Source organism: Ziziphus jujuba, chromosome 3 (assembly GCF_031755915.1).
Source record: "Ziziphus jujuba cultivar Dongzao chromosome 3, ASM3175591v1".
Taxonomy (NCBI): Eukaryota; Viridiplantae; Streptophyta; class Magnoliopsida; order Rosales; family Rhamnaceae; genus Ziziphus; species Ziziphus jujuba.
Genome location: NC_083381.1, coordinates 18,653,737 through 18,714,684, shown reverse-complemented (window position 1 = coordinate 18,714,684; position 60,948 = coordinate 18,653,737). Strand labels below are relative to the sequence as shown.

General features: G+C 34.5%; 8 protein-coding genes and 1 long non-coding RNA gene across 10 annotated transcripts; 1 reads left to right on the top strand and 8 right to left on the bottom strand.

The window, feature by feature from the left end:
* Nucleotides 1–1,302: 1,302 nt before the first annotated feature.
* On the bottom strand, nucleotides 1,303–4,970 carry LOC132803345 (probable glutathione S-transferase). 2 transcript variants are annotated; one of them, XM_060816060.1, is made up of 5 exons: nucleotides 4,584–4,965; nucleotides 3,766–3,870; nucleotides 3,552–3,608; nucleotides 1,787–2,080; nucleotides 1,303–1,699 (listed from the first exon to the last, which is right to left on the bottom strand). In XM_060816060.1, exons 1-5 carry the CDS (start codon nucleotides 4,848–4,850, stop codon nucleotides 1,334–1,336), a joined length of 1,089 nt encoding a protein of 362 aa, XP_060672043.1. In that variant the 5' UTR covers nucleotides 4,851–4,965; the 3' UTR covers nucleotides 1,303–1,333. The 2 variants fall into 2 exon arrangements, with proteins under 2 accessions (XP_060672043.1, XP_060672044.1); XM_060816061.1 differs by lacking the exon at nucleotides 3,766–3,870 and having other exon boundaries at nucleotides 4,584–4,970.
* Nucleotides 4,971–6,374: 1,404 nt separating this feature from the next.
* On the bottom strand, nucleotides 6,375–7,824 carry LOC107405983 (probable glutathione S-transferase). Its single transcript, XM_060816062.1, has 2 exons — nucleotides 7,449–7,824; nucleotides 6,375–6,960 (listed from the first exon to the last, which is right to left on the bottom strand). Exons 1-2 carry the CDS (start codon nucleotides 7,812–7,814, stop codon nucleotides 6,601–6,603), a joined length of 726 nt encoding a protein of 241 aa, XP_060672045.1. The 5' UTR covers nucleotides 7,815–7,824; the 3' UTR covers nucleotides 6,375–6,600.
* Nucleotides 7,825–10,235: 2,411 nt separating this feature from the next.
* LOC132799202 (probable glutathione S-transferase) lies at nucleotides 10,236–11,235 on the bottom strand. Its single transcript, XM_016013066.4, has 2 exons — nucleotides 10,882–11,235; nucleotides 10,236–10,764 (listed from the first exon to the last, which is right to left on the bottom strand). Exons 1-2 carry the CDS (start codon nucleotides 11,191–11,193, stop codon nucleotides 10,402–10,404), a joined length of 675 nt encoding a protein of 224 aa, XP_015868552.3. The 5' UTR covers nucleotides 11,194–11,235; the 3' UTR covers nucleotides 10,236–10,401.
* A 2,309-nt stretch (nucleotides 11,236–13,544) lies between these two features.
* Nucleotides 13,545–15,776, top strand: LOC132803071 (uncharacterized). The gene is made up of 2 exons (XR_009638205.1): nucleotides 13,545–14,758; nucleotides 15,241–15,776. It is a non-coding gene; the product is annotated as an uncharacterized LOC132803071 (long non-coding RNA).
* Nucleotides 15,777–15,794: 18 nt separating this feature from the next.
* LOC132799179 (probable glutathione S-transferase) lies at nucleotides 15,795–16,653 on the bottom strand. Its single transcript, XM_048476671.2, has 2 exons — nucleotides 16,270–16,653; nucleotides 15,795–16,182 (listed from the first exon to the last, which is right to left on the bottom strand). Exons 1-2 carry the CDS (start codon nucleotides 16,579–16,581, stop codon nucleotides 15,820–15,822), a joined length of 675 nt encoding a protein of 224 aa, XP_048332628.2. The 5' UTR covers nucleotides 16,582–16,653; the 3' UTR covers nucleotides 15,795–15,819.
* Nucleotides 16,654–25,816: 9,163 nt separating this feature from the next.
* On the bottom strand, nucleotides 25,817–26,664 carry LOC107405981 (probable glutathione S-transferase). Its single transcript, XM_060815981.1, has 2 exons — nucleotides 26,355–26,664; nucleotides 25,817–26,285 (listed from the first exon to the last, which is right to left on the bottom strand). Exons 1-2 carry the CDS (start codon nucleotides 26,661–26,663, stop codon nucleotides 25,917–25,919), a joined length of 678 nt encoding a protein of 225 aa, XP_060671964.1. The 5' UTR covers nucleotide 26,664; the 3' UTR covers nucleotides 25,817–25,916.
* A 4,171-nt stretch (nucleotides 26,665–30,835) lies between these two features.
* LOC125423139 (probable glutathione S-transferase) lies at nucleotides 30,836–32,177 on the bottom strand. Its single transcript, XM_060815943.1, has 2 exons — nucleotides 31,583–32,177; nucleotides 30,836–31,495 (listed from the first exon to the last, which is right to left on the bottom strand). Exons 1-2 carry the CDS (start codon nucleotides 31,892–31,894, stop codon nucleotides 31,112–31,114), a joined length of 696 nt encoding a protein of 231 aa, XP_060671926.1. The 5' UTR covers nucleotides 31,895–32,177; the 3' UTR covers nucleotides 30,836–31,111.
* Nucleotides 32,178–48,974: 16,797 nt separating this feature from the next.
* On the bottom strand, nucleotides 48,975–49,722 carry LOC132803120 (probable glutathione S-transferase). The gene is made up of 2 exons (XM_060815375.1): nucleotides 49,410–49,722; nucleotides 48,975–49,322 (listed from the first exon to the last, which is right to left on the bottom strand). The coding sequence occupies exons 1-2, from the start codon at nucleotides 49,719–49,721 to the stop codon at nucleotides 48,975–48,977; spliced, it is 660 nt and encodes a 219-aa protein (XP_060671358.1). The 5' UTR covers nucleotide 49,722.
* Nucleotides 49,723–50,433: 711 nt separating this feature from the next.
* Nucleotides 50,434–51,606, bottom strand: LOC132803119 (uncharacterized). The gene has a single exon (XM_060815374.1). It carries the CDS (start codon nucleotides 51,604–51,606, stop codon nucleotides 50,434–50,436), a length of 1,173 nt encoding a protein of 390 aa, XP_060671357.1.
* Between the last annotated feature and the right edge of the window lie 9,342 nt (nucleotides 51,607–60,948).

The window sequence follows — 60,948 nt, the reverse complement described above, 5'->3', positions numbered from 1 at the left end:
CTGCTGCGAGTTGGAGGAAACTGACCTTAGATCTAAGTTCAGGGGGTCGGAATCAGTGGAAGAGGATTGGCGGTGTGACTGGAAACTTGCTAGAATCAAGTTTTTTGATGAGCCGCCTGGGTCATTGGAAACCATCACCGCCGGCGGCGTGTCCGATGGCCATTGGCCGTGAATTTTGGAGGACAGGTAGATCGAAGAACGGGTGAATAGATGGGACTGGTGGTGAGCTAAATGGAGATCGGAATGGAGAGAAATCTGGGTTTGAAGCAATCGGCACCGTTGCAGGAAAAACCTCAAATGCGAGAGCGTCGATGGTCGGTTGACCGTGATTTTTGGCTGGTCCGTCGGTTTTCAGGTGGGCGTCAAGGTGGGGTGGCATGTGTAGGCGGGAACTGACCAGATGGCGGTCAACGGTGGTGGCCGATGGTGGTGGTCTCTTCTTTCTCTCTCCTCCCCTCTTTCTTCCCCCCCGAGGCCCACATGTGTTTTGGCCAAAATAAAAGCCACCCGTGGGTGACACTGTTCACTCACGAGATTGGCTGAAAATACGACACTTGGCACACACTGTTCACTTAAGTCAAAATATATTAAAATATTATGGTATTTAGAAAACTTTGCATGCCCATAACTTTCAAACCATATGTCCAAATCGGACGTGTCGTTAGTCTATGAACTCGTATCGACGAGTACTTCACAACCATGCATGAATCAAAGCTCAACTTTACATGAACAAAAAGTCAACTTCGGCAGCTCTTGGACAGTTTGGACCTCAATTTGTCTTCCTCGTAACTTTCAAACGGTAGCTTCGATTTTTGATGTGCTACTAGTCTAAGAACTCGGATTGATGTGTACTCCGCAATGGTGCTTCGGCCAATGCGAAATTCTATCCGAAACCAAAAATCAAAATTTTAACCCATTCGATCAACGGTCAACCTCGATCAATGTGCAAAAATTCCGATGTACTTTGGGATGGGGTGTTACATGATTACATCGCAAAGGCAAATGGCTAACTGTGAAAAATTAGGGAGCAAAATTTGTGTTATTTTCTCTGCTACTCTGTAAATAATCTATAGTAGTTTTAGCCACTATGTATTGTTGTTGATGCTTTTAAGCAGGGTAATAGGATTAATTTTGAAATGCCAGATTCAAATTTTCACTAAATCACTTTTTTAAACGTTTATAATATTTTTATTCGATATGATATGTGATAGAATATTTCATGGCATGATAATCCAATTAGAAATAATATATTAAAACATAGAAAACCCATCACTTAAAAAAAAAAAAAGAAAAAAAAAAAGGAAAACACAAAATTAACCAGCTATTAATCCATTTATGAAGAAGAAGAAGAAGATCCTAATGCCTGTTCCCTCACACCCTTGAAAAGCAACAACAATTCATGGCAATCAGGAAGGTTCTGTTTGATCACATGGACTTCTTTGAAGTTTTTGGTCCATGCATATAAACGAGGAAATAGATGAGCTTCAAGCAATTTCACACCTACTATTTCTTCAATGATTCCAAGCCACAGAGACATCCAACCAAAAGCAATATCCACTATTCCAATTTCTTCTCCTCCAAAAAACTTTTTGTTTCCAAGTCCATGCTCTTCTATAGTTCTCAGAGATTCCAAACTCTCGTTCTTCGCCTTTTCTTGTTCTTCTCCTGAACTTCTGAATAATGTCCAAACTGCAAAACCCTACACCAGAATAATTGATCAGGGTACAGTACATTAAGACATAATCGAAAACATTGAAGTTATTTTCCTTATGATTTTCAGACATACCTTATCTTCGGCGAATTTAACCCAAAACCGAGTAAGGGCTCTCTGGTAGGGATCAGAAGGAAGCAAGGGATTTTGAGGCCATGTTTCATCGATGTATTCAATGATGATCATGGACTCACAAATGGGTTTTCTGCCATGAACGAGAACTCGGATCTTCTTATGAACTGGATTGTATTGTAATATCAACTTGCTTTTGTTGGGAAGGTCTTCTTCTATGTTTTCATATGGTATGCCTTTTAGTTTTAGAGCCCAAACCACTCTGCAACTAAAAGGACTAGCCCAAGCTCCATGTAACTTTACATCTGCCATTTTTGAGAGAAAAGGTGTGATAAGAAAATGGTGCAAAACTAAGTCTTTTTGTAGTGACGAATTTGAACATTTTGCTTGGAAAGCAAGCTTTGGTACTATTTGAATTAATTAAACAAATATATAAGGGTTAGAAAAGTCAACAATTATTAGTTTTGTTTCGACTCACAAAACCATTTTATAAAGATGGATTATGTATAACATTTTACTTTCGTACTACATCCATGAATTAATTAATGAATCAAACAATGAAGGATTTAATTCTCCATTATTTTGTTTGAATTACAAAAACATTTCTATAATGAAAAATTCGACATATCATTAAAAAAAAAAGAAAAAAAAAAGAAAAGGGTGGATATAGATCTAAAGTCAAGATGAATAAGATTTCGTTTGAGCTTTGAAAAGGTCATGCTCGAAAAGTCAAATATATGAATTGGACGGTCAGATAAGCCCACACCACAGGTAAAAACTATGATATCCTTCAGAGAAAAAGTAAACCTTTATACTTTCCTATGACATAAAATTTTAAATTTGGTCTTTACTTTCTCTTTTCTGAAACAATATGATTTCTTATATGCTTCCCCAATTCTCTCTCTCTCTCTCTCTCTCTCTCTCTCTCTCTCTCTCTCTCTCTCTCTATGTATATATATGTAATTATGTCGTTGATCCATTGAAAATGAGATGCAACAATGACCATGTATGTTTTCAAAAAATGCAAAAGAAAGTCAAAGAATTAATGAATTTTCGTTTGGCCTTTCTGAGGGTATATGTTATCAAAATTCAATATTGTATATATGTTAAAGTCTTCGCTGCAGACGTACCACATATATACTATGCCACAATATAAACAAGTTACACTATCTTTCACAGAAAGCAATCCAGGCTGTTGTCTCCTCTTATTTTTTGGGTTAATTATAAAATTCTACAAAATTTCAATTTGATCCTTGAATAAGCCTACGTTTGATCCGTCAATTTATATATATACATAAAAAACAATTCTATCACCTAGGACATCCTGATAGAATTATCATCCAAATTCAAGTGTATCCTTTCAAAAATACTTAGTTATTTGGAATGCATGCATATCGTTGAAAAAATATGCTTGAATCCGCATGATAAGTCCTTTAGAATATTCTATAGAATGAAAATTACAAATTACGTTAATTCACCAAAATATTTTCAAGTCTTTTTAAGTAAATCTATCAACTTCTAGAATTTACATAGGTGTCCCATTAAATTTCCTTTTTCTGGCGCTATCCTCCATTTCTATAGCCAATTACAATCCAAAAATTACAAATCTACAGTTTTTGTCACAGAAATGAATCCAATGGAAGTCTATAATTTTTTGACAATAAAGATCTACGTCTGAAAATTTTAAAACAAGGAAGTAGATAACTTAAATTTTCCCTAGACATATGATGGGTAGTAGGTACTTCAACAAGTTCAGACAGTAAAATACCTCGTTGAAATGAAACTCCCAAACATGGTCACATAAGTCATCCTTCATAATCCGCGTCTGAAAACAAAGACAAGGCAAATCAGCCAATGTTCCCCAATACCACAGATGTATTTAGGCACGAAAGTATCTGCTCTGTATGTGTGTGTGTAGAGAGGAAAAAAGAGAGAGATGCAGAGAGACAAACACAGAGGCAGAGAGGCTTCTAGTTACTCACTCGCTTGCCATCCATGACAGATAATGAATAGGCAGCCAACTTCGATAATCCCCTGATTTGTGACAAGCGAGGTATGTGTGCTTTTCCAAGCCACAATTCCTCACACTAAGAATGAACAACATTTTTGTAGTTTAGTCTTTCTTACAACCAATTCGGATTTATACTGGAACAAATTTAGCATTGCATGCAGACACTATTTATAAATCTAAATATTGATGGCATCAAATTCCCAGTAAAAATAAACAGCATCAACCATGAAGAAAAAAGATGTAAAACATTCAGGAGCTATCAAAAAGTAACATATCACGGTACGAATTAGGAGAATACAAGTCAGAAATGAAAATACTAACTGGATTTAAACCAATAAGATAGAAATGCACACAAAAATGAACATCAGTATGAATTAAGTCGTAAAAAATACAGCAGCTCAACTCATTATAACCCAATTCATACCAAGAAAGAAACCCAATTCTTCAAATTCTCAACAAGTAAACCCAACAAGAACCAGAACAATGAATTGAGGCTGTTAATCACAAGTGGAAGCTAAATAAACAAAATTCAAGTGGAAATTATAGTACCAATTCCCAAAATCAGCAATGAGACAGAGTAACAAAAGCAATAACAAATACGCTGCTAAGTGTGAGCTGAAATTCTCGCAAACCCCATAATTAATCAAATTTCCAAAAGGAACCCAGTTCCCAGATTTCCAAACCCAGTACAGAAAAACCAAAATCCGAAGCAAAATCGCATCAAGTTCATGCATTGGGATACAAATTACAGGAAAACAGAAAAAAAATAAATAAAAAAAGAGTGAAAACCTTGGAGCTCCAAAGGCGATCACTGGAAGCAACGCTGTGCCAACCACGTGAAACAAGGAGAGAGAGTGCCACGCTGCGTGCGTCGAGGTTGCGCAGTATCTTCAACATTATATCTCGACCGAAAACCTCAAATGGGTCCCTCCTGAGAACCTCATCTTCACCACCATTTCCATCTTTTTCTTCTTCTTGTTGGTTTTGGTCTTCCTTCTCTCGCTTCCTCTTCTTCCGCCTGTCCCTCTGCTTTTTCTGCGACTCGCTCTGCGCCATCGAAATCGGAAACAGAGAGAGAAAGAAGACAGAGAAAGAGAGGGGTTTTGCAGGGTTTTGAGAGAGAGAGGAGAGTGAGGGAATTGTGGTTCTAGTCTTCTAGAGGTACATGAATCTGGTTCTTGGTCTTTGAGAGTGTATTCAGATTCGGTGTACCGACATAGCAGGTGATCTTTCGCGACGTGGCACTTGACCGCTCAATTTTTGGTGTATCTTTGTAAAAACCAATAGAAATTTGCCACGTTCATCATGTCTTCCACGTGGCAAATAAGTTACTACTTCTTTTCTACATTCAGCCCGCATTTCAATCGAGGTAATTTTCGTTTTCTTGGACATTAAGGAAGAAAAAAGAGGTAAATTTGATCTACATTTTCAACCTTGACGAATTTTTTTATTATTTTTAGGTCTTTTGTCTGGATAATTGCCTGTTTGACTAATTTAGGGGGATATATTGGATTTCTATATTTTAAGAAAATTATACATGATTAAATGACCAGATAAAATTTTCTTATGATTCAATCATTGATTTTTTTTTAAAAAAAATTAATTAATCATTGTTAAATATTCATATGAAATTAGATGAAACATTTTAATAAAAATTGTTAGAATGATAGAATTAAAAAATTTTATATTTACCAATGAAAACTACTCTATTAAAAAGGAAGATTGAAAAAATGATTTTTTTTATTTTTATATAAATATGAAATTGTATTAAGGAGTGTAATTTGTGTATATGAGGAATATCAATATTGGAAAGAATTTTTGAAATATATATATATATATATATGATATAATAAATTGTATTTCAACCTTAATGCTGATAGGTCAAGGCAACCAAAAACAATTGTGACATATAATATTTTGGATAGAAAATGACCCTAAGGGGTATCTAATTAAAAATGTACGTGGCCTAACCCCTCCCTATCAACTTTCATGTCTCATGTGTAACGCTAGTCAAAAGTCAAAAAGGCATGTATATAAAAAAAAAAAAAAAGTGGAAAAGTACATATATTTATAATTTACAAACCAATCGTTAACTTCCTAACCATATTTAATAAATTTTATATAGATAATGCCATTTAAAGTTAACAGGCTAATTAATTAATAAAGGAATGACCTCAATTAGTTTATGTTTAATATTTGGATAAGTATATCCTATAGCCGACCAAGCTTAAACTAATAAGTAATCAGTATAATTTGTTGACTTTAGACAAGTTCCCACATATTGATACTTTGAGTTATATTGTATTTTATATATAGTTGATAAAAAAAATTAATTTTGAAAAGGACAATTGATCAAAATTTTTAATGTCGTCTAGATATGGCTTTTAGCACTAGATTACTCCGTAGGGACATTTAGCAATGGCTAGCACAACGAATTAAAACACTCAACATAGTGAACAACATTTGATCCTCAACTTTCTCAATTGTAATTTTATTTTCTTCTTCTTCAGCTTCTTCCAATCTTATCTTTTCTTTTTTTTTTTTTTTTTTTTTCTTTTTTTTTTTCTCTTAAATAAATATATATATTTCTTATATATATGGAATAGGATTTGAACTTCATCACCATCATGAACATAAACTAAACGAGATATTAATTTAAAATAGCACAAAATCAAACTTTTTTTTTTTCCAATATGATTTTATTTTAACGATATGGAATGAGATTTGATTTTAGAATCACCAAATCATAAACATAAGCTAAATGAGAAAAAGCACACACAGAAAACTGCTTACATATTCCTCTAATTCATGAAGAAGATTGTCCTAGCAACATTTCCCTCAAAACCTTAAGCTGGGCCACCAAATCATGATGATCAGGCAGATTTTCTTTGATAACATGGACTTCCTTGAAGTTATTAATCCAAGCATGCAATCGAGGAAATTCATCGCTTTCAAGCAGCTTGACACCGCCTACCTCTTCGATAGCTCCGAGCCACTGAACCATCCAACCAAATGCTATATCCACTATTCCAATTTTTTCTCCTCCAAAAAACTTTTTGTCTCCAAGACCATGTTTCTCTACGGTCCTCAGCATCTCCAAGCTCTCCTGCTTAGCCTTCTCTAGTTCTTCACCTCTACTTTTATACACTTTAAAAACTGCAGGACCCTATATATTATACACACGAGAGTATGACTAAAAAACGTTAGTTTTAGTTTTAGTTCTTAGCCCAAAAAAAAAAAACAAAAAAAAAAGACGTTAGTTTTAGTTGGTGCCTTTTGTGGTGCGAAAAAAAAGAAAAAATCCTTTCTTTTTCATTTTTTTTTTAAGAAAATATGATATTAGCTACAATATTTTTTTTTTTGGGCTAAACATGTATATTTTGTAGTTTAAAATTTTTAACCACAGCAAAATATAGTGCTGTAGCCAATAATCCCGTAGCTAAAGGTCTTATATCGATCACAGTAATATATGTGTTTGTCTTAGTTAAAAGTATTTATAGCTACGATAGTTGTTTGTGGCTAAAGCATTAATTGCTGTGGTCAAAAGTGGTTTTAGCTACAACAATTCATCATACTAAAAAATTTATGGCTGTGAGTTTTTTTTTTTTTTAGTGATTAATGATAAGTTAAAAGATGTTTAGCTCAATTACTTACCTTATCATCTGCGAATTTCACCCAAAACCGAGCCAGAGCTTTCTCATAAGGATCGTTTGGAAGCAAGGGGTTTTGTGGCCATGTCTCTTCAATGTATTCAATGATGAGCATGGATTCACAGATGGGTTTTCCACCATGAACAAGAACCGGGACTTTCTTGTGAATTGGGTTGTAGTGCAAAAGCATCTTGCTCTTGTTATAGAGGTCTTCTTCTATGTATTCAAATGGTATGCCTTTTAGTTTCAGAGCCCATTTCACCCTGAAAGCAAAAGGACTAGCCCATGCTCCATGTAGCTTCAACCCTGACATTTCAGATAGAAGAATTTGTGAAATATGGTTCAACTTGTGAAAATGTTTTATAATCATTGATGGCGTAAGATTTTTTCTTGGATAGCAAGTTTTACTGCTTCAATAATTTGTTTAATAAATAAATGAAGGGTTTGAATTCGCTATCAATCAGTAGGTTTCAATGAACCAATTAAAGTAGGTATTTGAATTAAAAAGGGTTGGCTTCCTAATTGACCATTTCTTTTAATTTCTTTAACGTTTTATGTTTAATTGTTGATTTTGTGCCCATATATATTGCAAAAGAAGTCAAATTAATAATTAATAGATTTTCGTTTGAGCTTTTTGAGTGGGAGGGTATGATTTAGATATACAATATTATTACATACGACGAAGTCTTCACTGCAGCTGTACCGCATATATATAATTTTTGGTTGATACACACACATGTATATATATAGATATATATATATATATAGATTTATTACAACGCATTCCAGTCCTGCATCATAAAATGCGTGCCATTAGTTTTTTGTTGACAACAGATAAAATATTATAGTCTCTGGTCCACAAAAGACCTTATGGTGCGGGAATGGTGCATTTTTTAACAAAAATAATATATATATATATATATATCCAGTCCGTCTATACTGCAGCGGTTCTCATGCGGATCACAGTATTGGTGATGGTTTTTCATAATAATGGTGACGATTCTAAGAAACTGTCGTTAATACTATGAAAAACCGTCACTAATACTGCGGTTCTCATATGAACCGTCCTCACCATAGAATTTCCATATATATATATATATATATATCTATAATATGCCACAATATAAATAAGCTAACACTTATATTTTTCACACAAGGCAATCTCACTTCTCTTATTTTTTTTTTTTGGGTTAATTAGTTATAAAATTCTATAAATTTCTATTTGATCCTTAAATAAACCAAGTTTGATTCTTCAAGCCTTATATATAAATATGATCAAATTCAAACTATGGAATGAAACACCATATACTTAATGCCATCTAGACTGTCACTAAAAAAAAATAATATTGCCAAAGAATTAGAAAAAAGTACTCTATATATATAATTAAGTCGTTAGTCATATTGTTCTAATTCAAAGTTTGAAAAAAAATGTCGACTATTTGTTGTATCATGCATATATTATTTAGACAAAACATTTATTAATAGTTAAAAAAGTACTATATATATATAATTAAGTCGTTAGTCATATTGTTCTATTCAAAGTTTGAAAAAAATTGTCGACTATTTGTTGTATCAAGCATATATCATTTAGACAAAACATTTATTAATAATAATATCTAGTTTGTTGTTGGCCCATTGAGAATGAGACACAACAATAACCATATATGTTTTCATTTTAACGTTGCGGGTCTTGGACGTTGTTAGAGAGATACGCAGAAGTTATTACCATTTCTACCTAAATTTCTGCACTGTTTTTTGGTTTGATTAAATTCATCAGTGTCTCTCTGCTTATCTCTCTCTTTGAATATCAGAGCTTCCTCTGTAACCGAGATGGATATTGGAATCAGAAGGGAATGACTTTAATTCCATACATTTGTTGACTTAATTTTTGGTTTTTCTTGGGCCATCAAAGACATTTTCATGTAAAAGAGATTGTTTTCTAATTTGCAAAGACTAAAATGATTAAGAACGTGGAAATCGAGAAGAGACTTTAGATTGTGGTCTTACAAACCAGCTGAAAAATATTAGGTTGCATAAACATGGACAAAAAGAACAGCAAACTTGTTGGTTGATGATAAAAAGGATGAACAGAAAGGTTTATCGAGGAAATGACATTCGTGTTGAAGAGATCAATGAATTTTCTCGAATTGTAAAGTATTCGGTGTGACATTATATGTTGTGGTATAAGGTGTGACATTATTAGGTGTTAGCCACTTCTTTTCTCTTGGTTTATTTCCTTGATTTTGACAGTTGACTTCAGAGGTAGAATTTCAGATTCTCTTTTACAACTATGAAGAATGCTTAAAGCAACTCAGAGAATACATGAAGTCGAAGAAGGCGAAGAGATCAAATATTAGGTTGAGCTGATCTCAGGACAATGAATCTTGTTACCAATGGTCACATTAAACCATAGTATGATTTATTCCTCTGTTTTATTTTATTTGCTGACTTTTATGATGGTTCAACGATATGTATTGTTCTGTTTTTTCCCTTTTATGTGTTGGCTCTAATTTTTGTTCTGTTTTTCCATTTATATTTTTAATATTAAAAGTATAAGAATATAATGTATGCAATAATTAAGACATGTCTTGGTTTTAGAGGGAAACTGATCTTCCTCAGAGCTGGATTCAAATGCTGAATTATGAAGTACCAGTTAGTCAACTGTTAGACTAGCTCTTAAATACATCTTTAATTTTTTTTTTTCAATTCTTTTGGTATTATTTGGAGATGATTACATCGCAAAGGCAAATGGCCAACTGTGAAAGATTAGGGAGCAAATGCTCGATTCAAATTTTCACTAAATCACTTTTTTAAACGTTTATAATTTTTTTTATTACATATGATGTGTGATAGAAAATTTCATGGCATGATAATCCAATTAGAAATAATATATTAAAACATAGACAACCCATCACTAAAAAAAAGGAACACAGAAAATTAACCAGCTATTAATCTATTCACGATGAAGAAGAAGATCCTAATGACTTTTCCCTCACACCCTTGAAAAGCAACAACAATTCATGGCGATCAGGAAGGTTCTGTTTGATCACAGGGACTTCTTTGAAGTTTTTGGTCCATGCATATAAACGAGGAAATATATGAGCTTCAAGCAATTTCACACCTACTATTTCTTCAAAAACTCCAAGCCACAGAGACATCCAACCAAAAGCAATATCCACTATTCCAATTTCTTCTCCTCCAAAAAACTTTTTGTTTCCAAGACCATGCTCTTCTATAGTTCTCAGAAATTCCAAGCTCTCGTTTTTTGCCTTTTCTTGTTCTTCTCCTGAACTTATGAGTAATGTCCGAACTACAAAACTCTATACCAGAATATTTGATCAGGGTACAGTATTATAAGACATAATCGAAAACAAGTAAATTATTTTCCTGATGATTTTCAGGCATAAAATTATTTTCCTGATTATTTTCAGACATACCTTATCGTCTGCAAATTTAACCCAAAACCGAGCACGGGCTCTCTGATAGGGATCAGAAGGAAGAAAGGGTTTTTGAGGCCATGTTTCATCGATGTATTCAATGATGATCATGGACTCACAAACGGGTTTTCCACCATGAACGAGAACTGGGATCTTCTTATGAACTGGATTGTATTGTAATAGCAACTTGCTCTTGTTATTGGGAATGTCTTCTTCTATGTTTTCATATGGTATGCCTTTTAGTTTCAGAGCCCAAACCACTCTACAACTAAAAGGACTAGCCCAAGCTCCATGTAATTTTACATTTGCCATTTTTTGAGAGAAAAAGTGTGATAAGAGAATGGTGCAAAACTTAGTCCTTTTGTAGTGACGGATACGGACATTTTGCTTGCAAAGCAAGCTTTGGTACTATTTGAATTAATTAAACAAATATTAAAGGGTTTGAAAATTCAACAATTATTGGTTTTTGTTTTGACTCACAAAACCATTTTATAATGATTGATTATGTATAACATTTTACTTTCGTACTACTTCAATGAATTAATTAATGAATCAAACACTTGAAGGATTTAATTCTCCATTAATTTGTTCGAATTACAAAAACATTTCTATAATGAAGAATTCGACATATCATTAAAAAAAGAAGAAAAAAAAAAAAGAAGAAAAGTGCATATAGATTTAAAGTCAAGATAAATAGGATTTTGTTTGAGCTTTGACAAGGTCATGCTTGAAACCAAATATATGAATGCGACTGTCAGATAAGCCCACACCACATGTAAACATTATGATATCCTTCAAAGAAAATGTAAACCTTTATACTTTCCTGTGATGTAAAATTTTAAATTTGGTCTTTACTTTCTTTTTTCCAAAACAATATGATTTCTTATATACTTCCCCGCCTCTCTCTCTATCTCTCTCTGTATATATATATATATATATATGTAATTATGTCGTTGATCCATTGAAAATGAGATGCAACAATGACCATGTATGTTTTTAAAAGAATGCAAAGGAAAGTCAAAGAATTAATGGATTTTCGTTTGGCCTTTCTTAGGGTATACGTTATCAAAATTCAATATTATATATATGTTAAAGTCTTCGCTGCAGACGTACCACATATATACTATGCCACAATATAAACAAGTTACACTATCTTTCACAAAAAGCAATCCAGGCTATTGTCTCTTCTCTTATTTTTTGGGTTAATTATAAAATTCTATAAAATTTCAGTTTGATCCTTGAATAAGCCTAAGTTTGATCCTTCAATTTATATATATACATAAATAACAATTCTATGACGTAGGACATCCTTATAGAATTATCATCCGGATTCAAGTGTATCCTTTCAAAAATACTTATTTATTTGGAATGCATGCATATCCTTGAAAAAATATGCTTGAATCCGCATGATAACTCCATCAGAACATTCTATAGAATGACTATATATAATCTGATTAAATTCAAACACTGTAATGCTATATAGACTGTTATTGATTCAAATATTATTGCCAATGTATTGGAAACAGGTACTATATATAATTAAGTCGTTATTCATACTGTTCTAACTTCAAAGTTTGAGAATAATTGTTGACTATTTGTTGTCGCACTAGCGTACATATATTTTTCAGCTAGAACATTTATTAATACTAACATCTAGTCTGTTGCTCCATACATTGAAAATGAGACTCAACAACGACCATTTATGTTTTTATTTTTAACGTTGTAGGTTTCAGACGTTGTTAGAGAGACATGTGCTATAAGTTATGACCAATTATCCCTATATTTCTGCACCTTTTTTTTGGTTTTTTGTGAATAAATTTCTCCCTTTGATCATCAGAACTTCCTCTGGCAGAGAGATAGATATTGGAATTTGGAACCAGAAGGGACTGACTTTAATTAATTCCACACATTTGTTGACTCAATTCAATTTGTTTTCTTGGGCCATCAAAAACATTTTTATGGAGGAAAGAGAGTTTTCTAATCTGCAAGACAAAATGCTTGAGAATTTGGAGATCAGAAAGCAGAATAAGGTAGATTAGACTTACAAGTCTGCAAAGAAGAAAACAGAGTTAATAGATGAGTAAAATTATGATATTTTACTCTGTTTCTGCTCTGTCATTGTCTAATAAATATGCTAAATTTGAGCAGGCTATTGCATGTTTTGGTCTACTATTATTATAATTTTTTTCAGGGTGGGGAGAATTTGAATTTAGGATTATTGCCTGGGAAAACAGTGTTTCGAGTGTTTTGTCTCTCCCTAGTAACTTAAAAATCTATAATTAACTTACAATTACATTATTGTCTTTTAGGTTTAATGATAAACTTAATTCAGAAAAGACAATACTTCCACAATATGATGATCCAGCAACAAATAAGGTTAGTGTTTTGAGCCTCCCATCCACCCTTTTTTCATTATTATTATTATTTATCTAAAGAAATTTTTGCCTTATTATTTCATTATTTTATATTTAGTTTTTCCCTTGTTTGTATCAATGTGACAAATGTTGAACATGCTATTGATTGTTAAATGTTATAAATTATAATTGACTTTTCTATTGATTGTTAAATTTTATAAATTATAATTGACTTTTCTATCAATAAAATATCTTGTAATAAAATTGATATGCTTGACTTCAGGGGGTACTTCTACATGAAAGAGGAAGCTTTACTAGTAAAGCAGAGAAGAAACTTAGAAAGGTACTACCGGTTTCGCTATGAGAGAGGAAAATTAGTGTTTAAGGCTTTCTTATTATCTAATTTCAATGCTTGGAAAGAAAGGAAAATTATTTTTCTCATGAATTCCTTTTTTTCAATTGAATGTTTTCTTTCATACCCTATTTGCTAGCTCCTTGAAAGAATACAGGGTGTTCCTACAAATAATCACTATTATCCCCCTGAAGAAATGCTTCAATTTAGAAAATTCAAGGAAAAAAAACATCTTTGAGGAAGAAGGACAAGCCAGACATAGATGCCATTGAAGCTGAAGCAATTTTGCATGGTTGTATATCGAGGATCTTGGTTCTCAAAATGATTTGAAAATCAGAAAGGCTATTCTAGGGGGAAACAAACTCTGATCTTCACGGATGAAGATGATAAGGTCCTCTACAAATCTCTAGAAAGAGCAAGAAAATTGATTCTTAAAAAGAAGGAGGAAGCAGCAACAGGTTCCGAGTCTGTTGCGCTACTTGCTGCTGGCAAGGTGAGCAATCAGAATCAAGATGATGGAGCAGAGTCCCAAGAAAACAGACTTGTAATTTCAGAGATTGAACAGTTTGTTTGGGGTATCCAGCTTGAGGAAGTTATGTTTATTTATTGTATTTTATTTTTTCATTTCTCAGTTGTAAAAGTTGATCTTCCTTGGGGTTTGTGGGCTTTAATTCGCTGCTGTTTTATGATATTATTATGGAAGTTTAGATTGTTGTCTTATAAACCAGCTGGTAAATATTAGGTTTTCAGAAACATGGACAAAGAGGTGAGTAAATTTGTTGGCATTGTAGATGATGATAAAAAGGATGAACAGAAAGATGCTAGCCCACCTAAGGTTTATCAAGGAAATGACGTTTGCGTTGAAAGGATCCATGAATTTTCTCAAATTATAAGTATATAGTTCTATGTTCTGTTAAAGTTCTGGTATTAGGTGTGACATTGTTAGGTGTTAGCAATTTATTTTCTCTTGATTTTAACAGTTGACTTCAGAGAGCAGAATTTGAGATATCTTGTACAAGTATGAAGAATGCTTAAATCAACTCTGAGAACACATGAAGTCTAAGAAGACGAAGAGATGAAACATTCTGTCAGTGTCTAAGGAGATGAGAAGGAAAAATCAAGCTGATCTCAAGACAATGAATCTTGTTACCTATGGTCATGTTAAACCAGAGTATGATTTATTTCTCTGTTCTATTTTAGCTGTCGACTTTTTGTGATGGTTCAAGGATTTGTATTGTTCTGTTTTCCCCTTTAATGTGTTGGCTTCAAATTTTGGAAATTCTTGTGGAGTTGAATGAGGATGGTTTTAAACTTTTTTCCCCATTTTTTTTTAAATATAAAAGTACATCAATATAATGTTTGCAAAATAATTAAGATCTTGTGGTTGGTTTTACAGGGAAACTGATCTACCTCAGAACTGGATTCTAATGCTTAATTATGAATTACCATTAGTCAACTGTTAAATTTACTATTAAATACTCCTGTTATTTTTTTATATGGACTATTGCTAGAGAGAGTAATAGCTTTGCCACTGGGCTGTCTTAATAAGGACGTTAAATATATATGTTAAGATGAATCTGAACAAAATAGATATCCTTTATCCCTCTAATGATATGATAATAACTAGGATACAACTTCCACACCATTTTTCAGGTTCGAGAATTCATGTGACAGGCATGCAGTTTTTGATTTCAATATATGAATGCGCAAAATTGGTAAGGAACTAGCAAATTTTAAAATTGGAATATCAAATTTCAGGGATACCAAGGAAGCCTAAATCTATCTATATATATATATATATATATTTTTTTTTTTTTTCAATTCTTTTGGTATTATTTCAGAGCTGATTACATTGCAAAGGCATATGGCAATCTGTGAAAAATTAGGAAGCAAATTTTGTGTCATTCTCTCAGCCACTAGTTTTAGCCACTAATTGCTGCTGTTGCTGATGCTCGGAGCAGGGTGATGGGATTGATTTCGAAATGTTTAGAATGTTTGGATACAAATTTAGACACTAAACCACTTGTTTAAATGTTTAAGGATTTTTTTTCTTATTCGTTATATTTTATTCCACGTGATATGAGATAGAAAATTTCATGACATAATAATCCAAATACGAATAATATATTAAACATAGACAATCCATCAAAAAAAAAAAAAAAGAAAAAAGAAAAAAAAAAGAAGAAAAACCTCAGGAAAACCACACAGAAAATTAAAAAGCTATTAATCTATTCATGATGAAGAAGAAGATCCTAATGACTTTTCCCTCACACCCTTGCAATGCAACAACAATTCATGGCGATCAGGAAGGTTCTGTTTGATCACAGGGACTTCTTTGAAGTTTTTGGTCCATGCATATAAACGAGGAAATAAATGAGCTTCAAGCAATTTCACACCTACTATTTCTTCAATAACGCCAAGCCACAGAGACATCCAACCAAAAGCGATATCCACTATTCCAATTTCTTCTCCTCCAAAAAACTTTTTGTCTCCAAGACCATGTTCTTCTATTGTTTTCAGAACTTCCAAGCTCTCATTCTTTGCTTTTTCTCGTTCTTCTCCTGAACTTCTCAACAAGGTCCAAACTACGGAACTCTACATACCAGAATATTTGATCAAGAGTTCGGTTACAAGACATCATAAAAAACATGCTAATTACTTGATGATGATTTTAATACATACCTTATCTTCGGCGAATTTAACCCAAAACCGAGCAAGGGCTCTCTGGTAGGGATCAGAAGGAAGCAAAGGGTTTTGAAGCCATGTTTCATCGATGTATTCAATGATGATCATGGACTCACAAATGGGTTTGCCGCCATGAACGAGAACTGGGATCTTCTTATGAACTGGATTGTATTGTAATAGCAACTTGCTCTTGTTATTGGGAAGGTCTTCTTCTATGTTTTCATATGGTACGCCTTTTAGTTTCAGAGCCCAAACCACTCTGCAACTAAAAGGACTTGCCCAAGCTCCATGTAACTTTACATCTGCCATTTTTGAGAGAAAAGGTATGATAATAAAATGGTGCAAAACTTAGTCTTTTTGTAGTGAAGGGTAAGAAATGGTAACAAAATGTTTTATAATCATTGATGGCGTAAGATTTTTTCTTGGATAGCAAGTTTTACTGCTTCAATAATTTGTTTAATAAATAAATGAAGGGGTTGAATTCGCTATCAATCAGTAGGTTTCAATGAACCAATTAAAGTAGGTATTTGAATTAAAAAGGGTTGGCTTCCTAATTGACCATTTCTTTTAATTTCTTTAACGTTTTATGTTTAATTGTTGATTTTGTGCCCATATATATTGCAAAAGAAGTCAAATTAATAATTAATAGATTTTCGTTTGAACTTTTTGAGTGGGAGGGTATGATTTAGATATACAATATTATTACATACGACGAAGTCTTCACTGCAGCTGTACCGCATATATATAATTTTTGGTTGATACACACACACGTATATATATAGATATATATATAGATTTATTACAACGCATTCCAGTCCTGCATCATAAAATGCGTGCCATTAGTTTTTTGTTGACAACAGATAAAATATTCTAGTCTGTGGTCCACAAGAGACCTTATGGTCCGGGAATGGTGCATTTTTTAACAAAAATAATATATATATATATATATATATCTACAATATGCCACAATATAAATAAGCTAACACTTATATTTTTCACACAAGGCAATCTCACTTCTCTTATTTTTTTTTTTTTGGGTTAATTAGGTATAAAATTCTATAAATTTCTATTTGATCCTTAAATAAACCAAGTTTGATTCTTCAAGACTTATATATAAATATGATCAAATTCAAACTATGGAATGAAACACCATATACTTAATGCCATCTAGACTGTCACTAAAAAAAAATAATATTGCCAAAGAATTAGAAAAAAGTACTCTATATATATAATTAAGTCGTTAGTCATATTGTTCTAATTCAAAGTTTGAAAAAAAATGTCGACTATTTGTTGTATCATGCATATATTATTTAGACAAAACATTTATTAATAGTAAAAAAAGTACTATATATATATATATATAATTAAGTCGTTAGTCATATTGTTCTATTCAAAGTTTGAAAAAAATTGTCGACTATTTGTTGTATCAAGCATATATCATTTAGACAAAACATTTATTAATAATAATATCTAGTTTGTTGTTGGCCCATTGAGAATGAGACACAACAATAACCATATATGTTTTCATTTTAACGTTGCGGGTCTTGGACGTTGTTAGAGAGATACGCAGAAGTCATTACCATTTCTACCTAAATTTCTGCGCTGTTTTTTGGTTTGATTAAATTCATCAGTGTCTCTCTGCTTATCTCTCTCTTTGAATATCAGAGCTTCCTCTGTAACCGAGATGGATATTGGAATCAGAGGGGAATGACTTTAATTCCATACATTTGTTGACTTAATTTTTGGTTTTTCTTGGGCCATCAAAGACATTTTCATGTAAAAGAGATTGTTTTCTAATTTGCAAAGACTAAAATGATTAAGAACGTGGAAATCGAGAAGAGACTTTAGATTGTGGTCTTACAAACCAGCTGAAAAATATTAGGTTGCATAAACATGGACAAAAAGAACAGCAAACTTGTTGGTTGATGATAAAAAGGATGAACAGAAAGGTTTATCGAGGAAATGACATTCGTGTTGAAGAGATCAATGAATTTTCTCGAATTGTAAAGTATTCGGTGTGACATTATATGTTGTGGTATTAGGTGTGACATTATTAGGTGTTAGCCATTTCTTTTCTCTTGATTTATTTCCTTGATTTTGACAGTTGACTTCAGAGGTAGAGTTTCAGATTCTCTTTTACAACTTTGAAGAATGCTTAAAGCAACTCAGAGAATACATGAAGTCGAAGAAGGCGAAGAGATCAAATATTAGGTTGAGCTGATCTCAGGACAATGAATCTTGTTACCAATGGTCACATTAAACCATAGTATGATTTATTCCTCTGTTTTATTTTATTTGCTGACTTTTATGATGGTTCAAGGATATGTATTGTTCTGTTTTTTTCCCTTTTATGTGTTGGCTCTAATTTTTGTTCTGTTTTTCCATTTATATTTTTAATATTAAAAGTATAAGAATATAATGTATGCAATAATTAAGACCATGTCTTGGTTTTAGAGGGAAACTGATCTTCCTAGATCTGGATTCAAATGCTCAATTATGAAGTACCAGTTAGTCAACTGTTAGACTAGCTCTTAAATACATCTTTAATTTTTTTTTTTTCAATTCTTTTGGTATTAGTTGGAGCTGATTTGTCAAGATCCGTCTAAGATCCCTCATTGGAATCCTAGACAAGCCATGATCCCAGGAAAACTCTACCAAACCCTCTAATGGAAAATCTAACAGGACCTCCCTTAAGGGTTGGACTTACCATAAATTCCCTGCACTGAAAGCACACTTCTATATACACCACCTTATTCCTACCACCTTACTACAATTTAATTCCACAAATTTGCAGCACTTCAAATGAACAACAGGGAATCAATGCATAATTAAATATAAATGTCCAAAACGGTATACAGAGCTTTATCAATACAATTGAATATGAAATTTAATACAATAAAAGATAAAAAAAAATAATACAGGATAGAAAGGAAAGGAAGGAAAAGCGTCTTGGACTTTCGGCGACGAACTAAGACATCAAACTCGCCTCCGGACGATCAACGTCTACTAACCTAGGTCTAGGGGAACGAAATTAAAAAACATGAGATGCTACTCATCTCAGTGAGTGACCCTATCTATTACACAATTATAATAGTAATAATAATCATAATACACTTGATTAATTAAGGATAAATAAATAAATAAATAATAATTAATTGGAAATAATATTTTCCCTCAAAACCCTCACCATTCACTCCATTGGAAAGGTTCCCCTTTTAAAACATTTTCACAAACTCCAATAATTGTATACCCCAAAAATCGAGAAATAATCAATTGAATAAATTGATAATAAAATACTCTAAACTAAAGATCCAAATTTATAATGAGAAACAAAAATAATTTTTAATAACAATTATTAAATTGTAACACTTTGTCATAAACAGAATAAAACAAATCACAACGAGATTCACATAAGAAATAAGCAAAGGAACATTAAATAAATAAAATGCAATAATTAAAATGCGCATAAAATACAAATGATAATGTTGACTTAAAGTTTACAGTGGATACACAAAAATAAAACATTTTAAATCATTAAATCAATTTAAATGGTAAAATCATAGTGAAATGCATTTTTAAAAATATCATTTAAATACTTGTTGAAATACATCATTAAATACATTTTAAAAACGATTTTAAAATATTTTGTTTGAAAATCATATCGAGAATATCCCAACGCACCATGCTATATACCAGTGATGCCCTACGATACCCAGGGTTCCGAGTACCGTCCAGTGGGAGGTTAAAGAGAGAAACTTGCATACGGTCACTTTGGCGTCCCCACAGCGCGCTGCTTAAACCGTCACCCCGGCCATGGAGGGGGGCGGCTTATGGCCAATATCAAACTTGCCTGCTCTTGGTCCGATGGCAACTCACGGGAGACATTACAACTTGTGCGCTGATCATATCCACATATACAGTACAGAATACCAGTACTGTATGAGTGTGTCTAAAATCAATTGCTAAATTTATTAAAATACCAAGTTTTTCCAAAATTCACCGTGAGAATTATACTATTTTTCAATTTCACAATCCCGCATTTTTCTTTAATCCTCATCATAAATCCATCACTTTAAAATCCATCTGTCAGGAGCCATCCAAAATTCCTCACCGGAACCTTAGACAAGCCCTGATCCCAGGGAAACCCTACTGGACCTTCCAATGGAAAATTCGGCAGAACCTCCCCTAAAGGTTGGACTTACCAAAATTTTTCCTGCACCGAAAACACACTTCTATATACACCACCTTATTCCTCCCACATTACTACAATTTAATTCCACAATTTGCAGCATTTCAAATTAATAATAGGAAATCAGTGCGTAATTAATAAATAAATATCCAAGACTGTATACAGAGCTTCATAAAGTACCATTAAGTATGGAAGTTATACAACAAGCATGAAAGAAAAATTACAATAGAAATAAATGAAAATAAAGGGAACTCCTCGCAGCACGAAAACAATGAAGATTAAACTTGCTCCGGACGAACGTCTACCAATCCTTGTACCTAGGGGAACGGAATTTAAAAATATGAGATGCTAATCATCTCAGTGAGTGATCCTATCTACTGTACAATTATAAAGCAACAATAATTATAGTACATTTGGTTAATTAAGAATAAATAAGTAAATAAATAATAATTAATTGAAAATAATATTTCTCTCAAAACCCTCACCATTCACTCCGTTGGAAAGGTTCCCCTTTTAAAACATTTTCACAAAACCCAATCTTTTATGCCCAAAAAATAAAGGAATAATTAATTTAATAAAAATTTAAATAATCCAAATACGAATAAAATAAATTTAGAATACTTGCATTAAAGGAATATAACATAAAAGAAAAATTCAATATATAATTCATAAAATTTAATTTAATAAACTGAAATAAACAATGTCAAAAAATATAATTTAAATAATTATAAATAGATGATAAAACAAATTGAATACATTTAATTTAAATACGATTTTAAAACATTTAGGATTTGAAATTTATATCTGGAAAATAATATTTGACGCACCATACTATATACCAGTGATGCCCTACGATACCCAGCGTCCCGAGCACCGTCTGGCGGGAGGTTAAAGAGAGAAACTTGCATACGATCGCTTCGGCGTCCCGACAGCGCCGCTGCTTAAACCGTCATCCCGGCCATGGAGGGGGACGACTTATGTGCACTATATAAAACTTGCCTGCCCTCGGCCGATGGCAATTCACGGGAGACATTATAATTTGCACGCTCATCCAAGGGCATAATTATATAATTTCAAATCCACCAACTTAAACCAATATTTTTCTTGAAATATTTAAAATCAAATCGTGCCAAAAAATAATATTAAAATCCAAATACAATTAATTAAATGAAACACCTTGCTCATGTGTAATAATTACAATTAAATCACAATAATAATAATCAAGAATTCCTTAATAAACCAAATTTTCATTTAGCATCAATAAGCATATATATATATGTAAAATAAAATTTTTACCAGGATTATATTTAAATTCCACCACATGAGCATATTTCTAAATATTAAATTAACACAAAATAAATATAATTGGTCACCCCAAAATAGTTTTAAAGGTGGGTCACTCACCTCAAGCACGTGTATAAATCAAGATCCTCTGCAGGATCAACTCCATTACCCACACGTGCACTTAAAATATCCACAATACACAAAACTAATTATTTTAATATTTTAATCGGGTAACTCCCAAATGGGTACCCAGGGAACAAACACAAACGACAACCAAAATTTACGAGTAATATACCAAATCGAAGCTTGAGTGATGAGGATTACGAATATGGCCTTGCTTCCCGGAGATCGGACCCGAAGTGGCCGGAATCTTGCCGGAAAGCTCACGAATTTTAGACCCTTGATTCTCACAATCCGTTAAGAATTGAGGAAAATGGACACCGGATTTGGGTTCAAAGGGTCGAAATTAGTGGGAAAGGAGGGTCGGTGCAGTTGGAAACTAGCCAGAAATTCGATTTCCCGGTGAGTCGCCATGGTCCGGGAACCCCTCACCGCCGGCGGCGCGTCCGGTGGCCACTGGCCGTGATTTTTGGTGGGAAGGTAGATCGTGGAATGGGTGACTCAACGGGACCAGCGGTGAGGCAAACGGAGGCCAGAGTAGGGAGAAATCTGGGTTTGAAGGAATCGACGCTGCCGCTGGAAAAAGTCTCGATTTGAGCGCGTCGGCGGTCGGTTGGCCGTGATTTTTGGCTGGCCGGCCGGTTTTCAGGTAGGCTTCAAGGTGGGGTGGCGCATGTATGGAAAGGGTGGCCGGAAAATGGCTAAGCGGCTGTGGTCGGTTGGTTTCTCTCTCTAGCTCTCTCTTTCTCTCTCTTCTCCCCTCTTTCTCTCTCCTTCCCCCGCTCACGCGTTTTAGCCGGAATAAAAGCCACCCATAGGTGACACTGTTCACTCATGGGATTGGTTGCGACACGTGGCACACACTGTTCACTCAAGTCAAAATATATTAAAATATTACGGTATTCGGAAAACTTCGCATGTCCATAACTTTTTAACCAGATGTCCAATTTAAGCGTGCCGCTAGTTTATGAAATCGTATCAACGAGTACTTTACAACCATAAAAAAGTCAAAAACAAAATTCTACAACCATAAAAAGTCAACTCGGGCACCTTTGGACAGTTTGGATCTCAACTTATTTTACTCATAACTTTCAAACCGTAGCTCCGTTTTTGACGTGCTACTAGTCTACGAACTCAGGGCATCATGTACTTCGCTACGGTACCACGGTCAACTAGAAATTTCACCCAGAACAAAAAGTCAACTTTTTGACCCACTCGGTCAACGGTCAACCTCGGTCAACGTGCAAGAATTCCGATGTAGTTTGGGATGGGGTTTTACACACCAATTTCAAATCCATCCATTTAATTATAACAATTTTCAACACCATGAAAACCTGATCCATAAGTAATCAAACGTATAAATACGGATTTTGAACTTAATACTTTAATACAAATTTTTTTCTCAAAATCTTAAAATCAATTTATATCAAAATCACATAAATTTCATATTTGCTTAAATCCACATAAGTACATTTATTATATGCAATAAATTCCATAATATAAATTTAACAATAATCAATCATAATTTAAATCCATAACTTCTTTAAAACCAAATATATGATTTCCATGCAATATATGCTTAAATCAATAAACTTTTGGCATCATAAATTTAAAAATAAATTTAATAACAATTTAAAACATAATTTATTTAAAAACCCAAAATATAATTTTTGATGCAATACATGCACTCAGTCAACATAAATCATCATCATAAGCTCAAATAACAATTTCTTAAATATTAAACATATATAGCACATTTTTCATAAATTCAATTAGCACCATATATATATATATATATATATATATATATATTTTCACAATCCCAAAATATAGTTCGGTGACATTACATATATTAATTAATCATAATTTGACATTATAAATTTTAAATATCAATTCCTCTCAATATCAAACACATTTATTTTTCATAATTTCAAATAACACAAAATATATTTTTAATAGTCCCCAAAATAGTTTTGAAGGTGGGTCACTCATCTCAAGCACGCAATTCAACCTAGATCCTCCATAGGATCGATCCTACAATTCACATGTGCTCCTAAAATATCAACATTACACAAGATCAAATATATTAATATTTTATTCGGATAAACAACACATGGTATCCGGGGGAGCTAACACAAACGGTAACTAAAATTCACAAATAATATACCGAAACGAAGCTTACAACATAAGGATTAAGGATTGACCCTTACTTTCAGGAGATCGGACCTGAGGTGGCCGGAATCTCGCTGGGAAGGTTTTGGGTTTTGGATCCTCGGATCTCACAAACTGCTGCGAGTTGGAGGAAACCGACCTTAGATCTGGGTTCAGGGGGTCGGAATCAGTGGAAGAGGATGGGCGGTGTGACTGGAAACTTGCCAGAATCAAGTTTTTTGACGAGCCGCCATGGTCATTGGAAACCATCACCGCCGGCGGCGTGTTCGGTGGCCATTGGCCGTGAATTTTGGAGGACAGGTTAGGGATGGCAATTTGCCCTGCACAGCCCGATACCGACGGTGCACAGCCCCTAACGGGGCGGTTTTTCCCCGAAAATTCGGGGATGCCGGGCGGCCTCGGGGCAAACGCCTAAAAACCGAGTCGGGGACGGGCCAGGGAAGGGGAATAATAACCCCGCCCCGAACCCGCCCCGATATATATATATATATTTATTTATTATTTTTTTTTATAAAATTTCATTTATGTAAAATTATTTTTTTCTTTTCTTTTCATTTATTTTTTTAAATATGTATTTTATTATAATTGTAAATTTGTTCCTTGATGTATTTTATTATATTTTTATTGCATTGTAGTCATTTTCTTTATATTTTAATCATAAAATAATTTTTTTATATAAATTTCTAAAAAAAATATCAATTAGAAAACAAAATGGGGTAAACCGTCCCGTCCCGTCCCCGTCCCGCAAAATCCCCGATCCCGCCCCGCACCTAAAGAAACAGGGAAAATCGCGGGGATGGGATGTAAAATTCCTCGTGGGGACGGGGACATGATTTTAAAAACCGGTCCGGCCCCGCCCGTTGACATCCCTAGGACAGGTAGATCGAAGAATGGGTGAACAGATGGGACTGGTGGTGAGGCAAATGGAGATCGGAATGGAGAGAAATCTGGGTTTGAAGCAATCGGCACCGCTACCGGAAAAATCTCAAATCCGAGAGCGTCGATGGTCGGTTGATCGTGATTTTTGGCTGGTCCGCCGGTTTTCAGGTGGGCGTCAAGGTGGGGTGGCACGTGTAGGCAGGAACTGACCAGACGGCGGTCAACGGTGGTGGCCGATGGTGGTGGTCTCTTCTTTCTCTCTCCTCCCCTCTTTCTCCCCCCCCCGAGGCCCACATGTGTTTTGGCCAAAATAAAAGCCACCCGTGGGTGACACTGTTCACTCACGGGATTGGCTGAAAATATGACACGTGGCACACACTGTTCACTTAAGTTAAAATATATTAAAATATTATGGTATTTGGAAAACTTTGTATGTCTATAACTTTCAAACAATAGTCCAAATCGGGCGTGTCGTTAGTCTATGAACTCGTATCGACGAGTACTTCACAACCATGCATGAATCAAAGCTCAACTTTACATGAACAAAAAGTCAAGTTCGGCACCTCTTGGATAGTTTGGACCTCAACTTGTCTTCCTCGTAACTTTCAAATGTAGCTTCGTTTTTGATGTGCTACTAGTCTATGAACTCGGATTGATGTGTACTCCGCAATGGTGCTTCGGCCAATGCAAAATTCTATTTGAAACCAAAAGTCAAAATTTTAACCCATTCGGTCAACGGTCAACCTTGATCAATATGCAAAAATTCCTATGTACTTCGGGACGGGGTGTTACATGATTACATTTTGAAATGCTGGATTCAAATTTTCACTAAATCACTTTTTTAAACGTTTATAATTTTTTTATTCCATATGATATGTGATAGAAAATTTCATGGCATGATAATCCAATTAGAAATAATATATTAAAACATAGAAAACCCATCACTAAAAAAAAAAAAAAAAAAAAAGGAAAACAGAAAATTAACCAGCTATTAATCCATTTATGAAGAAGAAGAAGAAGAAGATCCTAATGCCTGTTCCCTCACACCCTTGAAAAGCAACAACAATTCATGGCAATCAGGAAGGTTCTGTTTGATCACAGGGACTTCTTTGAAGTTTTTGGTCCATGCATATAAACGAGGAAATAGATGAGCTTCAAGCAATTTCACACCTACTATTTCTTCAATGATTCCAAGCCATAGAGACATCCAACCAAAAGCAATATCCACTATTCCAATTTCTTCTCCTCCAAAAAACTTTTTGTTTCCAAGTCCATGCTCTTCTATAGTTCTCAGAGATTCCAAGCTCTCGTTCTTCGCCTTTTCTTGTTCTTCTCCTGAACTTCTGAATAATGTCCAAACTGCAAAACCCTATACCAGAATAATTGATCAGGGTACAGTACATTAAGAAGTTATTTTCCTTATGATTTTCAGACATACCTTATCTTCGGCGAATTTAACCCAAAACCGAGCAAGGGCTCTCTGGTAGGGATCAGAGGGAAGCAAGGGATTTTGAGGCCATGTTTCATCGATGTATTCAATGATGATCGTGGACTCACAAATGGGTTTTCTGCCATGAACGAGAACTGGGATCTTCTTATGAATTGGATTGTATTGTAATATCAACTTGCTTTTGTTGGGAAGGTCTTCTTCTATGTTTTCATATGGTATGCCTTTTAGTTTTAGAGCCCAAACCACTCTGCAACTAAAAGGACTAGCCCAAGCTCCATGTAACTTTACATCTACCATTTTTGAGAGAAAAGGTGTGATAAGAAAATGGTGCAAAACTTAGTCTTTTTGTAGTGACGAATTCGAACATTTTGCTTGGAAAGCAAGCTTTGGTACTATTTGAATTAATTGAACAAATACATAAGGGTTAGAAAAGTCAACAATTATTACTTTTTGTTTCGACTCACAAAACCATTTTATAAAGATGGATTATGTATAACATTTTACTTTCGTACTACATCAATGAATTAATTAATGAATCAAACAATGAAGTATTTAATTCTCCATTATTTTGTTTGAATTACAAAAACATTTCTATGATGAAGAATTCGATATATCATTAAAAAAAAATAAAAAAAAAAGAAAAGAGTGAATATAGATCTAAAGTCAAGATGAATCAGATTTCGTTTCAGCTTTGAAAAGGTCATGCTTGAAAAGTCAAATATATGAATTCGACGGTCAGATAAGCCCACACCACAGGTAAAAACTATGATATCCTTCAGAGAAAAAGTAAACCTTTATACTTTCCTATGACATAAAATTTTAAATTTGGTCTTTACTTTCTCTTTTCTGAAACAATATGATTTCTTATATGCTTCCCCAATTCTCTCTCTCTCTCTCTCTCTCTCTCTCTCTCTCTCTCTCTCTCTCTCTATGTATATATATGTAATTATGTCGTTGATCCATTGAAAATGAGATGCAACAATGACCATGTATGTTTTTAAAAAATGCAAAAGAAAGTCAAAGAATTATTGAATTTTCGTTTGGCCTTTCTGAGGGTATATGTTATCAAAATTCAATATTGTATATATGTTAAAGTCTTCGCTGCAGACGTACCACATATATACTATGCCACAATATAAACAAGTTACACTATCTTTCACAGAAAGCAATCCAGGTTGTTGTCTCTTCTCTTAATTTTTGGGTTAATTATAAAATTCTACAAAATTTCAATTTGATCCTTGAATAAGCCTACGTTTGATCCGTCAATTTATATATATACATAAAAAACAATTCTATCACCTAGGACATCCTGATAGAATTATCATCCAGATTCAAGTGTATCCTTTCAAAAATACTTAGTTATTTGGAATGCATGCATATCCTCGAAAAAATATGCTTGAATCCGCATGATAAGTCCTTTAGAATATTCTATAGTATGACTATATATATATATATATATATTTAAATCTGCTCAAATTCAAACACAGTAATGCCATATAGACTGTATTGATTCAAATATTATTGCCAATGTATTGGAAATAATATTTATAACTTCAAAGTTTGAGAATAATTAAGTCGTTATTCATATTGTTCTAACTTCAAAGTTTGAGAATAATTGTTTACTATTTGTTGTAGCACTGGCTTGCATATATTATTCAGCTAGAACATTTATTAATAATAATATATGGTTTGTTGCTCCATCCATTGAAAATGAGACTCAACAATGACCATGTATGTTTTTATTTTTAACGTTGTAGGTTTCAGACGTTGTTAGAGAGACACGTGCTATAAGTTATGACCAATTATACCTAAATTTCAGCACTGTTTTTTTTTTTTTTGGTGAATAAATTTATCACCGTCTCTGCTTATCTCTCCCTTTGATCATCAGAACTTCCTCTGGCACAAAGATAGATATTGGAATTTGGAACCAGAAGGGACTGACTTTAATTAATTCCACACATTTGTTGACTCAATTCAATTTGTTTTCTTGGGCCATCAAAAACATTTTTATGGAGGAAAGAGAGTTTTCTAATATGCAAAAGACTAAAAATGCTTGAGAATTTGGAGATCAGAAAACAGAATAAGGTAGATTAGACTTACAAGTCTGCAAAGAAGAAGACAGAGTTAATATATGAGTAAAATTATGATATTATCATAATTACTCTGTTTTTACTCTGTCATTATCTAATAAATATGCTAAATTTGAGTAAGCTATTGCATGTTTGGTCTGCTATTATTATAATTTTTATCAAGATGGGGAGAATTTGAATTCAGGATTATTGCCGGAGGAAACAGTGTTTCGAGTGTTTTGTATCTTCCTAGTCACTTAAAAATCTGTAATTAACTTACAATTACATTATTGTCTTTTAGGTTTAATGATAAACTTAATTCTAAAAGACAAAGCTTCCACAATATGATGATCCAACAACAAATAAGGTTAGTGTTTTGAGCCCCCTCTCCACCCTTTTTTCTTTTTTATTATTATTATTTATCCAAAGAAGTTTTTGCCTTATTCTTTCATTATTGTACATTTAGTTTTTTCCTTGCTTGTATCAATGTTACAAATGTTGAACATGCTATTGCTTGTTAAATGTTATAAATTGTAATTGACTTTTCTATCAATAAAATATGTTGTAATAAAATTGATGTGCTTGACTTCAGGGGGTACTTCTACATGAAAAAGGAAGCTTTACTGAAGCTTTACTAGTAAAGCAGAGGAGAAACTTAGAAAGGTACTACTGGTTTCCCTATTTAATAAGGAAAGAGAGGAAAATTAGTGTTTAAGGCTTTCTTATTATCTAATTTCAATGCTTGGAAAGAAAGGAAAATTATTTTTCTCATGAATTCCTTTTTTTCAATTGAATGTTTTCTTTCATACCCTATTTGCTAGTTCCTTTAAAGAATACAGGGTGTTCCTACAAATAATCACTATTATCCCCCTGAAGAAATGCTTTAATTTAGAAAATTCAAGGAAAAAAACATCTTTGAGGAAGAAGGACAAGCGAGACATAGATGCCATTGAAGCTGAAGCAATTTTGCATGGTTGTATATCGAGGATCTTGGTTCTCAAAATGATTTGAAAATCAGAGAGGCTATTCTAGAGGGAAACAAACTCTGATCTTTACGGATGAAGATGATAAGGTCCTCTACAAATCTCTAGAAAGATCAAGAAAATTGATTCTTAAAAAGAAGGAGGAAGCAGCAACAGGTTACGAGGCTGTTGCGCTACTTGCTGCTGGCAAGGTGAACGATCAGAATCAAGATGATGGAGCAGAGTCCCAAGAAAACAGACTTGTAATTTCAGAGATTGAACAGTTTGTTTGGGGTATCCAGCTTGAGGATGTTATGTTTATTTATTGTATTTTTATTTTTTCATTTCTCAGTTGTAAAAGTTGATCTGCATTGGGGTTTGTGGGCTTTAATTCACTGCTGTTTTATGATATTATTATGGAAGTTTAGATTGTTGTCTTATAAACCAGCTGGTAAACATTAGGTTTTCAGAAACATGGACAAAGAGGTGAGTAAATTTGTTAGCATTGTAGATGATGATAAAAAGGATGAACAGAAAGATGCTAGCCCACCTAAGGTTTATCAAGCAAATGACGTTTGCGTTGAAAGGATCGATGAATTTTCTCAAATTATAAACATATAGTTCTATATTTTGTTAATGTTCTGGTATTAGGTGTGACATTGTTGGGTGTTAGCAGTTGAGCATGATTTATTTCTCTGTTCTATTTTAGCTGTTGACTTTTGTGATGGTTCAAGGATTTGTATTGTTCTGTTTTCCCCTTTAATGTGTTGGCTTCAAATTTTGGAAATTCTTGTAGAGTTGAATGAGGATGGTTTTAAACGTTTTTCCCCATTTTTTTTTAAATATAAAAGTACATCAATATAATGTTTGCAAAATAATTAAGATCTTGTGGTTGGTTTTACAGGGAAACTGATCTACCTCAGAACTGGATTCTAATGCTTAATTATGAATTACCATTAGTCAACTGTGAAATTTACTATTAAATACACCTGTTATTTTTTTATATGGACTATTGCTAGAGAGAGTAATAGCTTTGCCACTGGGCTGTCTTAATAAGGACGTTAAATATATATGTTAAGATGAATCTGAACAAAATAGATATCCTTTATCCCTCTAATGATATGATAATAACTAGGATACAACTTCCACCCCATTTTTCAGGTTCGAGAATTCATGTGACAGGCATGCAGTTTTTGATTTCAATATATGAATGCGCAAAATTGGTAAGGAACTAGCAAATTTTAAAATTGGAATATCAAATTTCAGGGATACCAAGGAAGCCTAAATCTATACATATATATATAGATATATATATATATATATATATATATTTTTTTTCAATTCTTTTGGTATTATTTCGGAGCTGATTACATTGCAAAGGCATATGGCAATCTGTGAAAAATTAGGAAGCAAATTTTGTGTCATTCTCTCAGCCACTAGTTTTAGCCACTAATTGCTGCTGTTGCTGATGCTCGGAACAGGGTGATGGGATTGATTTCGAAATGTTTAGAATGTTTGGATACAAATTTAGACACTAAACCACTTGTTTAAATGTTTAAGGATTTTTTTTCTTATTCTTTATATTTTATTCCACGTGATATGAGATAGAAAATTTCATGACATAATAATCCAAATACGAATAATATATTAAACATAGACAATCCATCAAAAAAAAAAGAAAAAAAGAAAAACCTTAGGAAAACCACACAGAAAATTAAAAAGCTATTAATCTATTCATGATGAAGAAGAAGATCCTAATGACTTTTTCCCTCACACCCTTGCAAAGCAACAACAATTCATGGCCATCAGGAAGGTTCTGTTTGATCACAGGGACTTCTTTGAAGCTTTTGGTCCATGCATATAAACGAGGAAATAAATGAGCTTCAAGCAATTTCGCACCTACTATTTCTTCAATAACGCCAAGCCACAGAGACATCCAACCAAAAGCGATATCCACTATTCCAATTTCTTCTCCTCCAAAAAACTTTTTGTCTCCCAGACCATGTTCTTCTATTGTTTTCAGAACTTCCAAGCTCTCATTCTTTGCTTTTTCTCGTTCTTCTCCTGAACTTCTCAACAAGGTCCAAACTACGGAACTCTACATACCAGAATATTTGATCAAGAGTTCGGTTACAAGACATCATAAAAAACATGCTAATTACTTGATGATGATTTTAATACATACCTTATCTTCGGCGAATTTAACCCAAAACCGAGCAAGGGCTCTCTGGTAGGGATCAGAAGGAAGCAAAGGGTTTTGAAGCCATGTTTCATCGATGTATTCAATGATGATCATGGACTCACAAATGGGTTTGCTGCCATGAACGAGAACTGGGATCTTCTTATGAACCGGATTGTATTGTAATAGCAACTTGCTCTTGTTATTGGGAAGGTCTTCTTCTATGTTTTCATATGGTACGCCTTTTAGTTTCAGAGCCCAAACCACTCTGCAACTAAAAGGACTAGCCCAAGCTCCATGTAACTTTACATCTGCCATTTTTGAGAGAAAAGGTATGATAAGAAAATGGTGCAAAACTTAGTCTTTTTGTAGTGACAGATTCTAACATTTTGCTTGGAAAGCAAGCTTTGGTACTATTTGAATTAATTAAACAAATATATAAGGGTTTGAAAATTCAACAATTATTAGTTTTTGTTTTTGACTCACAAAACCATTTTATAACGATTGATTATGTATAACATTTTACTTTCGTACTACTTCAATGAACTAATTAATGAATCAAACAATGAAGGATTTAATTCTCCATTAATTTATTTGAATTACAAAAACATTTCTATAATGAAGAATTCGACATATCATTAAAAAAAAAAAAAGGAAAAAGAAAAAAAGAGTGCATATAGATCTAAAGTCAAGATGAATAGGATTTTGTTTGAGCTTTGACAAGGTCATGCTTGAAAAGCCAAATATATGAATGCGACTGTCAGATAAGCCCACACCACATGTAAACACTATGATAGCCTTCAAAGAAAAAGTAAACCTTTATACTTTCTTATGATGTAAAATTTTAAATTTGGTCTTTACTTTCTTTTTTCCAAAACAATATGATTTCTTGTATACTTCCCCAATTCTCTCTCTCTCTCTGTCTCTCTCTCTGTCTCTCTCTCTCTCTCTCTCTCTATATATATATGTAATTATGTTGTTGATCCATTGAAAATGAGATGCAACAACGACCATGTATGTTTTTAAAAGAATGCAAAAGAAAGTCAAAGAATGACTATCTATCTATATATATATATTTAAATCTGATCAGATTCAAACACTGTAATGCCATATAGACTGTTATTGATTCAAATATTGTTGCAATGTATTGGAAACAGGTACTATATATAAAATTAAGTCGTTATTAATATTGTTCTAACTTTGAAGTTTGAGAATAATTGTTGACTATATGTTGTAGCACTAGCATGCATATATTATTCAGCTAGAATATTTATTGATAATAATATGTAGTTTGTTGCTTCATCCATTGAAAATGAGACTCAACAACGACCATGTATGTTTTTATTTTTAACGTTGTAGGTTTCAGACGTTGTTAGAGAGACACGTGCTATAAGCTATGACCAATTATACCTAAATTTCTGCACTTTTTTTTTTTGGTGAATAAATTTATCACCGTCTCTGCTTATCTCTCCCTTTGATCATCAGAACTTCCTCTGGCAGAGAGATAGATATTGGAATTTGGAACCAGAAGGGCTGACTTTAATTAATTCCACACATTTGTTGACTCAATTTAATTTGTTTTCTTGGGCCATCAAAAACATTTTTATGAAGGAGAGAGACTTTGCTAATTTGTAAAAGACTAAAAATGCTTGAGAATGTGGAGATCAGAAAACAGAATAAGGTAGATTAGACTTACAAGTCTTCAAAGAAGAAAACAGAGTTAATAAATGAGATTATGATATTTTACTCTGTTTTTACTCTGTCATTATCTAATAAATATGCTAAATTTGAGTAGGCTATTGCATGTTTGTTCTGCTATTATTATAATTTTTATTAAGGTGGGCAGAATTTGATTTCAGGATTATTGCGGAGGAAACAGTGTTTCGAGTGTTTTGTCTCTCCCTTGTAACTTAAAAATCCATAATTAACTTGCAATTACATTATTGTCTTTTTGGTTTAATGATAAACTTAATTCAGAAAAGACAATACTTCCACAATATGATGATCCAACAACAAATAAGGTTAGTGTTTTGAGCCCCCCTCCACCCTTTTTTCATTATTATTATTATTATTATTTATCCAAAGAAGTTTTTGCCTTATTCTTTCATTATTATATATTTAGTTTTTTCCATACTTGTATCAATGTTACAAATGTTGAACATGCTATTGATTGTTAAATGTTATAAATTATGGTTGACTTTTCTATCAATAAAATATGTGTAATAAAATTGATATGCTTGACTTCAGGAAGTACTTCTACAAGAAAGAGGAAGCTTTATTAGTAAAGCAGAGAAGAAACTTAGAAAGGTACTACTGATTTCCCTATTTAATAGGGAAAGAGAGGAAAATTAGTTTAAGGCTTTCTTATGATCTAATTTCACTGCTTGGAAAGAAAGGAAAATTATTTTTCTCATGAATTCCTTTTTTTCAATTGAATGTTTTCTTTCATACCCTATTAGCTAGCTGCTTAAAAGAATGCAGGGTGTTCCTACAAATAATCACTATTATCCCCCTGAGGAAATGCTTCAATTTAGAAAATCCAAGGAAAAAAAAAAAAACATCTTTGAGGAAGAAGGACAAGCTAGACATAGATGCCATTGAACCTGAAGCAATCTTTACAGGGTTGTATATTGAGGATCTTGGTTCTCAAAATGATTTGAAAATCAGGAAGGCTATTCTAAAGGGGAAACAGACTCTGATCTTTACGGATGAAGATGATAAGTTCCTCTACAAATCTCTAGAAAGAGCAAGAAAATGGATTCTTAAAAAGAAAGAGGAAGCACCAACAGGTCCCGAGGCTGTTGTGCTACTTGCTGCTGGCAAGGTGAACAATCAGAATCAACACGATGGAGTAGAGTCCCAAGAAAACAGACTTGTAATTTCAGAGATTTAACAGTTTGTTTGGGGTCTCCAACTTGAGGAAGGTATTGTTATTTTGTTTGGGGTCTCCAGCTTTAGGAAGGTATGTTTATTTATTGTATTTTATTTTTTCATTTCTTAATTGTAAAAGTTGATCTACATTGGAGTTTGTGGGCTTTAATTCACTGCTTTTTTATGACATTATTATGGAAGTTTAGATTGTTGTCTTATAAACTAGCTGGTAAATATTAAGTTTCAGAAACATGGACAAAGAGGTGAGTAACTTTGTTGGCCTTGTAGATGATGATAAAAAGGATGAACAGAAAGAGGCTTGTGTGATGATTTGATCCTCAAATTCACATTGTAATGCTGCTGTGATGTGTTGCAGAACTGGTGCAGAATCTGTTTTGTGTGTTTTTAAGATTCTGGTGGTCAAAACGGTGCATTTCATTATTTTGGAAGTAAAGAATGGCAAAATGGTTATTTTGCCTCACATCTTAAGTAGAGTGAGGTCGTTTTGAGGTAACACTTGTTATATATATGGGTTCCTTCCTTGACAATGAGAAAAGGGAGAAAAAAATCAAATTTTCCAAAAAGTTGCAGAAGAGGAAAAAACTCCAAGAAATCTGTTTTCATTCCCTCGTGTTCTTCTCTGTCCGTGTAATTGATGTTCTTTATGAGGTTCTTTGTGAGCTTGGTTGAGAACACAGAGAGAAAAGGGTGTAACAGGTTGGGTTATGAATATCTGAGTGGTTTCATAGTTACAATTCTGTAGTTGATTTAAGTGACAGCAGCTATTTAATAATACGAGAAGCTCTCATTGGAGCAACGAGGACGTAGGCAATTTTGGCCGAACCTCGCTAAATCTTGTTGTTGTTTGTATTAGTTAGTTTTTTCAGTTTTTTTGCTCTTCGATTTCCTAACAGTGATATTAGAGCTATTGGGTATTTCCAATTCTCGTTGAGTTGGGTATTTTGCCTTTTAATTCTTGGTAAATTGGGTTTCTTCAATTCTTAGTGAATTGGGCAGTTTTCAATTCTTGGTGAATTGGGCATTTTCAGTCCCTGGTGAGTTCTTGATTAACAGTCTTGGAAGAGAGATTTGGTTTTGGCAAATTCTAAGGATGTCTACGAAATTGGAGATTGAAGTCTTTAATGGTAAGAGAGACTTCTTGCTCTGGCGCAAGAAGATGAAGGCTGTGTTGGTCCAGATGAAGGTTGCAAAGGTAATTGATGGCTCATATGGAGCAGATGTTACTGAAGACAAGAAGCTGGAAATTGATGAAATTGCAATGAGCACCATCATCCTTCACCTTTCTAACAATGTTTTACGGCAAGTTGATGATGTAAGTACCACTTCACAGATGTGGAAAAAACTTGAGCAGATTTACTTGGTGAGATCTTTACCAGATAGAATTTTTTTACTTGAGCAATTTTTTGGTTTTAAAATGGATACCTCTAAGGACTTAGATGCTAATCTTGATTCTTTTAATCGTTTAATTCTGAGTCTTGCAAATTGTAATGTTGTGTTTGATACTGAACATCATGTTGTTATATTGTTAAACTCCTTACCTGAAACATATAGAGAAGTGAAGAATGGCATTAAGTATGACATAGATTCTTTGTCTTTAGAAACTGTACTAAGTGCCCTTAGGTCCCGAGACTTAGAATTGAAAGTTGAGCCTAAAGGGGAAGGACTTATAGTAAGAGGTAGGAGCACCACTCGAAACTGGGGTCACAATGACCATAGGAGTAAATCTAAAGAACATCTTAGATCTAAATCTAGGACAAGAGGCAGGAAGTGTTATTACTGCAAGAGAGAGGGCCATTTTATTAAAAATTGTTTTAAGAAAAGGAAAGATGAAAAAGAAAAAGGCCAAGAAACACGTGACTTATGTAACACCCCATCTTGAAATACGTTGAAAATTTTCACGTTGACCGAGAGTTGATCAAGTTTGACCGTTGACCAAGTAGGTCAAAATATTGACTTTTTGCTTCAAAGGGAATTTTGCACTGACCAAGGTACCATTGCAAATTACACATCGATCCGAGTCTGTAGACTAGTAGCACGTCGAAAATGAAGCTACGGTTTGAAAGTTACGAGCAAAACAAGTTGAGGTTCGAACTGTCCCAGAGTATCGGAGTTGACTTTTTATCCTTGAAAAATTGAGTTTTGACTCATATATGGTTGTGAAGTACTCGTTGATACGAGTTCGTATACTAGTGGCACGCTTGATTTGGACATGTGGTTTGAAAGTTACAGACCTGTGAAGTTTTTCCGAGATAGTTGTTACTATTCATCGATCTATTAGTGTGCGTGAACAGAAACACCACGTGTAATATTATAAAGGGTTCCTTGTGTCATAACAAGAAAATGCCACATGCCAGCAATAATTTAATATTACATTATTTTCTTATTATCATTTTATTATTTTATATTATATTATTATTCTAATATTATTTTATATATTTGTTTAGTTATTTTCCTTTTCCTTTTCTTCTTCTTTTTCTTTTTCTTTTTCTTTTCTTCTCCCTCACATGGGAAAATACCCCCTCTCTCTCTCGTGAAGCTTCTTCTTCCTCTCCCTTTCTTCCTCCCTGTGGTTACTTTTCCTTCCTCTCCTTGCGTTGCCGTTGCTCATCTTGGGAAATTGCCATAAATCTGGCCAGCCTGAGCCTCACCACTATGTTTAATTGATGACCCATGACACCAACTACGCTGTGGTGCTTGCTGTCAGCAGAATGGCCAGAGATGAGCTGGAAACTCCATAAAAGCTGGCAGTGAGCTCCATTTGAATTTGCAGGATTTTGGTTGTTTTCGGCCAAATTTTCGATCCTTTTCCCCAAATTCGAGCGTCCTGAAGCTGATGGTGGGCTCCGTTTGCCTCGATTCGAGCTCATTTGTGGTGTACGAAGAAGGTGAGCTTGGCAGTGGCTTTTGATGAAAAATTTGGCCACCATCGGCGACATTGAGGCCAATGGAGTACTAAGTGGGTGGTGTGGGCGGACGTGAACATGTGATGGTATATTTCGGTTAGTTATCTACTAAATTATTTCTATTGTATATATGTATGTATGTTTCATATGAATTGTTATTGAAGTGCTGCAACTGTGGGTATTATTGTAGTAAGGAGGGAGGAATAAGGTGGTACAACATAGGAGTGCGTTTTCATGCAGGTAAAATTTGGGGCATATTTTACCCTTAGGGGAGGTGCTGTCGGATTTTCCATAAGACAGTCTGGTAGGGTCTCCTTGGGATTAGGGCTTGTCTAAGGTTTCGGGAAGGGATCTTGGATGGGTTCTGACAACTTGGCAATGGCTTATATTGGTTTCGAGCTTGCAAAGGTATTGGTTGTGTCTTCCAGTCAAGATAAATCTTAATGGGTGTTAGATTCAAGTTGTTCCTTTCATATGCGTCCTGATTTAAGTTGTTTCCACTCTTATTCTAAGTGTTATGGTGGTTGAGTCCTTTTAGGAAACAACCAGTCATGTCAAGTAGTTGGCATTGGAAATGTGCAACTACAACTGTTAGATGGTACCATTAAGACTCTTACTTCAGTTAGACATGTCCCTGATTTGAAAAGGAATTTAATTTCTCTTGGCATGTTAGATGAATCTGGTTTTTCTTGTAAAACTGAAAATGGTACTATGAAAGTGACTAAGGGTTCTCTTGTTGTTATGAAAGGTGTGAAAAAGAATTGTTTGTATGTTTTGCTTGGTAAAATAGTGACTAATTCTAGTAATGCTTCTGTTAGTTCATCAATTGATAAAACTATTTTATGGCATAATAGATTGGGTCACATTAGTGAAAAATGTTTGTACTACTTGAATAAACAGAATATGTTTGGCAAGGACATAATTAGTAAGCTAGAATTTTGTGAAAATTGTATTTTGGGAAAACAATATAGGCTTAGCTTTAACTTGAGTACAAGCAGAGCTAAATCTATGTTAGAATATGTGCATGCTGATTTGTGGGGCTCTGCCAAGGTACCAACACAAAGTGGTAATAGGTATTTTTTTTCAATAATTGATGATTTTTCTCAAAAAGTTTGGGTTTACTTGCTGAAAACCAAAGATGAAGCATTTACTAGGTTTAAAGAATGGAAATTGCTTGTTGAAAAATCAAACCAATAAACCTGTAAAAGTTTTGAGAATCGATAATGGTCTAGAATTTTGTAATAGGGACTTTTATAATTTCTATAAGTCTCATGGGATACTAAGACATAGAACTGTTAAGCACACACCACAGCAAAATGGTGTGGCTGAAAGGATGAATAGGACTTTGCTTGATAAGGTGAGACGTATGCTTGTTTCATCTGGTTTACCTAAATTGTTTTGGGGTGAGGCTGTTATGACAGCTATGCATTTGGTAAATTTATCACCATCTACTGTTTTAAATTTTAAATCCCCTGAACATGTGTGGCTTGATAAGAAGCCTGATTATAGCAAGCTTATAATTTTTGGCTGTGTTGCATATGTACATCAAGCTGAGGGAAAACTTGAACCTAAAAGTATAAAATGTGTTTTCTTAGATTATCCTTTAAGTGTTAAGGGCTACAGACTGTGGGATAAAGAAAGTAAGGGTTATAAAGTCATTATAAGTAGAGATGTGATATTTGATGAAACTTCTATGCCTTATAAAGTTACTAATAGTGCAGGAAATGAGATGGGTAACAAGCTGGAAACAAGGAGTCTTGATTTACTTCCTAAGATGTAGAGACAAAAGGATGAAAATCTAAGTGATAAGCCATATGATGAAGCTGCCTTTGAACCTACAAGTGTTGATGAACCAGAAAAGCAGACACTTGCCCAATTAGATGATGAGTCAGAAGACAAACAACCAAAGCAGAAATCCTTAAGTCCAAGACAGAAAAATATAGCTTCACCAGGATACTTGCTGACCCGAGATAGAGGAAAAAGGTAAGTGAAGCCTAATAGGAAGTACAGCTATGCAGATTTCATAGCTTTTTGTCAGGACCCGTCCAGAATTCCTCCCCGGAACCCTAGACAAGCCCTGATTCCAGGGAAATACCACCGAACCTTCCAACGGAAAATCCGGCAGCACCTCCCCTAAGGGTAGGACTTACCAAAAATTAGCTTCATTAAAAACACACTTCTATATTCATCCCCTTATTCCTCCCGCAAAACTACAATTTGATTCCACAAATTTACAGCACTTCACAACAAAAACAGCAACCCAGTGCATAAATAAAACATAGGTGTCCAAATAGTATACAGAGCTTTATGAAGTGCTATTCAATAGAAAATACAACGAGGAGGAAAGAAATAATACAGCTGAAATGAACGAGTACAAAAGTACTTCTCGAAACACGATAGCGGCAGAGAATTGGTTGGTTCGCCCCGGAAGAATGTCTACCACCCCTTGCACCTAAGGGAACGGAACTTAAAAACGTGAGATGCTAATCATCTCAATGAGTGACCCTAGCTACTGAACACCTTTAATATTAACAATAATAATATAATAAATAAGGAGATTTAAGTAATACCGGTAATTAAATAGGTAAATAATATTTTCTCTCAAAACGCTCACCAATCACTCCGTTGGAAATGTTTCCTTTTGAAAACAATTTCACAAAACTCGATATTCGTATTTCCCGAAAACCAAGGGATCAAACACTTTAATAAACAATAAATAAATAAATACCCCAAGTATAATTAAAATGCAATAAATTATAATAAATAATTTTTTTTTGAACACCTTTGGGGTTTGAAATTTCATTTGAAAATTACACTTGACGCACCACATCATATACTGGTGATGCCCTCCGATACCCAGCGTCCTGAGCACCGACTGGCGGGAAGATTAAAGAGAGAAACTTGCAAACGGCACTTCGGCGTCCCGACAGTACCGCTGCTGAAACCGTCATCCCGGCCAAGGAGGGGGGCGGCTGTGGCTAATATCAAACTTGCCTGCCCACGGTCCAATGGCAACCACGGGAGACATAATACTTGCGTGCTAACCATATACACATACACCAGAACACCAATACTGTATGAATGCGTCTAAAATAATTATTAAATCAACCGTACCATTCTTTCCAAAATTACCGTGGGAAATATACCAAATTTTCACACTTACCATCCCACATATTTTCATTCAACAAACCAATACGAAAACATCGATAACCAATAAACAATAATTTTTCTCGTAATACGAGGTTCAACAATTAAAATACCGTGGGCATAATTATAAAATTAAACCACCAATTTAAACAAATATTTTCATAAAATAGTTAAACCAATTATGCCCGAAAAATAATACTTAAAACCACGTACGATTATTACTGAAATATACATTGCTCATACATAATAAATAAAATTAATCACAATAAAATCATAATTAAATTGCACCACATGAGCATAATTCAAATACCAATTAAACACCAATTAAACATAATTAATTGCCCAAAATATTTTTTAAAGGTGGGTCACTCACCTTAAGCGCGTATATCAGCTAAGATCCTCCACAGGATCAACTCCACTACTCGCATGCGCATCTAAAACATCCACAGTACACCAACCAAATATGTTAATATTTTAATCGGGTAACTCCCAAATGGGTACCCAGGGAGCGAACACAAACGACAACTAAAAATTACGAGTGATATACTGAATCGAAGCTTGAATGATGAGGATCACGGATTCGGTCTTACTTTCCGGAGATCGGACTCGAGGTGGCCAGAATCTCGCCAGAAAGCTTTTGGGATTCGATTCCTAAATTCTCCCAAACCATCGCGAATTGGCGAAAAAGGACCCCGGGTTTGGATTCAGCGGGTTGGAATTAGTGGACAGGGACCGGCGATGCAACTGGGTACTCGCCGGAATAGTGACTTCCGGCGAGCCGTCGCGGTCACCAGCAAACGGATCACGTTTTTTGGCAGTTTTGTAGATCGAGGGGAGAAGATTCCAACGGGATCAGCGGTGAGGCAAACGGAGGCCGGACGGAGGAGAGATCGGGGTTTGAAGATTTTCGGCGCCTCACCGAAAAACGCTCCGATCCCGGGGCGTCGGAGGTCCGGTGGCCGTGAAATTTGGTGGGTAGGCCGGAATTGAGGAGGTGGTGAGGGGTGGCTGGCGCATGTGGCCTGAAAATGGCCAGAAACTGGGCAAACAGTGGTGGTCGACGGTGGAGGGAAAAATCGCTGTCGAGCTTCGCCGCCTCGATCCGGGCGCGTCTGGCGACCGTCGGTCGTGAAATTTCAGGGTTTAGCCTGAAATGGGAAGGCGCTCCCGTCTGGTCAGCGCGTGTAGCAAGAGTCGGCCGGAAAATTGGACGATTCCGGCGGCCGGTCGGTTTTCTCTTTCTTTCTCTCTCTCCTCTCTCTTTCTCTCTCCTCCCCAGCGTTTTTGCCAAATAAAAGCCACCGTGGGTGACACTGTTTATCCACGTGGACCAATCAGATGATGACACGTGGCGTTACTGTGCCCTTAAGCCAGATATAATAAAATATTACGGTATCCGGCGAACTTTAAACGTCCATAACTTTTTAACCAGATGTCCGATTTAAGCGTGCCGCTAGTCTATGAACTCGTATTGACGAGTACTTTACAACTATACAAAATTCAAAACAAAATTACACAACAAGAAAAAGTCAACTCCTGGCACCTTTTGGACTATTTGCACCTCGACTTGTTTTGCCCATAACTTTCAAACCGTAGCTCCGTTTTCGATGTACTACTAGTCTAAGAACTCAGGGCATCATGCACTTCGCCAGGGTACCCTGGTCAACTAGAAATTCCAACTGGGACAAAAAGTCAACTTTTGACCCACTCGGTCAAAGGTCAACCTCGGTCAACATGCACGGATTCCGGTGTGATTTGGGACGGGGTGTTACACTTTTGCCTTGGTGGCATTTCAAGATCTTTCAGATAATGAGCCAAGAACTTATTTGGAAGCTGTGAAATCAATGGAAGCTGCACAGCGAAAAGAAGCTATGGTTGAAGAAATGGATTCGTTACATAAAAATGAGACTTGGGATTTGGTACCAGCACCTGCAAACCAGAAAATTATAGATTGTAAATGGATCTACAAAGTCAAGGAAGGAATGTTAAAGTCTAAACCAGTGAGGTTTAAAGCTAGATTAGTGGCTAAAGGGTTCACTCAAGTGGAAGGCATAGACTACAACGAAATCTTCTCACTGGTGGTTAAATACACAACCATTAGGGTCATGTTGGCCTTGGTAACTCAGTTTGATTGGGAGTTAGAACAAATGGATGTGAAGACTGCGCTTCTTCATGGAGAATTAGAAGAAACAATATACATGAGGCAGCCCGAAGGTTTTGAGATTAGGATAAAAGGTGGAGATCTTATGTGCTTAAGCAATCACCAAGACAGTGGTATAAAAGGTTTTATTCTTTTATGGTGGATGCTAGTTTTGTGAGAAGCAATTTTGATAGTTGCTTATATTTTAAGGATCCTATGACAGATAAAGTTGTGTATCTTTTGCTGTATGTAGATGATATGTTACTAGCAGGTCCAGATGGTAAAATTATATATTTTGTGAAGAACTTACTCAAGTCTGAGTTTGAAATGAAGGACCTTGGACAAGCCAAGAAGATTTTAGGAATAGAAATTGTGAGAAACAGATCGAGATATGAGATGAAGCTGCTGCAATCTTCCTATATTTAGAAAGTGGTGTCCAGATTTTCTATGGAAGGTGCAAAACCAGCAAATGTTCCACTTGGTGGACATTTCAAGCTATAAAGTGAGCAATGTCCAGCTACTGAGCAATAGAAGGAAGATATGGTGGCTGTACCATATTCATACATGGCAAATCCTGGCCAAGATCATTGGGAGGCAGTGAAATGGCTTCTACAATTTTTAAAGCTTTCAGTGAGTGAAGGTTTGATTTATAAAGGAAATTCAAGTGAAGTTGAGCTAATTGGGTATTTAGATTCTGACTATGCTGGTGATAGGGACAGAAGGAGATCTATGTCTTCTTATGTGTTCACTTTGTGTGGAAATTGTATAAGTTGGAAGTCACAGTTGCAACCTGTGGTGGCTTTATCGACAACTGAATCTGAGTATATGGCAGCAATAGAGGCTGCAAAAGAAGCTATTTGGCTTAAGGGTCTGTTGACAGATCTTAAAGCACTTAATCAAGAGGTTGTTTTATACTCAGATAGTCAAAGTGCAATCCACTTATGTAAAAATCCGGTGTTTCATGAAAGATCTAAACATATTCAGGTTAGGTATCACTTTATCCGAGATATGATAGTTCAACAGGTGATTAAGTTAAAACGGTGCATTTCATTATTTTGGAAGTAAAGAATGGCAAAATGGTTATTTTGCCTCACATCTTAAGTAGAATGACGTCGTTTTGAGTCAACACTTGTTATATATATGGTTTCCTTCCTTCACAACGAGAAAAAGGGAGAAAAAATCAAATTTTCCAGAAAGTTGCAGAAGTGGGAAAAACTCCAAGAAATCTGTTTTCATTCCCTCGTGTTCTTCTTTGTGTGTGTAATTGATGTTCTTTGTAAGGTTCTTTGTGAGTTTGGTTGAGAACACAGAGAGAAAAGGGCGTAACAGGGGTTTTGGGTTGTGAATATCTGAGTGATTCCATAGTTAAAATTTTGTAGTTGATTTCAGTGACAGCAACTATTCAATAATACCAGAAGCTCTCACCGGAGCAACGAGGACGTAAGCAATCTTGGCTGAACCTTGCTAAATCTTATTGTTGTTTATATTAGTTAGTTTTTTCAGTTTTTTTGCTCTTTGATTTTCCAACAACTAGCCCACCTAAGGTTTATCACGGAAATTACATTTGCATTGAAAGGATCGATGAATTTTCTGGAATTATAAGTACATAGTTATATGTTCTGTTAATGTTCTAGTATTAGGTGTGACATTGTTAGGTGTTAGCAATTTATTTTCTCTTGATTTATTTCCTTGATTTAAACTGTAACACCCCGTACCAAAAAATATACATGATTAAACAAGTTTGACCAACTTGACTAAGTTTGAACAAGTTTGACCAAGTGAATAATATATGGGTTCAAGTTGACTTTTTCAATAGCCAATATTTTTGGTTTGACCGAGGTACCATTGTATAGATCTCGTCGATACGAGTTCACAGAATGGTAGCACGCCAAATTCCGAGTTACGGATAAAAAGTTATGGTTTTGAGAAGTTTTAAACATAAGTTTTATATCAGTGTCCAAACTAGTCCCCAATTTTTGTCTGTTAGTGATTTAGGCTCTATATAAGCCTCGGTAAGTGTGTCAAATAGGAAGAAAAGTCCAAAAATACCCATTGCCTCTCCAAAACCCGAGAAAAACACCCCAAACCCACGGGCCCGAACAGACCGTTTTTACCTCCAACGAGGTTTACGCAGTTTGACCCATCTCCGGCCACCACTTTACTACACGCACCGGCCAGAGAGGAGTGGGGGATAGAGGCGAGCTGGCCATGAAATTTCACGGCCACCAGTGGCCGGACGCACCCAGATCGGGCCGGAGAAGCCCGACGGTCGAAAATTTTCTCTCTCCTCTTTTCTTGTGTTTTTCGGCCAATCCAAGTCGACCCATACCTCTATCCCACCATTTTTGACCCCTCTGAGTCCATTTCTATGGTTAGATTGCCCAAAATCCCCACCATTTGAGAGATCTCTCAAGTTCAAGTTCGACCGAACCTTTACGTCAATTTTCCGGTCACTGGAGGAGTCATCGGACCAAGGTAAGACCACTGGTGAACTTCTTGTCTCTTGGGCTTTCTGCCAATATAAAGTTTGTGAATTTTGGAGGTCATTTGATAATTTTCCCATTTTTGGATCAATTAGTTAATTTTCGGATAAGTTGGGGACTGTGTTTGGACAAATTTGGTCAAATTAGTTAAAATTGGAGTTGAATTAGTGAAATTGGATATTATTAGAACCCATTAGGTGGTTCGATTTCAAAAAATTAGGGGTTGGGTGAAAATCCCCAATTTTGGGTACCGAATCCTAAGGGCACGCGGTATAATTGGACTGCCCGGTGTCCAATTTATGCAATTTTGTAGTATTGTAAATTATTTTGAGACATTTGGATTATACAAGTGTCTCTGGTTTAGTTGTTTGGAGCCTGAGGAATATTTTGCTATATTACAGGCACTCGAGTTGAGCCTGGAGGTGATCCTGTAGAGGAGCAGGCGTGAGCATTTACAGTACTGTGAGTGGTTATATAGTATATATGTGGTTTAAATATTTTATGTATATATCATTTGATCGAAATGTTGTTTTATGCATAAATAGATATTTACTTTCACATATATGTGTTATCATTTTATATGACTTTTGATAGTATTTTAAGTGATTTTCAATTTTAATGGGTCCATAAATGGACTTGTGGTATTTAAATATCTTGGTAATTAAATTGAGATTTTAAATCATTTTGGAAACTATTTGGTTTGAGAAACCAGATTGAAAATCATATAATTTTAAGCACGATCAAATATTTTATAATTTTATGTGCTTAAAATTGGTTTATGGTGAATATATTTCACGTGGTATTTATGGTTTTCGTATGAAATGATTTTTTGAGATTTTGAAGTATTTAATTAAGCGGTAGAAGTTTAAATGTTAAATTATGATTTATGATACAGTATCTTTTGGAAAAGTATATTTACAATCTTACAAGATTGTTTCATGTATACTGTATTGGTTATTTTTAAATTGATGTACCATGTAATGCTAATACCTTGGATCAGTATTATATTATATTATATTACCGCGTGCTGGGTTTACCACGGTGCCGTGAGGTTGGTTGCATCTAACGGTTATCTATTATTACCACGGACTATGAGGTTGGGTTTATCTGACGGTTTATTATTATTACCACAGCACCGTGAGGTTGGTATCATCCAACGGTTTATTATTGCCACGGACCGTGAGGTTGGGTACGTCCTAACAGTTATTTATTATTTCCACGACACCCTTCATATATTGAGGGTCGTGAGGTGGGTGTATCCCACGGTTTACAGATTGGTACATCGTATGGTACATTGTATATGTTTGTATATATTGTTGATTTACAAATATTGTGGTGATTTCTGCATTTTTATATTTATTTGGTGGAACTGTATTTATTATAGTTTATGCTCAAATGTTTATATCTGGATTTGAGACATTTCATAATATTACAATGATAGTTCATTCATATTTTTGAGCATCAGTTTTATGATATTAATTGGGGTACAAGTTTGGGTTTTGGTGAAATGATTTTAAACGGGGAACTTTTCAAAAGAGTGGAACAAGAGGTCTTGAGAGAAAGATTTTCAGAAGTAAATCATTATTTTTCTATTATACTATACCACTCACTGAGATTCTTTATCTCACGTTTTATTGTTTTAAATTCGTTCCCCTAGGCCCAGGCGGCTAGTAGCAGTCTACCTCGCGCACAGCTTACTGCTTGTTTCCTTCCACTACAGCAGCTGTATTTATCCTTTCTTTACCTATTGTTATCTTCTGGACTTATTTATTACTTATTTGTACTCATAGACCTTGATGACACTCTTAGAATGCTCTGATTTTAAATATGGAACTCAATAGAAACCATAGTACTCATGTGTGTTGTTATGGCCTGTAGTACAGTAGGCCGATTGTGGACTTATTTATATATATAATTATATATTTGAGGTATTAATGTTAATGCTGGTGTTAATTATCTACGTTGTAAGGTGAGGTTCCATTGAATATTTTCTAGAGATTGTCCAGTGGGACTTCACTAGGCGGGATCACCCGGGAGGTCCTGGGAGGATTCCCGGGGTGGGTCCTATCATTAACAATTGACTTTAGAGAGCAAAATTTGAGATTTCTTTTACAAGTATGAAGAATGCTTAAATCAACTCTGAGAACACATGAAATCTAAGAAGGCGAAGAGATGAAAAATAAGCTAAGGAGATGAGAAGGAAAAATCAAGCTAATCTCAAGATAATGAATCTTATTACCAATGGTCATGTTAAACCAAAGTATGATTTATTTCTTTGTTCTATTTTAGCTGTTACTTTTGTGATGGTTCAAGGATTTGTATTGTTCTGTTTTCCCCTATGTGTTGGCTTCAAATTTTGGAAATTCTTGTAGACTTGAATGAGGATGGTTATAATTTTTTTCCCTTTTTTTTTTATATATATATATATAAGTATATCAATATAATATTTGCAAAATAATTAAGATCATGTGGTTGGTTTTACAGGGAAACTGATCTACCTCAGAGCTGGATTCTAATGCTTAATTATGAAGTACCATTAGTTAACTGTTAAACTTACTATTAAATACATCATGTTATTATTTTTTATTTTGGGTTGGGGGATTCAAATATGGACTACTGCTAGAGAAAGTAATAACTAGGATATTATATGATAATAACTAGGATACAACTTCCACCCCATTTTCCAGATTCGAGAAGTCATGTGACAAAGGCATGCAGTTTTTGATTTCAATATATGAATGCGCAAAATTTGTAAGGAACTAGCAAATTTTAAAATTGCACTATCAAATTTCAGGGACACCAAAGAAGCCTAAATCTGGAATTTTTTTTCCCCCTATTTCTTTTGGTATTATTTCGGAGCTGATTACATTGCAAAGACATACGGCAAACTGTGAAAAATTAGGGAGCAAATTTTGAGTTATTCTCTCAGCCACTCCGTCAATAATCTATAATAATTTTAGCCACTATTTACTGCTGCTGCTGATGCTCTGAGCAGGGTGATGGGATTAATTTTGAAATGTTTAGAATGTTTTGTTGGTTATGTGATTCAAAGAAGTCAAAGCTTGAGTTATTTTTTCTGCATAGTTGCTGTCATCAAAACTACGTCGTTTCAACCTTATATCATTAAACAAAACTGTGAAGCTGGCAGTCACGTAAAGGCTTTCCAAGAGTCCTAACAGCACTAGAGATATGCAGCAATAGTTCTACAGCAGCAACAGTTCTGCAGCAGCAACAATTCTGCAGCAACCGTTTTCTTTGGTGTTAATATAATTTAAGTTCTCTTTCTCTTTCCCTTCAAGGTTTTCTCTTTAGTATTCTCTTGGGTGAGAGTTGTGAGGTGAGAAAGGTTGTAAAAGGGGATTTTGGGTCTGGTATATTGGTTTTAAGTGGAGCTTCTAAAACAAAGAAAGAGAACTAGATAAGCTGTAAAACACATTCAGTTATAGTGCATTTGAACTCCTTGTGGAGCTCCGAGGATGTAGATTCAATCTTGAATCGAACCTCGTAAATTCTGTGGTGTTTTGATCTAGTTTATTATTTAATTTCTTGAATGTTTGTGTTACTGAAATTGTAACATGTTTGGATACAAATTTAGACACTAAACCACTTGTTTAAATGTTTAAGGATTTTTTTTCTTATTCTTTATTTTTTCATTCCAGGTGATATGAGATAGAAAATTTACCCACATAATAATCCAAATAGGAACAGTTTATTAAACATAGACAATCCATCAAAACAGAAAAAAAAAAAGACCCAAAAACAAAAAAAAAAATAACACAAGAAAACCACAACAGAAAATTAAAAAGCTATTAATCTATTCATGATGAAGAAGATCATCCCAATGACTTTTGCCTCACACCCGTGAAAAGCAACAACAAGTCATGGCGATCAGGAAGGTTCTTTTTGATGACAGGGACTTCTTTGAAGTTTTTGGTCCATGCATATAAACGAAGAAATATATGAGCTTCAAGCAATTTTACACCTACTTTTTCTTCAATAACTCCAAGCCACAGAGCAATCCAACCAAAAGCAATATCCACTATTCCAATTTCTTCTCCTCCAAAAAACTTTTTGTCTCCAAGACCATGTTCTTCTATTGTTTTCAGAACTTCCAAGCTCTCATTCTTTGCTTTTTCTCGTTCTTCTCCTGAACTTCTCAACAAGGTCCAAACTACGAAACTCTACATACCAGAATATTTGATCAAGAGTTCAGTTACAAGACATAATAAAAAACATGCTAATTATTTGATGATGATTTTAATACATACCTTATCGTCAGCGAATTTAACCCAAAACCGAGCTAGGGCTCTCTGGTAAGGATCAGATGGAAGCAAAGGGTTTTGAGGCCATGTTTCTTCAATGTATTCAATTATGATCATGTACTCACAAACTGGTTTTCCGCCATGAACGAGAACTGGGATCTTCTTATGAACTGGATTGTATTGTAATAGCAACTTGCTCTTGTTATTGGGAAGGTCTTCTTCTATGTTTTCATATGGTATGCCTTTTAGTTTCATAGCCCAAACCACTCTGCAACTAAAAGGACTAGCCCAAGCTCCATGTAACTTTACATATGCCATTTTTGAGAGAATAAGTGTGATGAGAAAATAGTGCAAAACTTAGTCTTTTTGTAGTGATGGATTTTAAAATTTTGCTTGGAAAAAGCAAGCTTTGGAACTTTTTGAATAAATTAAATAAATACTATGGGTTTGAAAATTCAACAATTGTTAGATTTGTTTTTGACTCACAAAACCATATTATAATGAGGGATTATGCATAACATTTTACTTAAATATTCTACTTAAATAAATTAATTAATGAATCAAACAATGAAGGATTTAGTTCTCTATTAATTATTTTGAATTATAAAAACATTTTTATAATGAAGAATTCGACATATCATTTAGAAAAAAAAAGAGAAAAGAAAAAGAAAAGGAAAAAGAGTGCATATAGAAAGTCAAGAATGAATAGGATTGTTTAAACTTTCACAATATCCGGTTTTGAAAAGCCAAATATGTGAATGCGACTGTAAGATAAGCCCACATCACATGTAAACACTTTGAATATCCATCAAACAAAAATCTAACCTATATGCTTTTCTATGATGTAAAATTTTAAATTTGGTCTTTAATTTATTTTTTGCAAAACAATATGACCTCTTATTTACTAGGAAAAATAGAAAGAAAAAAAAAATATAGAACAAATTTAAATATAGAACAAATTTTAAGTAAACATATACAGAACAAATATTAAAACTACATGAATTCACCAATATATATATATATATTAAAACTACATCATGATTTTTTTTCCCCAACTCACTTGATCATTCATAAATGACGGCAAAATCCATAAAGGTCTATAAAGTGTATCAACATTTCTCTTCTCTCGTACACTTTGATCTTCCAAGCTGAATTCTTCGACTCCATTATCATTAAAATCAGCATATGAATAATATATCGAATCCTCATTGCAACCAGGATAATTTGATGCTAAAACTGATATAGGCTGGCATTTACCCAAAAATAAACAATGTCCATCCAAATTCGAAACCAAAACACATTCAAGTTCCCCATTTAACTCCACAAGTTTGTATACCTTATATTTCACACAAACCTGGGGGAGACATTTACAAATATTGCATCTAAGTACCATTAAAAGATCATTCTTGGTGGTTTCCACAAGATAAGAAACTGAAGCACACTCGAAATCTACATCTCCATTAATTGCCTTGATCTCAAATCGTCGAGAAGTATCATCAGAAGAGACATTCACAGATAAAATTTGACCAAAACATGTAGCACCAAGTATTCGATTTTTATAGAATGTAAAGTTAAAGTTATAAAAAGAGCTAAATCTTTCCGAATAGGTCCAAAATTCATTACCATACTTCAAATGTGCTACAACAGTGCCATTACGAGCACCAGCACTAGCCACCACAATTACTTCAAAATTAGATCCCAGATAAGGATCCCCTGACAATACAAATTTTTGGGCTTTGACAAAGCTACTCTCGAAAGGAGGGAAACGAATAATGGTGCCGAAAAGCGGATTTATAGCTAATAATGAATCCAAATTCTCCAAGAAAAACAACCAACCATGAGAAGATCCTAAACAAAGTTCTTGGAAAACCTCGGTTTGAGGGATTTGTAACTGGAAGTTGCTGATTTTGTTAGCAGCTGTGGAAGTGTGATTATAAAGCCTGAACTTTATCAATTGCTCATTGACCTTAGAGCTCGTCAATAGCCAAGGAAGTTGATGGTCATTTAGTTTTGTGTGTTTCCTTTTGTGATAGGAAGCTATGGAATTCCATGATTTGCAAACTGCACTAAAACGGATATAATCGGGAAAATAGACTAACTTTTCTAAGATTGAGTGCACTAGATCATGAGAAAGAGATTCCCAGTTTGGTGAGAAATTGGTAGAAGAACGTACCCTTTTTACCCTTTTTGCCCTTTTTGCCATTGATTTGGAAATACTGTATTCTAAGAGAAACTGGAAAAGGGAAAAAAAAAAAATCGGATTGCAAGGAGTTATATTTTTACCATATGTATATGTGTGGTGGGACTGAGAGGGAGAGTCCTAACTGTTTAAGGAAACAATTGATTGGTCAATTGTTTTTCTATAAAAGTTAAAAAGAAAGGTCAAAGATTGATCTGGTTTTTGGTCGACTTCCATATAATTAGATTGTAGATTGATTTTGTTTGTATTTTTGATTTTGTCATTGGAAGCAAATTCGCATTGATTTGCGGTTTAATTGATTGCGCATACATTGTAACAGGTGTTTTTCTTATTTTTATTATTTTTAATTTGTTTTTGTTTTAGGAAATTACTAATCAAAAGATTTTTTTATTTTTTATTTTTTTATCATTATTAAAGCAGAGTTAGGAGGAGAAAGGCTATACAAATTTCAAAAAAGAGTATTTTTTTTAATTGTTTTATATTTTCGTTTTTACAAGTAGCCTGTTTAAAAGCGCAAGGCCTAATCGCTGTAAAATGGCTATTATGGCTTCCACTTGCGTGTATGCAGCTTATCTAATTTTAATGATGAAATTGAAATTGATTTTGTTGGCAGCGGTGAAAATATAATTAGATAGCGCAATCCCACATACAGTGCTAATCACGTTTTCTTATAGTCATTAACTCTCTTAATTATCTCTAAGCATATATTTTTTTAAAATTTTTTTTTTTTGGTAAAAATCCTTCTTAGCAAATCAGATGAACGTACGTAAGACATGTAACAAACACTTAACCTTGTTTTTGAAGTCGATCCAATACTTGTGGACATTTGTATACCATGGAAATATATAATCGAAACTTACTATATATCAATTACAAAAACTATATTCCTCCCCCCCCCCCCCCCCCAAAAAAAATAAAAAAACAAAGGAAATGATTAACTATATATTTTCAGAAAAGAAAAAAAAATATAACAATTAACTATATGATCGATTGCTTGCAGCCTTGCAACAATAATCACATTAATCTTTCTCAAGCCGACAAAATTATAATAAACCATATGATCAATTGCATGCCACAATAATCACATTAATCTTTCTCAAGCTGATAAACAAAAAAAAAAGAAAAAAAGAATCATTATTAAGCATTCATTATTAAATGATCAAAGTTAAATAGAACAACAAATCCTTATTGGGGCATATAATATTTTATAATATGATGGACTATATATAACATTTTACTTGAGATATAATAATCATAGTACTGGTATTCGTATGCTTGAGTTAGTGGTAAATCCACAAAACACTACAGAGTCCTGTATCTAAATGAAGGTTTGAATTCTCCCTTTTTTTTTTCTTTTTTTTTCTTTCCTTTTTTTTTTTTTTTGAAAAGAAAGTAATTCTCGATTAGTTTGTTTGAGCCACAAACAATTATAACGAGGATTGAGGAATTATCCCCATATACATATATATATATATGGTCAATAGAAAGTATAAGAACGAATAGGATTTTATTTGAAATTTGACGAGGTCATGTTTGGAAAGATAATATAATTGAATGCGATTGTTTACCATAAGCCCACAAAAACTTTGATATTCAAAGATAAAGCAAATCCACATATTTACGATATAACATTTTAAATTCGGTATTTAATTTCACTTTTTCCAAAACAAGATATTTCTAATTTATTTTATATTTTTATTTTTCCTAATAATGATGGCATGTATGTGTCATGGTGAAAAGACCGTTAAATCTGTAATATTATAATAAGTTGAAACTAAAGACTTCCAATCCTTTGGTTTATTTTTTATTTATTTTTTATTTTTTTTTATAAGCAATTGAAATTAGTAAAAACAGAAAAAGTATAAACAAGTGAAATCCTACTAATCTTTATGTTAGCCACCACTTTCATAATGAGATTTTTTTGTTTAGATCTTCCAAGGAAATTACTCATCTTAAAATTGCTCTATCATGCTTAACTTCAGATGAGGTTCTTTGTTCAAAGTGCTTTCGGATGTGGTTTTTTATTTAGAGCACTTAACTTCGGATGGGCTTGGGGTTTTTTGTTCAGATCTTCTCAGGACCAACAGATACTGATACTATTTGTAACACCATGTCTCTACTGATGGATTTATCATTCTTTGCATTGGTAGATCTGTCATTTTTTTCTCGATATTGTCTCCAATTTAACCATCGTACCTATAATTCTTTGCCGATATTGTCCCTAATTTAAACACCGCATTGGACTTAGTATTATTATTATTATTATTATTTTTTAATTTAGCCATCGGACCACACTCAATATTATGGGGTTTTTGTTATTAAGAGCTTCCCAGAAGGTACTTTGCCATGATGCCTTGCTCAATACAAAATTCCTCTTCCCAGAAGGTACTTTACCATGATACCTTACTTCATACAAAATTCCTCTCACAGTAAAAACTTGAATATTATAGATTAGACATCAAGTGGCTTGTCAATATCTCTTGTACTCATTTACACTGGTTATTGCATGTTTGGATAAATTTTTCCCAATAAGAGAAAATATTATACATATATATAGTATGAGTGTTTTATTTATTATTATTATTATTATTATTTTTCTTTTTGTTTTGAGGACATAAAGTATTAATTAAAACAGAGTCATGTATCTTTAAAAACTTAAAACAGAGTTAATTAAGAGGACATAGAGGCTATACAAATTGCAAATAAGAGTTTTTATATTTTATTTTTTGTTTCTTATTTTATGTTTTTGCAAGTAGCCTATTTGAAAGCCTTGGACCACATCATCATGACCTTGCTTTCATTTCCATGTATGTTTACCTATTTAATTTTGATGATAAAATTGAAATTAAATTGATTTTTTTAATAAAGAAATTAAAAATGGAATTTATAAATACGTAGTACAATCTCATACATACTGCTTATCAGTTATCACTTTAGACTGCTTATCACGTTCTGTTATAATGAATTGTTTGGAACCCTCCATTATAAACAAGTCATGAAATCCTTAGTAGAGGAAATTAATCTTTCTCACCATGTCAAAATATAACTCCTAAATGCCATTAAATTAGGAATTACATGTCACTCACAGCATATTCGTTATTTATTCTCTTGATTGCTGACCCACGAACAAAATAAAAGCACAAAATTCATAATTTTTTTCTATGTTTATGAAAAAATAATAAAAGTAAATTAACACACTAGGGAAAAAAATAAAAATATACAAACAAAATTTAAATATATATATATATATCTATATATACAAACAAATACTAATTGTTCATCGACGGCAACACCCAGCAAGATGTATAAACTGTATCAGAACTCCTATCCTCCTGTACTGTTTCATCCTTCAAGTTGAATTCTTTGACCTTATAATTTTCAAGACTTTGCCAATCATAAAATGAATAGTAGATCCAGTTCGCATTACAACGAGGATAATTTGATGCTAAAACTGAAATAAGACTGCTTTTACCCAAAAACAAACAATGGCCGTCCAAATTTGAAACCAAAACACGTTCGAATTTCCCATCTAACTCAACAAGTTTGTATACCTTATACTTTTTACAAATCCGGCCACATATGCAATCTGAGCGTCTGAGCACCATTAAAAGATCACTCTTGGTGGTTTCAACAAGATAACAAACTGAGTAACATATGGAATCTATGTCTGCAACCACAATTTCCCGAATCTTGATTAGTCTATACATAGTATCATCAATTACATCTACAGAATCAATTTGACCACTAGATGAAGCACGAAGTATGCGATTTTTATAAAATGCAAAGCTACGGCTATAAAACGAGCTAATTTGTTGTGAATAGGTCCAAAATTCATCGCCGTACTTTAGATAGGCTAAATCAGCACAATTATATAAAGATGCATAAGCAAGCACTTCAAAAGATCCTAAACTAGGGTTTCTTGACAATATAACTTGCTTATTGGTAACCATAAAAATATAACTCTCCAAAGGAGGAAGACAAATAATGCTGCCTGAAAGCGGATTTGACATATCATTGAAGACATGTTCTCCAAAAAAATTAAACCAACCAACCATGAGAAGATCCGTAACAATATGGAGTGCAATCTTGAGGGGTTCTAACCCCGGATGTTGCTGATCAATTGGGCGGTGTAATTGTATAAACTGAACATTGTATCATCTTCATCATCATCATCATCATCGCTCCGAGATCTTGTCAATAGCCAAGGAAGTTGATGGTTATTATTGCTCAGTTCTATGCGCTTTTCTTTGTGATTGGAAGCTATGGAATTCCATGATTTGCAAACGGCACGGAACCTGATATAATCGGAAAGGTAGAACAACTTTTTTATGATTGAGTTTAATAGATCTTCAGGAAGAGATCCCCAATTTGATGATAAACCACCTTTGGAAAACGTGCCCCTTTTGCCATCGTTTGCAGAATTGCTTTCAAAGTATGAGAAAAACTGGAAAAAAGAAAAAGAAAAGGAAAGAACAAAATAATAATAAATAATCGAATTCCAAACGGCTTCAATTTCTAGCGGCGGGATCTTAATTATAAAACGAGTTAGTTTCCTACGTGATTTTGCAAAATTAGGATATCCTAATGTGATCAGGATCTACTTTGTAAAATTGAAAAAAATAATAATAATAGAAAAAAGTTTCCACTACGGCAGATCACGTGCTCCTTAACTAGGGTTTAAAAAAACTTCCAAAATGTGAAATATATTGATATGATGAGATTGTAGGTTGATTTTTTTTATTGGAATCAAAATTTTTCAAGCTTTATTTATATTCGGTAATAGTTTTGCATTAATTTATTGTTTAATTGATGGCAGGCAAAAAATTGAGAAAAAGAGAAAACACGTACTACATGATAACAGAGTATTAAAACAGAGTGTTTTTCTTTCCTACTACTATTATTATTATTTTTGGTTTTGAGGAAAATATTAATTAAAACAGAGATAAAGAGGACAGAGGCTATGCAAATTGCAAAGAATCTATATTTTTTTTGTACATATACATATATATATATATATATAGATATATATATATTTCTTTTTTGAACAAATCACTTATTTTATAAACTAACCAAAGCCCCCTTATCCCCTATGACTCATAGGCATATATATATATATATATATTGCCATTAGGCAGCCACATTATACAATAATGGCATTTCACGTGAGTATAGAAGTTGCTGGAACCTTCATTTGAGAATCAGGTGGTTGCTTTTTGTTTTGTTTTTTGTTTAACCTCACTAGTTTTTAATCATGAAATTGAAATTGATAATTTTTTTTTTCAAAAACTTAATATGGAAATTACAGTTAGGTAGTATAATCTTACTTACCACTCTCTGTTACTGTCAGGACCCGTCCAGAATTCCTTCCCCGGAACCCTAGACAAGCCCTGATCCCAGGGAAACCCTACCGAACTCTCCAACGGAAAATCTAGCAGAGCCTCCCCTAAGGGATTTACTTACCACAAATTACCTGCACTGAAAACACACTTCTAAAAACATCCCCTTATTCCTCCCACAAACTACAAACTGATTCCACAAATTCCAGCACTTCTCAAAAGCAACAACAGTCCAGTGCATAAATAAAACAGAAGTATCCCAATAGTATACAGAGCGTTAAGAAGTGCTAAACAACAGAAATACAACAAGGCTGAAAAGAAATAATACACTGAAATGAAAGAGTACAAAGATACTTCTCGAAACACAACAGCAGCGGAAAACTTGGTTCGCTCCGGAAGAACGCCTACCACCACTTGCACCTAAGGGAACAGAATTTAAGAGTGTGAGATGCTAATCATCTCCGTGAATAACCCGAACTACTGAACGGCGAGAATCGCCGGAAAAATTTCACCTCGCCGCCGCGACTTCGCCGGCCCGATCTGGGTGCGTCCGGTGGTGGCTGGCCGGGAAATTTGGTGGCCGAGGTCGCGAGGTGGCGGGCTTGGACGGTGACCGGCGAGACGCCGGTCAAACAAGGAGAGGCAGAGAGTCAAAGGAGAGAGAAAGGGAGAAAAAATTTTCTGCATATTTTGTCTTTCGGGCTCGGGGAAGAAGAAGGAAAAAGAAAAAAAGAAAAAGAAAAGAAAAGGGAGGTGTTTTCCCACGTGGGGAAAAGAAAAAGAAAAAGAAATAAAATAAAAATAATTAAATAATTAAACAAAAATATTATCATTTAAAATAATAATAAAAATAATTTGATTTTTAAACATAGTTGACATGTGGCATTTCACCATGGTGATACATGGTCACCTTCATTAAGTCACACGTGGCACATCGTTAAGCGTGTAAAAATATAATATTAAAATAATACAGTATTTGAAAAACTCTACAGGTCCATAACTTTCAAACCACATGTCCAAATCGGACGTGCCGTTAGTCTACGGAATCGTATCGACGAGCACTTCACAACCATGCATGAGTCAACCCTCAACCTTGCATGAATAAAAAGTCAACTCCGGCACCCCTTGGACAGTTTGGACCTCAACTTGTTTTGCCCAAAACTTTCAAACCGTAGCTCCGATTTCAACGTGCTACCAGTCTACGAACTCGTGCCAACGTGTACTTCGTAACAGTACCTCAGTCAACCTAGAATTCCAACCGGGTCAAAAAGTCAACTTTTGACCCTTTCGGTCAACGGTCAACCTCGGTCAACGTGCAAAAATTCCGACATGTTTCGGGACGGGGTGTTACAACCTTCCCCCCTTACAAAAATTTCGTCCTCGAAATTTCTTACGTCGCTGAAGTTGGTCTTGGAAAAACCATAACATTAAACAAATATGCACGCTTGTAATGGAGGTACATACGATACCTTCTACACGCTACGTAATCCATGATTCCAACTGTCGCCGACACTCTGCTACCAATACAAACCAGGGTGGTTGCCTATATTGGCCGTCCAATCCCCTGGACTCGTAGGCAACATGATTATGGGGCTAGCTCTACATGGACCACAATGGTTCGCCGCCTCCGTATGGTGCAGTATAATATCAAACCATATACATGCAAATACATGTACGAACACAAACCAAAAATACTTGAATAAAACACCTTTAATTTCAAATACCACTTTGAAAAGCATTTAATTTTGATAATCGATCGGAAAAAATATTTTGACACCCTCGAAGATTAAAGTTATTCAAACTCGGGCAATGAATTTGCTTCGAGACAAACGGAAAGAACGCTTTAAGACGGGTAAAACGAGAGAATAGACACGGATGGGATGCACAACAATGCACAGTCCCTTAGGAATACTAGAACCTAAAGCTCTGATACCAACTGTCAGGACCCGTCCAGAATTCCTTCCCTAGAACCCTAGACAAGCCCTGATCCCAGGGAAACCCTACCGAACTCTCCAACGGAAAATCCGGCAGAGCCTCCCCTAAGGGATTTACTTACCACAAATTACCTGCACTGAAAACACACTTCTAAAAACATCCCCTTATTCCTCCCACAAACTACAAACTGATTCCACAAATTCCAGCACTTCTCAAAAGCAACAACAGTCCAGTGCATAAATAAAACAGAAGTATCCCAATAGTATACAAAGCGTTAAGAAGTGCTAAACAACAGAAATACAACAAGGCTGAAAAGAAATAATACACTGAAATGAAAGAGTACAAAGATACTTCTCGAAACACAACAGCAGCGGAAAACTTGGTTCGCTCCGGAAGAACGCCTACCACCACTTGCACCTAAGGGAATGGAATTTAAGAGTGTGAGATGCTAATCATCTCCGTGAATAACCCGAACTACTGAACACCTTTTGTGATAATAAAAGTAATAGTAATAGCAATGAAGGAATAGAACAAATACCATCAATTAATAAATAAATAATAGTAACTGTTGGAAAATAATAATTTCCCTCAAAACTCTCACCAATCGCTCCGTTTGAAATGTTCCCTTTTTAAAACCTTTTCGCAAAACCCAATGTACATACCTCCCAAAAACCAAGGGATTAAACCATTCGATAAACAATAATTAAATAAATCATACCCCAATATATAATTAAAAATGTAATAATTTATAGTAAATACTTTTGAACACCTTTGGGGTTTAAAACATTATTTGCAATTTACACCGACGCACCACACCATATACCGGTGATGCCCTCCGATACCCAGTGTCCCGAGCACCGACTGGCGGGGGAGTTAAAGAGAGAAACCTGCAACGGTCACTTCGGCGTCCTGACAGTACCGCTGCTAAAAACCATCAACCCGGCCAAGGAGGGGGGCGGCTGTGCGCAATAATAACCTTGCCTGCCCACGGTCCAATGGCAACTCACGGGTGAAGTAATAACCGTGCGCTAAACCATATAATAACCGCGCACTACCACGTGTCCATACACCATACACCAGAACACCAATACTGTATGAGTGCGTCTAAAAATAAACATTTATAACCAACCATACCGTTTTCCAAAATTACCGTGGGAAGTATACCAAATTTTCACAAAACACCATCCCACATATTTTTATTTAACAACCCGGTACGAAACAACGATAATAACAAACCACAATTTTCTCGAAATACGAGATGCAACCATAAAAATACCACGGGCATAATTTATAAAATTTAAACAAATATTTTCGTAAAATATTTAACCCAATTATGCCCGAAAAATCAATACTGAAAACCACGTACAAATACCACCGAAATACACTTTGCTCATGCATAATAAATTAATTAACCCACAATAAAACCATAATTAAATCACACCACACGAGCATAATTTAAATACCAAATTAAATACCAATTAAATATAATTAATTGCCCAAAATAATTTTTGAAGGTGGGTCACTCACCTGGAGCACGCAATTAACCTATGATCCATCACGGGCTCAATTTCACGACTCACCGGTGCTCCTAGAACAAAATTCACAGACAGTCAAATAAATTAATATTTTAATCGGATAAATAATACCTGGTATCCCGGGGGGGTCAAACACAAACTTTAACTAAAATGGTCGAATAATATACCGAATCGAAGCTCGTGGAATGAGGATCACAAATCCAGTCTCCATCGACCCCAATTCCGCCGGAGGTGGCCGGAATTCGGTCGGGAAGCTTCGGCCGGTTTTGATCTTGAGGGATCTTTCAAACGGTGGGGATTTTGGGCAAACTAACCCTGGAAATGGACTCAGAGGGGTCGAAAAAATAGTGGGATAGAGGTATGGGACGGGCTGGGTTGGTCGGAAACGGCGAGAATTGCTGGAAAAATTTCACCTCGCCGCCGCGACTTCACCGGCCCGATCTGGGCGCGTCCGGCGGCGGCTGGCTGGGAAATTTGGTGGCCGAGGTCGCGAGGTGGCGGGCTTGGACGGTGGCCGGCGCATGTAGCATTCCGGCGAC

Coding starts and splice junctions, on each gene's coding strand:
- LOC132803345 (XM_060816060.1), bottom strand. CDS start 4,850: ATGGCGCAGAGCGAGTCGCAGAAAAAGCAGAGGGACAGGCGGAAGAAG. Junction 2,081..3,551: donor GGGAGTTTCATTTCAACGAG/GTATTTTACTGT, acceptor GCAGATGTAAAG/TTACATGGAGCTTGGGCTAG. Junction 1,700..1,786: donor TTAAATTCGCCGAAGATAAG/GTATGTCTGAAA, acceptor ATTCTGGTGTAG/GGTTTTGCAGTTTGGACATT.
- LOC132799179 (XM_048476671.2), bottom strand. CDS start 16,581: ATGGCAGATGTAAAGTTACATGGAGCTTGGGCAAGTCCTTTTAGTTGC. Junction 16,183..16,269: donor TTAAATTCGCCGAAGATAAG/GTATGTATTAAA, acceptor TCTGGTATGTAG/AGTTCCGTAGTTTGGACCTT.
- LOC132799202 (XM_016013066.4), bottom strand. CDS start 11,193: ATGGCAAATGTAAAATTACATGGAGCTTGGGCTAGTCCTTTTAGTTGT. Junction 10,765..10,881: donor TTAAATTTGCAGACGATAAG/GTATGTCTGAAA, acceptor ATTCTGGTATAG/AGTTTTGTAGTTCGGACATT.
- LOC132803119 (XM_060815374.1), bottom strand. CDS start 51,606: ATGGCAAAAAGGGCAAAAAGGGTAAAAAGGGTACGTTCTTCTACCAAT.
- LOC125423139 (XM_060815943.1), bottom strand. CDS start 31,894: ATGGCAGATGTAAAGTTACATGGAGCTTGGGCTAGTCCTTTTAGTTGC. Junction 31,496..31,582: donor TTAAATTCGCCGAAGATAAG/GTATGTATTAAA, acceptor TCTGGTATGTAG/AGTTCCGTAGTTTGGACCTT.
- LOC132803120 (XM_060815375.1), bottom strand. CDS start 49,721: ATGGCATATGTAAAGTTACATGGAGCTTGGGCTAGTCCTTTTAGTTGC. Junction 49,323..49,409: donor TTAAATTCGCTGACGATAAG/GTATGTATTAAA, acceptor TCTGGTATGTAG/AGTTTCGTAGTTTGGACCTT.
- LOC107405981 (XM_060815981.1), bottom strand. CDS start 26,663: ATGGTAGATGTAAAGTTACATGGAGCTTGGGCTAGTCCTTTTAGTTGC. Junction 26,286..26,354: donor TTAAATTCGCCGAAGATAAG/GTATGTCTGAAA, acceptor ATTCTGGTATAG/GGTTTTGCAGTTTGGACATT.
- LOC107405983 (XM_060816062.1), bottom strand. CDS start 7,814: ATGATTATAAAACATTTTCACAAGTTGAACCATATTTCACAAATTCTT. Junction 6,961..7,448: donor TGAAATTCGCAGATGATAAG/GTAAGTAATTGA, acceptor TATAATATATAG/GGTCCTGCAGTTTTTAAAGT.